Source organism: Crocuta crocuta, unplaced genomic scaffold, assembly GCF_008692635.1.
Source record: "Crocuta crocuta isolate KB4526 unplaced genomic scaffold, BGI_CrCroc_1.0 scaffold216, whole genome shotgun sequence".
Taxonomy (NCBI): domain Eukaryota; kingdom Metazoa; phylum Chordata; class Mammalia; order Carnivora; family Hyaenidae; genus Crocuta; species Crocuta crocuta.
Genome location: NW_027531504.1, coordinates 6,583,197 through 6,655,285, shown reverse-complemented (window position 1 = coordinate 6,655,285; position 72,089 = coordinate 6,583,197). Strand labels below are relative to the sequence as shown.

At 43.9% G+C, this 72,089-nt stretch overlaps 1 long non-coding RNA gene across 2 annotated transcripts; it reads right to left on the bottom strand.

The window, feature by feature from the left end:
• Nucleotides 1-19,637: 19,637 nt before the first annotated feature.
• LOC144238440 (uncharacterized) lies at nt 19,638-65,436 on the bottom strand. 2 transcript variants are annotated; one of them, XR_013337116.1, is made up of 2 exons: nt 65,349-65,436; nt 19,638-19,916 (listed from the first exon to the last, which is right to left on the bottom strand). It is a non-coding gene; the product is annotated as an uncharacterized LOC144238440 (long non-coding RNA). The 2 variants fall into 2 exon arrangements; XR_013337117.1 differs by lacking the exon at nt 65,349-65,436 and adding an exon at nt 62,696-62,757.
• Between the last annotated feature and the right edge of the window lie 6,653 nt (nt 65,437-72,089).

Here is a 72,089-nt window from a genome sequence, read left to right as displayed (position 1 = left end):
ACCAGGGTCTAGACATAGCTCAAATTCTGAAGGGAGCCTGAGGCTTCCTTTCCAAATGGCTACAGTCAGGATGATGGTAGTGATTACTGAAAACAAGATGCAGACACAGCTGCAGTCTCTGAGGTGGAGGGCGCTCTCAAGGCCTTCTAAAACTCTTCAGCATCTGATATGCTATCTCTCTGACATCCTCAGAGGCCTGGAGCACAGGCTGTCAGGAGAGAATGCACTTGCAACCATGGGATCTGCTCCAGCACCAGCCAGTCAGGACATTCCTTACCCTTCACTCTAGTGACTGAGGCAGCAGAGAATTTAAGGTAAATAAGACCATAACCCCAGAGGCAGGCTATCTGAGCTTCAAACCCTGCTTCCTATACTCACTACTGGTGATCCTCTCTGTATAAAATGAGATGCTGCAAGAATAAGGTTGGTTTGAAGTATTAAATGAGTGTTATTATTATTGGATGGTTACATCACCCAGACCACGCCGATGACATGTCATCCCAGGGCTTTCACTGGAGATGTTGCTGCTGAAGTTGCAAAATTGGTAAAAACCTGAGAAATGCCACGAGCCACCTGTGGAGAAAGTCATCTGAGAGTGACGCTACCACAGAGGACAGACAGCTGACAGACAGACAGACGGCAGCAAGTCAGTGTAACAATATTGTCTGAGACTGCATCCGGCCGTGTCTGGATATCTCAGGTGGGACTCTCCCATGCATGGGCTATTCACTCCCCGTTTTTAAGCTTTAGTCAGTTTGAGTTGGGTTTTGTCACCTGCAAACAGAATTCTGACCTGGCTTTTTAAAGATATAATTCACACACCATACAACTCACCCATTTAAAGTGCACACTCCAGAGGTTTTTAGTACATTCACAGAGTTGTGCAACCATCGGTATGACGCAGGATTTTTGATCCCAAACTCTTCAGAGTTGGCTCAGTAGGTGTGGCATGTAGACAGCAGTGGGGAGGGTCAGGGGCAAACCTGCTTCAAGCCACCATAATTTTGAAACCACTTTTAAAGTTGGAGTCACCAACTTTTTGATTTAGAAGCAGATTGAAGCTCAGCACAGTATAATGGAAAAGGAATAGGCCAGGCGTTAGAACCCCTGGTTTCTTTTGAGGGAAATTAGAAAACTCCTATGATCCCTTCATAGTCTATAGAATTCTACTGTTTCAGTTAAATCCCCTCATTTTTCAAGAGAACACTGAGGACCAGAGAGGCTAAGCCAACTGCCTAACCTGACAGAGGTAGTTTCTGTCATACAAATTCAAAACCACAGTGCAGTCTTCTTCTGTGCTGCTAGTTTTTTCTTTTATTTTAAAGTTGATTTATTTTTGAGAGAGAGAGAGCATGAGTGGGAAAGGGCCAGAGAAAGAGGGAGACACAGAATCCAAAGCAGGCTCCAAGCTCTGAGCTGTCAGCACAGAGCTCGACGCAGGGCTAGAACTCACAAACCACGAGATCATGACCTGAGCCGAAGTCGGGTGCTCAACCAACTGAGCCACCCAGGCGCCCTGTGATGCTAGTTTTAAACTGTTCTTACTTTTTCTGCAGGATTTCACACTCGAGTCCAGGTCAATCTCTTGAAACGGTTGGAGGTAAAAGGACTCTTTATGATACCAATCCAATATTCATTCATTCATTCAAGAGTACACTGTGACTAAGGGTCTTCCCTACATTTATGTCCAATTCCAGTGTGTCTCCCTTTAGCTAAGATAGTGTTCTACCTACAACCTAGGATGCTTTCCAGGATAGGGAATTTCAAAAACATTCTATGGGGTCTTAGTGTGTTAGGCAGATGAGATTTGCGACTTTCTACATACATTTGTGCAACAATCTTGGTTTGCCAGATCAGGAGCTTTAATTATAAAGAAGGACCGCTGGGGATAAGATGAATGACAGTTAAGGGAATAGCGGTGCTCTTTAATAAAAACAGATATTTGATAACCAAACTGGAAATTTCGAATAATTTCACTTCCAACAGCCCTCGAGGCTTCAGATGACTTAGCAAAGACATAAAGAACCCTTTAGCTCTTACTAATTACAAATCTGTGTATCTGGGCTCATAAGAACTCTCTACACAGGCTTTGGAAACTTTTAGAAACACACTTCCTGGAAGAACCTGGGTGGTTCAGATCTGGCCAACAAAATGTAATACAGTTCAGGGCAGGATGCATTGTGCTCAGCCGTAGTCAAGGACAGAAAGGCACTTGCCTTATCTGGGATATCCTGTGAAAACACATTAAGAACATCCAGGGAAATGTCATCAACGGGGACATTATTTGTGCTCACTGTTGTTTTTAATATGCGGTTTTTCCTTTGCGAATCTAGACAAAGTAAACTGAACCCTGTAGAAGCGTGCTGGATGTCTTAAATTACAAGCAAGAGGTGGTAGCATTTTTATTCATTTTTAAAAAACACTCTCACATTAGTCTGTGAGGTTCTTTTTTTTGTTTGTTTTTTTTTATTTTTGAGAGACCGCATGAGCGGCAGAAGTGTCAGAGAGAGAGGGGGATAGGGGACTCAAAGCAGGCTCTGCGCTGATAGCAGCAAGCCTGACACAGTTCTCAATCTCACGAACTGAGAGATCATGACCTGAGCCAAAGTCTGATGCTCAACCAACTGAGCCACCCAGGCACCCTGAGGTGGCAGAATTTTTAAGCTGAGTTCAGTGGTGACGTCCTTATATTCACTGTATACAGCTGCAGCTGGAGGGAACAACGCTCTATGATGTCCTGGCAAGTCCCTTCCCCACCAAACTAACCTCTTCCCCAACACACCTATATTCTCAGCCTTCAAAACCAACAAGACCCATCCCACCAAGACCTTTACCCTTGCTAAGGTCAGTCAGTACGTACCCAGGATCTCCAGGGGTGCAGCAAATAGACATCATCACCAGGCTGCCACCCCCAAAAATTCTGATAGCCCAAAGCCCCAAACCTTTCCAGTTTGTCCTCAGAACCCATCAGGGAGCAGAGAGAGAGGGAGATGAAGGGAGGGAGGGAAGGAGGTGAGGGGAGAGAGAGAGAGAGAGAGAAAGACAGAGAGACAGAGAGACAGAGAGACAGAGAGAGAGAGACAGAGAGAGAGAGAGACAGAGAGAGAGAGAGAATCTTAACTAGGCTCCACGCTCAGCACAGAGCCTGTCTTGGGGCTCAATCCCATGACCCCGGGACCATGACCTGAACTGAAATCAAGAGTGAGACGTTCAACAAACCGAGCCACCCAGGTGCCCCTTCACTTTTTTGTTCAAATTGAAACTTGGCTCTTCCCTGAGGCCACTGCTTCCTCTGCTGCTTCCTCCCCTACTCCTGTGCCACAGGCTCAAGTCAACCTCCATGTCAGAGACTGTCCTTTCTCTCTACCTGCGCCAGCTTCTGACAGTTGTCATGAGGCTGTACCCTAGGCTGCCCCTCCTTGTGGCAGTTACCAGTGGAACCGCCCCCGCCCCCAACCATCACTCTTCTCTTACTGCTTGAGGATTTTAGCCCCGACTCACTGTTACCTTTGCCAACGTTACTCATGTTATAAAATACTTGGTGATTTCAAAATCCACAGAGGATCCTCCCAGCTTCACTGCCTCTACTTCCTTGACCACTTCCCCAACGAGTGTCACATTCTCTTCTCTACCTCAGCTTCCCCCATGGTCATGTCATTCCCGGTTGGACCATGTTACTACCAAACCTGCACTGTACCCATTTCAAGCATCCCAACCACCACTTCTGCGACTGCCAACCCCTCCAAGGAGACCTGAGGCATGGACCCTACTGCCCTTTCACCATCATTCATCTCCTCCATATCCTCCCTAAACCTCTTGAGCAGCTTATCATCACTCACTTCCTTCCTATTACCATATTTACCCAGCAAAACCCCGACCTTGGTTAAATCGGACTCTCCACCTGTACCGCACCTGCCCCCTTGCAGCTCCACATGGCTGGATTAAAATATACCCAAGTGGCTAAAAAATGTTCGATTCCAGACCAGGAACCACAATTGGCACCTAGTAATCCTACTACATCTCCCTGGTCCAGCTACTTTCCTTCTCTCGGAGATGGCTGCTTCACACCCTCTCTTCTCACACCTCCAACACCCCCTCCTCCCCCAGCCCCCCTCCTTGCTCACAATCTTGCTGCCTGCTTCTCTGGAAAATTCTGGAACAATCAGAAGAGAACTTGCAGGCGTTCCCACCTTCACGGGTCTGTGCCTTCCTTCCTGTTGTCCTGGCTGACCTGTCCGTGATGCTGGGGCCGGGTCCCTCTCCGCCCGCTCTGCATCCCAACCAGCCTTCCCTAGTCAAGGGCCTCCCGCCAGCAATTCTTCCCTCTCTTTCCTACGTCATCACATTTTCTCTTTCTGTGGATTGTTTCCAATGGCACAGCATCATGCTGTTAATTTTTCCCCAACCTTAAAAATCCCTCTCTCGACCCAGTTAACCTCTGTGAAAACAAAGTCAAATCTCATCAGTCCTGCTCACTTTCATGGCTCTTATCTCACTCAGAGGAAAGCCAGTCCTACAGGGACCTACACAGTCAGAACTCACCTCCCACCTTACCCTCTCCGGCCAAGCTGGGTGCCCTTCCCTAGGACACACACCAGGCATACCTTCTTGGAGCTTCGTGCTTGCTGTTCCCTCTGACTGGGATGCTCTCCCTCAAGATATGTGAAGGCTCATTCCATCTCTTCACATCTTTAACCAAATGTCACCTTTTCAGTGACGCTTTCCTCAGCCTCCCTGCGTAAAGCTGCATTGTAACTGCATGCCGATCCTCCCTGTCTCTACCCTGCTTTATTCTACTTCCTAGCGCTTATCGCTAATTTACTTACTTCTTAGGTGTATTGATTGTTTCCACCAGTCAATAGTCACAGTTCTGTAACAGCAAGACTGTGTTGTCTGCTTTGTTTACTGACCATGGTATCCCCAGGACTGCAGTGTCTGGCACACAGAAGGTGCTCGATAACTATCAGTTGGATGAATGAATGATTAAAATCAAACACACGTAATGTCTCACAAAGTTTAAAGTTTTCACATCGTGCTTATATATGATTCTTCTACAGCTTCTGTATTCGAGTTCTCTGAATCAAACACAGACCTTTGTTTTATCATGTTCTAACTGTAAACACGTCTGTCTTTCAAACAGAATGTGACTTCAGAATGAAAAAGGTTAAAACCCCGGAATGCCATTAAGCAATTCACTGAGTCTCTTCCCTTGCTTTCGTTTTGGTTTACACTTAACTTGGTTTGGAGGAAGGAGGCCTATGTGTCTGCTGTGGAAAGAGAGCAGGAAGATCTTGGGAAGACCTTAGGAAAGAATATTTGTCAACAGAAAGCATCCCTCAGAGGTTAGACATGATACCCATTCAGAAGCTAAGGGGGAAAACAGGAGCCAGAGAGAGAAGGCGAATATTGCCCGAGACTATGGTTCTCTGGGTCACAAGGACACTGTGGCCCCAAACAGCCTCCAAGGATCAGAGGAAAAGCGGCAATCTGCAACAGAAATCAAGATTCTATTTCTTTAAAAGGCAAAACAAAAGCAAAGCCACAACAGGATGGAGATTCCAAACCAAGAGGGCAAGACAGGCAGCTCTGGAATGGGAGAGACCCCAGTCTGAGGCTGGCCCCACCACCTTGCAGCGCTCGGGGCACAGTTCTCGGGGCCGAGGCAGACTCGACATAAAGGCCAAAGCACCACGTGGCAAGGGCAGGGGCTTGGAGGTGAGCAGCTCCGCCACCCCAACTCCCGCGGAGTCCCCAGAGCCCAGCGCAGTGTGAGACACAGAGCGGGTGCCCCACTGACAGCACTTCAATGAACACGTGTGTGACTCAGGAGGAGTAACTTCTCAGACTCCGCTGTCCCTGCCTGGTGCCAGATTTCATAGAACCGGCTTCTTTTTTTCTCACCGTACTGTACCCTCACCTCTGTCCACCCTACTCCCGAGATCACCTTCCCGTTTATTGTTGGTGTCCCGGACTCGGAGACGTCAATCCCTGCCCGAGCTGCCAAACAGTCACTTCCAAGTAAAAACACAGCGTTTGGGCAGAGAGTCGCGGCGCGAGGAGGCACCGTGCAGACTGGCGTCTCCAGTTCTTACTCCAGGCTGACAGAAGCTTTTAGCAGGTTCTTGTTTTTCTCCTCGGGAGGAAAGCTGGTTCCCAAGAAGGATTTCCCCCCTTTGTGTTCACTCTTTGTTCACAGTTTTGATGTTTATTTTCGCTTTTTATCTTTGCATAATCCTTGCCGGTTCAGAATCTGAAGAGACTCTGGACTAGAATCCCCCACCCTTCCCTGAAAATCTCTCTGGTTCATGCCGGTGGAGGCTGGCACATTTTCCTCGTTTTCCTTTCACATCACAACGATGTGAAAGGATGCTGGTAAATCATGGGAACAAACCTCATATTTGTTTAAGGAATTTTTTTTTTCAAGCCTTCAGTCAAGACTGTGCGTAAGTTCATTTCGATGGCGTTCCTGGAGAGAACGTCCAGAGAGGAGTCAGATCGGTATGGGCTACAGAACCACTGATCCATTCAGAAGTCCAGCAAGGCCAAGGAGGCGGAGGGCCTCCTTGCTTAGAAGGCAGGGAAGCCCCGTAGTCAGAGAACAGCCTGCCCACTAGAGCAAGTGGCTGACCTCCCGGACTAGCTCACAAGCAACAAGGGGGATGGGGCTGAGAAGTGCATGGTAAGAGTGGAGAAGCAACACATCGAGGGCACCCCCAGCAGAACATAATCCCCATGAAGGACTCTTTTGGTTTGTTCACAATGTCCTCAGCACCTAGCCAAAAGTGGAAGCTATGACTGGCATTCAGTAAATATTTGTGGAATGAATGAATAAATGAATGAATGAGGTACCGTAAGACTCCTCTTAAATTAAAAGGGAAGTTTTGTTTTTTTTTAATTGTTTTTAATGTTTATTTATTTTGAGAGAGAGTATAAACAGGGGAGGAGCAGAGAGAGAGGGAGACAGAATCCAAAACAGGCTCCAGGCTCTGAGGTGTCAGCACAGAGCCTGATGTGGGGCTTGAACTCACAAACTGTGAGATCATGACCTAAGCCGAAGTCAGATGCTTAACTGACTGAGCCACTCAGACGCCCCAAAAAGGGAAGTTTAGAAAAAGGGTAAGCCTGCTGTCATCACGTTTAATTTTACTAGAAAATATTTGTAATTCTATTGAAACCCCAGGTTGGTGTGACCTGGGAGAATAAAACATGAGTCACCAAAGCTTTTTTTTTTNACAAAAAAAAAAAAAAAAAAAAAGACTTCAGGCAAAAATCATGGGGCCTGGTGGGTATCAACTATGGGGCTAGATAGGAGATGAAAACCTAATAAGATAATAAGTACAAAGGGGTGCCTGGCTCAGTCAGTAGAACATGTGACTCAATCTCAGAGTCATAAGTTCGAGCCCCACATTGGGTGCAGAGATTACTTTAAAAAAGAGATAATGAGGGGCGCCTGGGTGGCTTAGTCGGTTAATCGTCCGACTTTCGCTTGGGTCATGATCTCGTGGTTCTTGGGTTTGAGCCCCGCGTCGGGCTCTGTGCTGACTGCCAGCTCAGAGCCTGGAGCCTGTTTCGGAGTCTGTGATTCCCTCTCTCTCTGTCCCCGCCCCGCTCACGCTGTCTCTCTCTCTCTCCTAGAAATAAATAAAACATTAAAAAAAAAAAGAGAGAGATAATGAGTACATACAGCTATATCTACATGAGTTATTATGTATGTGTATGTAACTGAGTTACAATTTACTGAGTACTTGCCTCATGTCACTTTTTGAATTGAACTACAGTTGACATACAATGTTATATTATTTTCAGGTGTGTCAGACACTAACTCTTCTAATGTCATTAAGATGCTGGCGCATTGTTATTTCCATTTTATAGATGCGGAAATTAAGGTTCTGGGAAGTTAAAAAAATGACTGAATATAAGGCAACTTGAAAATAAGGTGATTCTTCCTTTCCCCAATGAAAAAACTATTCCCTTCCAAAGATATGTGAGATATAGATAGATAGATGACTGACATCTATATCATAAGATGATACAGATCATCTTTATCCATTCATCTATCGACAGACACTTGGGTTGCTTCCATATCTTGGCTATTGTAAATAATGCTTCAACAAACATAGGGATGCACGCATCTTTTAAAATGCACACATCTTTTCAAATTAGTGTTTTTGTTTTCTTTGAATAAATTCCCATGGAATTACTGGATCATATGGTATTTCTATTTTTAATTTTTTGAGGAAATTCCATACTGTTTTCCACCGTGGTTGCAGCAGTTTGCATTCATTCCTACCAACAAGTGCAAGTGGAGGAGGGATTCCTTTTCCTCCACACCCTCACCAACATCTGTTATTTCTTATCTTTTTGCTCTCAGTCATTAATGAGAAGTGTGAGGTGATATCTCATTGTGGCTTTGATTTGCATTTTCCTGATGGTTAGTGAATGTTGAGCATCTTTTCACGTGTCTGTTGGCAAACTGTATGTCTTCTTTGGAAAAATATCTATCCAGATCCTCTGCCCATTTTAAATCAGATTTTTTTTTTTTTTGGTGTTGAGTTATAGAAGTTCTTTATATATTTTGGAGATTAATCCCTTATCGGACATATCATTTGTGAATATCTTCTCTCATTCAGTAGGCTGCCTTTTCATTTTGTTGATTGTTTCGTTTGCTGCACAAAAGCCTTTTATTTTGGTGTGGTCCTAATAGTTTATTTTTGCTTTTGTTTTCTTTGCCTGAGGAGACATTTCTATCAACATATTGCTATGGCTGATGTCAGAGAAGTTACTGCTTGTGTTTTCTTTTAGTTGTTTTATGGTTTCAGGTCTTTAATTCATTTTTAGTTTATCTTTGGGTGTGGTGTAAGAACGTAGTCCAGTTTCATTCTTTTGTTTGTAGCTGTCCAGTTTTCCTAGCACCATTTGTTGAAGACATTGTCTTTTTCCCATTGCATATTCTTGCCTCCTTTGTCTAGATTAATTGACCACATAGGTGTGGGTTTGTATCTGGACTCTATTCCGTTCCACTGATCTATGTGTTTCTTTTGTGCCTGTACTGTACTGTTTTCATTACTAAACCTTTGTAGTATAGTTTGAAATCTGGGAATGTAATACTTCCAGATTTGTTCTTTTTGTCCTCAGGCCTAGAGTTTCTTTAACCAGCAACTGCTAGAAAGAAAAACCAAAGTTTTAGGCCACAGACAACATATCATTTGTTGAATGTGAATGAGAAACACAGAGACTGATCTAAGGCTAAACCAAAGACTATGAGACTATATAGATTAAAGGAAGATATGTAAGGCCTGTAATATTCTTCTTCCAGGGAGGTGAATAATATACAATCAGACATCTATTAATACTTATCAATTTGACTCAGTATACATATTTCAAATGTGTTCATCATCTCTAGAGCTATTTTTTGAGCAAACCAGCAGTTCTCTGGAGTCTTTACTAGGTCTGTCTTGTTTCCTCGGTATAAACACACATGACTATAAACACGGCCCCTTTCCTACCATGTTGTTTAAATAGTTGCATATTATCACAGCATATTTACCCATTCTCAAAATTGAACCCTGGATTGTTCCTAAATGCTCAGTGTTAAAAAGGGCACCAAAATGAACTCCCTGATGGATCAACCTGTACATATGTTCTCAATGTCTTCTATAGCATACTGTTAGGTCAAACGTGTCAAAGGTCAAAACCTCATTCCTAAGGTGTTTTTCTTTAAGGATTAAAAAAAAATTGGGGGGCACCTGGGTGGCTCAGTTGGTTAAGCGTCTGACTTTGGCTCAAGTCATGATCTCATAGTTCGTGGGTTCGAGCCCCGCCACGGGCTCTGTGCTGACAGCCAGCTCAGAACCTGGAGCCTGCCTTGGATTCTTTGTCTCCCTCTCTCTCTGCCCCTCCCCCATTCATGCTCTGTTTCTCTCTGTCTCAATAATAAACATAATTTTTTTTTTTAATTTTAAGTATAATTTACTCCCCAGCATGGAGCTCGAACTTATGACCCCAAGATCAAGAGTTGCATGTTCTACCAACTGAGCCAGTCAGGATTCCCTCCTAAAGTTTTTGAATCCACACTGACAAACTCTCCAAAAAGAACTGTATCTCTATGCATACTCTGAAGTAAGGTAAATGCCTCATTGTATTTTCCTAGTATTATCTATCATTGCTGTATCTGTCAGGGTTTGGCTTTAACACTCAATATACTTTCTAAAACAAACAAACATTTTTATTTAAGTCTATTATATAGGAAGCTAAGTAGGTAAAGTTTACAATGTAAAAGTATGCAATCTGAAGAATTTTTATATAGGTATACCTCTGTGACACCATCCATATCAAAATGTAAGAAAGTTTCAGCTCCCCAGAAGGTTTCATTATGAGTCTTCTAAATTAATACCTCCCTTCCCCCATCCCAGCACAAGGTATAATCTTTCTTTTTAATTTGAGAGAAAGAGTATGCAAGGGGGTAAGAGGCATAGAGAAAGAAAATTTTTTTTTAATTTTTCTTTTTTTTTAAAAAAATATTTTTTAAAAATATTTTTATTTGTAGGAGAGAGAGAGAGAGACAGCGTGAGCAGGGGAGGGTCAGAGAGAGAGGGAGATACAGACTCTGAAATAGGCTCCAGGCTCTGAGCTGACAGTCAGCACAGAGCCCGATGCGGGGCTCGAACCCACGAACCGTGAGATCATGACCTAAGTGAAAGTCGGATGCTCAACCGACTAAGCCACCCAGGTGCCCCTTTTTTTAATTTTTCTTAATGTTTGTTTATTTTTGAGAGAGAGAGACAGAATGTGAGCAGAGGAGGAACTGAGAGAGGGGGAGACACAGACTCTGAAGCAGGCTTCAGGCTCCTAGCTGTCAACACAGAGCCTGATGCGGGGCTCGAACGCAGGAACATCATGAGATCGTGACCTGAGCTGACATTTAACTGACTGAGCCACCCAGGTGCCCCAGAAAGAATCTTAAGCAGGCTCCACACTCAGCACAGGGCCCAACATGGGGCTTGATCTCACAACCCCGGGATCATGACCTGAGCCAAAATCAAGAGTCGGATGCTTAACAGGCTGAGCCAGCCACCAAGGAGTACCCTCTCCTTTTTTTTTTTTTAAACTTCTATCACCATCAATTCATTTTATCTGTCCCTGAATTTCATACAGATACTCTTTTTGTGTCTGTCTTCTTTTACACAAACATTAATATCTTTGAAATTCACCCAGTTTTGCATGTGTCATTAGCTCATTATTTTAATAATTCATTCCTTTTATTGCTGTGCAGTATTTCACTATATTAATGTACCACAACTTATTTTACCCATTTCCCTGTTTATGTCTATTTGGGTTATTAGTTTTGAGGTTTTAGGAACAAGGGTGCTATAAATACTCTTGTGCATGTCTTTTTGGTGGATATATATGCACTCACTTCTCTTGCATATATACCTAAAAACTGCTGTTCATGGGATAGGTATTTGTACGGCTTTAGTGGAAAGTGCCAGTTATTCAAAATCACTGACCTTATTGACGTTCCCAAGAGTAAAGTGTAAGTCCCAGTTATTCCACATGGCTTCCAATATACTGTCTAAATCTTAAGGCACCTGGTAGATATGTCATGACAGAGTCTTTACATGTTCAATACATATTTCAGTAATTTATTCTGAGTTTCCCCTGTAGTACACAGACTACAATAATGAAGGGGGACAGGTGATTCAAGTGGTTGATTCTTGGTAGAAAGGGCTCCAGTTATCATCCTGGTCAGTATGTCTGAGACCATCTAACATGCAAAAAGATCGGAGAAAAAAAAAAACCCTTCAAGTCAAGCTACCGGGATGAACCCTTAAGCTGGACAGTCCACAATATGCCACGGAGTCAGCAATCTAAGGTCAAGGGCACTTTTATCTCAAATCTAAATAACTTAAGAGATTCATACCTAATTACTATTACATATTATACTCACCATAAGACTTCTCATCTCCTTGAGAAATCTCAAAAAATGTACAGACTAATAGAAGCCACCCCTTGTCTCTGAGAAGGATGTATTACTATGTTCATTTTAAGTACGTGAACGGAGATTTTGAAGAGGTATGGCCAACGTGATAGTGAATCAGCCTTGGAAGCCATGCGGAAGTAGCGACTCCAAATCTTTGCCCTCCAACTACAGCACTGTCAGAGATGTTTTTTCACGTGTGCATTTACAAGAAGCAATCTGTACCTGTCTGCCCTGGTGGGTCTAGCCATCTGTTCAACAGCTGGAGCAAAGATACAGGAATCTGCACCACCACCAGTAAGTGTGGGCCTGGTGTGCGTGCAGCTCCCCCGCCATTTCCCAGTCCTGCCCAGGGCCCACAGCAGCCCCGAGGGTCTCCCACCCGCCGCTCAGGGCCGGTCCACCTTCTCGGGGAGCCCCATCTGCGCAGACCGCATCTAGGGGCTGACAGCTGGGCTCACCCCCGCAGAACACTGGAGGGGGGAGGGGAGGGAGGGAGGAGTGAGGCTGAGTACTCATCCCCTCGTGTTTCTTGTCCACGTCTCGCTGGGCTGGCTGCATCCCTTAACCGAAGGTCACAGATCGGGTCAGGCCACCCCCTCCTCATGGCTTCTTATCACTAGGTTCTGGTAACCACTCCCTCCCCCTGCGAGTCTGGAGCTGGTGTCAGCACTTCGTTACCAGCCTGAAGTAGCCCTGCTCTATCGCCTGCGTTTCCCCTCCCTCTCTGGAAGGAGCTTCTTTATTAATTCTCTTTAAGTTACCTGATCTGTGTGTATCATTCAGTTTCTGTTTGGACTCGGACACTGTAGTTTTGTCAAAGGACTAAGCCGAAGCCTTGAATCAACGACAAGAAAGGCTTCATTCAAGACCTCCTAGGGGACATACCTAATCTTAGAGGAGGTCTGGAGGAGGAATGAACAGGCTTTCCCTCCCAACCCACAGGCAAACTACCTGTACAGGGCTGAGGGTCTCCTTTACACCTGCTGCTATGCCAGATGTGGCAGGGGAGGGGGCATAAAGGGACTCCATGTATGAAGTTCACATGGAGGGAGCACCTGTATGTGCCAGGCCTGCTGTAGCGACCTTCACACACACCGCACAATCACGTGCTGTGTAACCTGAGCAGACCTGTAATGTCCCTTCATCCCAGTTTCTCATAATGATATTAGTAACAGTGATAAGAAGAAAAATTAACCCTTACAACAATTTTTTTTAAGAGACAGAGCATGTCCGCACACATGTGTGAACAGTGGAGGAGCAGAGGGAAAGGGAGACGGAAAATCCTAAGCAGCTTCCAGGCCCAGCGTGGAATCCAACACGAGGCTTGATCTCAAGACCATGAGATCATGACCTGGGTGGAAATCAAGAGTCAGATGCTTAACTGACAGAACCACCCAGGTGCCCCAACCCTTATAACAATCTTCTGAAGCAGAAATCATTTCCTCCACTTTATTTTTTATCTTATTTTTATTTTGTACATCCCATGCCCAGCATGGAGCCCAACATGGGGCTGGAACTCAGTACCCTGAGATCAATAGCTGAGCTGAAATCAAGGGCTGGACACTTAACCAACTGAGCCACCCAAGGGACCCCATCACCCATTTTAAAGATGAGAAAACTGAGGCCTCATAAGCTATGTCACAAAGAAGATGCAGAAAAGAAATTTCTTTTTCTTTTTTTTTTTTTTTAGGAATTTATTTTTAAGTTATCTCTACTCCCAATGTGGGGCTCAGACCCACAACCCTGAGATCAAGGGTCACATGCTCTACCGACTGAGTGAGCCAGGTACCCCAAGAAATTAGTTCTTCATTGTAGGGATTAAAAAAGACTATGGTAATCTGCTGACTGTGCTTTCTATGTAAGTGAAAATTCTTCTATGAGCCATAATTTCCAAAAGACAGCTAACGGGTTGGTCAACTGAAATATAAATACACATGTATATGCATACACAATGCATACACATATACATATTTAAAAACCAAAATAAAAACCATGGTATCTTTTAACTAAGTACCGTTGATGTTTTTGAGTTCCTGATTAACAAAATACCCTATGCCTACTGAATTCAGCTCCCAAATGCATGTTGATGTTTTCTTAAATATTTGGTTGATGCCTCCTTAAAATATTCTGTTAAGAGCTTCGGCACCAGACGTCTTAGATCTTTAACTGAGGAAGCACAGAAGTATCCTCAAGGAGTTACAGGAAGTCTATAATTTTATAACCATGTAAGAGAGAAAAAACACTTATGTAGAAAGTAATGCCATTCTTTAAAATTGATCAATGTCTTCTCATTGTTCAATACAACATTTAATTAAACCCTAAAGAAAGTTTGACTACTTCCCTGTTTCACATAGATTTACGATCTTAAAAATCTTCTGTCACTTTACAGATACTTATTTCTATTAAAGGCCAGTAATAAAACATTTAAGAATCTTCTGCTATCCTCCTTTAAATAAAAGTGAATTAACTTTTTTAAAGGAAAGACATTAATCTGAACCCTGTCTGACACCAGATGTGTATCTGTTCTACCATCACCATGTCAGCCCCCTCATCAGTTGCCTACCCTGGGCCAGGATCCATAACCCATATAAGAGATACCACATAGGTGAGCATTTGCTCTCACACCCTTCTCTCCACCTGAATGAACAAAGAAGAGAGGTCTCCTTCTAGGTGATCCTCAGAAAGCCTCCTAACACGCTACCCGCCGCAGCCACTAACTGTCAATTGGAGTTGACTTGGGAGGTGAAACTCATGAGCCAGCCCTGCAGGAAAGCATTACTGCAGATGAACAGGACACAATCAGAGGCAACAAAGAATGTGCCCCAGAGATCAGGAACTTTGCTTTGATCACTCCTAGGCTTCAGGGCCTAGGACAGTGCATGGTACATAGGAAGCACTCAGTAAATATTTGTTGAATGAGAGAATGAATGAATGAATGAAAGCTGTGATCTATAGAGCCAGTGTCACACCTTCAGAAGATTTACAGAAGATGAAGACAGACAAAAAGAAGGACAAAAACAACCCTAATGCAAATTACCCTAAGACAGGCACCATATAACTTTGTGGGTAAAATGAGAAAAGAGAGCAGTCTGATTAGTGTGAGTAACACAGCATTTAAAAAGAAATACGGTGAGACGCCTGAGTGGCTCAGTCAGTTTAGCATCCGACTTTCGCTCAGGTCATCATCTTATGGTTCCTGAGTTCAGGCCCCACGTTGGGCTCTGTGCTAAGAGCTCAGAGCCTGGAGCCTGTTTCGGATTCTGTGTCTCCTTCTCTCTCTGTCCTTCCCCAGCTCATGTTCTCTCTCTCTCAAAAATAAATAAACATTGAAAAAAATTATTTTTAAATAAAAAAATATGGTAATGCTTTCAAGCATCTAAATCTAGGCTCACAGTCTTCTCAGATAGTCTAATAGGCCTGTTTTAATAAGCAGATGAAAATATTTATAATTAGTAACACCATTTGCCTTACACTGTTTATTTACAATTTAAGTTAGTAAATAAACGTCTTATTTTTGGAGTGAGGACCTTCAACCCAAATTGTGAGTGAGTGAGTCTGAATGAATAAGGTCTTGAAGTATTCAAACACGAGTCCCAAGGGCTCTCACATGTCCTTTGCTCACAAAACCTAGTAGGGCCCTTGTACAGAGACTTTTTTTTCCTTTGACTCTAACACAAACAGATCTTTAATTTTCCTATTGTAAAATCCATACGTAAAGTTCTTAAAAGTTCCAAAAATACAAACATTCAAGTAGACAGCACAGGGCGCCTAGCTGGCTCAGTCAGAAGAGCATGTGACTCTTGATCTCAGGGTGATGAGTTCAAGACCCATGTTAAATTTAAGTAATTTAAGATTACTTACATAAATATGAGAAAAAAGAGAATAGAAGAGAAAAAAAGGGAAAGAGAAGAGAAATGAAGAGAGAAAAGAATAGAAAAGAAAGAAAAGAGAAAAGAAAAGAAAAGAAAAGAAAAGAAAAAAGAAAAAAGAAAAAAGAAAAGTAGAGGGCAGAAAGTAAGCCGTTTCCTTTCCCCCCAGTCTTTCCCCTCTTCTCCCACCCAACTGACAACTAGGTCAGCAAACTATGGCCTATGGGCCAGATCTGGCCAACGGTTTGTTTTTGTCAGCTTGGGAGGTAAAAATGGTTTTTACATTTTTAAATGGTTGAAAAAAATCAAAAGAAAAATATTTTGTGGCATGTGAAAATTACATGAAATTCAGTTTTCAGTGTCCATAAAATAAAGTTTTACTGGCACATGGCCATGGCCATTTGTTTCTGTGTTGTCTGTGGCTGCTTGCTCACCAGAGTTGCAGACTAAGGAGCCACCCGGCTCTAACGGATAGATCCTGTCAGCCTTTCGGAAAAACACCGTTTTCTAACTCACTATCTTTTATCTATCCATCTATATGTCAAACAAATTGCTTGACACAATACCCCTTGTTTGTCAATCTGCGTTTGTTTCTTTCAAATACATACTGTGACCATCTGAAGTTTTCCTAAGCCCATCCACTTTCTAATAGGTATTTCACCACCGGCCATAACCCTATTAAGTTCCTCAAAGGCATTTTACCACCAGCCATGCATTCAAGGGCATTTGAATGCCCTTCCTTGCTTATCTTATATAGAATACCGAACACAGGGAGTACAAATTGGAAAGCACCCAGAAGAAATGGGAGCAATAATCCCATGACTTCCCTTCACAGTAAACACACCACCCTGGTAATCAATCACTTTCCAACTTGGCCTGTCAGGCCTGGCGGAACACACCCTCTGTAATTGTGCTGTCTTGCTGGGAAAATACTTGCCGAGCAAATGTCTTAGGTGAGTGGGGAGCCCCAAAGAAAAATGTTTGATGTTATTCTTCTGTCCTTTTAGCTAATGTGAGGAACTAACCTGAGGCAAGGTAGTTCTTATACCTACTTTCCAGTGACTCACAGATTCCCATGGAGTCTGATTTTATGTTGGTGCAGCTTTTTCACAATCATTCTGACAGCACTTTGCGGACATTCTACCAGCAAATGCTTTTTCTTAGGAGACTCCCATTTCGTTGGGAAATGCATTCTAATGCAGAGGGGTCTTTGGTATTTGCTTTAGTGAGGACAGAGGAAAAAAAACGTTTTTAACTCTGCAAACAAAAAATAGTTTCTGGGACTGATTCTCAGGGATGGTTTGAATTGCGAGCTCAGTTTCTCCTAGAGGAGACTTCCTGTGATACACTGATATTAAAGGAAATGAAATTTTCTGAGCTCACACTGAATCTAGTGTATACTAGTTCAGCAAAGCAGACACATGTTCCACTTACCACTGCTGTGTAACGTACCATCCCAAAACTTGGCGGCTGAAACAATAATTTTTTTCCTTGTAAAATCTGCAATTGGGGCAGTGCGCAGCGGGGGCAGCTCACCTCTGCCACAGGTGGCATTATCTGGGGTCACTCAACCGAGCCCGGAGGATGCACCTACAAGACAGCTCACTCACATGCCTGGGAAGGTGGAGCAAGCTGTAGGCTGGGAGCTCAGCCGGGGCTGTCGGCCAGCGGCCTTATTTCCTTTCCCTGTGGGCCTCCTTGGGCTTCCTCACATGGTGGCAGCCTCCTCACATGGTGGCAGCCGGAATCTAAAAGCCAGTGGTCAAGGAAGCGAAGACAGATGCCACAAGTCTTCTCTTCTCATAGTTCCCCTCGTATGTCACAGTGCATTCTACCAATTAGGTAAACCATCAGTTTTACTGCATTCTACCAATTAAGAAAATCATCAAAGTCAGCTCAAATTCAAGAGGAGGGGAACCTGATGGCATACCTCAACAGGAGGAGTTGCAAAAAATGTACAGCCATCTTTAATCTACCATAGCACATAGAAGAATGATGTTACTGTGTTTCTGAAAATCATGTTCGGACACTGAAGTGGTAGCACAGAGAAGCGAGGAATAGGATTAGAGCACCCCCAGTCTGCATACATTCTCCTGGGGTGAAACAAGCCATAGTAGTCAAGAGCATAGGCTGCCTGGGTATGATTCGAGCATGGCCATGGACCTGCTGTATGAGCGTGGACAAATTGCTTGACCTTTCCATGTCCCCATATCCTCCTCAACAAGAAAGGGAAGATAATCATGTCTACTGCATAAGGTTTGTTTGGGGGAAATCGAGATTCTGCTTTTTAAGCAATTAAGATACTTTTAAAAACTGATGAACAACATGCATAGAAATATACATAAATCATAAGTACTTTATGTATTTTCACAAAATGAATACACTCATCTGACCACCATGCAGATCAAGGAAAGGAACTCTGCCAAGACTAGAAAAACAGTGGTGAGTGGTAGGGACTTTGCTCCCTCTAACGCAGTCAGCAGACCCTTGGCTCTTGCCGTGGGTGCCAGAGACACATCAAAGTGGCATGGCACGGGGCGCCTGGGTGGCTCCCTCAGTTGAGCGTCCGACTTCGGCTAAGGTCATGATCTCACAGTTCGTGAGTTCGAGCCCCGCGTCAGGCTCTGTGCTGACAGCTCAGAGCCTGGAGCCTGCTTCGGATTCGGTGTCTCCGGCTCTCTCTGCCCCTCCCCCACTCACGCTCTGTCTCTGTCTTCTCAAAAATGAATAAATGTTAAAAAAATGTTTTTAAAACATAACAAACAAACAAAAAAACCAAAATGGCAAGCTGAAATAAACATACCAGAGGGCCAGACTTAGCCCCCAGGCGCCTGTCTGCAACCTTGCAGGAGGGTCTGGAACAGCGGTAAGTGGGGTAAGGGGCCGGGAAGATGGGAGGACACAGAAGCACAATAACAAGATATCAGCACAGACGTCAACAATTCAGGTGTAGCTAAGCATGGCAGGGCTAATGGGTATGGAATGGCCTCAAGGTTCCGGAAGGGACCTTGGCTTGACGTTGTCCTGATACAGGAAGAAGGTTTCCTGATTCTGGGAAAGACTCAGAGACAAACTTGACACAAAGCCAAGTGCTCCCCCTTCACACGCACCACCTATTTTAATCTCTAAACATCCCATGACCAACTGTCCTAAATCTCTCTTCCTCACGCACCCCCTTTCCGCCTTGCCACTCAGAGGGACATTTTTACTTTCCCCCCTTTCCTCACCGTCTTGTCTTGATTTTTTATATATTGCCCTTCTGTGTGGAATTGCTACAGTTCTTTCTCTTCTGAAATGCCCCACAGCACACATACTGTTGGAAGATTTGGGCACTTCAGATCCTTTTTGGAAAGAGAGACAGATACGGGTAGTGACATGAAAACCAAAGTCCTGTTCACAATTCTGTCTCTGGCATCTGGTGGACCTCTCCAAATAATCCCAAGCCCTCGGCACCCTGGCTGGGGCACCTGGTATAAGCAGTGGCTGATGGAAAGCCTCCTAGTGGCAGGAGGAGGGAAATCTAGAATCACTAGATCCACCCAGCAGATCTAGGGAAAGGCTGCCCATGGGATGCAGCTGGTAAGAGCAACATGACGAAGATGCTTGATTTATTCACAACTATTTAGACCGAACGACCTCCTGAACATTGTATATATGTGCCTGCAGCATCCTAAATAAGAGTGTGCCCAGGCAGAGTCAAGCTGAGTGCCCAGCAAAGAGCAGGTGAGCTATAAACCCTTCCCCTCTCCGCACCCCCTCCGTCTCTTCTAGGACTCTATCCGGCTGTATGCGGTCCCATGAAGCTTTATTTACGTATCAATCCTGCTAGTGACAGCGGGCTCTTTTTCTCCAGCTCTTCTACTGCCTCACTGATCTGAACTGCACGGCCACGCTGGTTTTCTGTGGACCTGGGAACAATGGCGACTGTGAATCATTTCATTCACATCATTGAGTGTTTCTGGAAGTATGTTTTGTCTTTTATAAATAGTCATCACCTTCGAGGCAGCGTAATGGTACAGTTGGCTTGTTCATGTGCTCGGCACACATTCTGTTGGGACATCCAGGTACTTTGAATACATTTGGAAAAAAGCAAGACAGAAATTAATAAAATCAAAGTGAAGAAGGAGATTTTTTTTTCCTTTAGAAATCTCATTTTTTTCACCCAGTATCCTTAAGTATAGTGCTTTTTACCAAACACTGTCTTGAGTATTTTAAATATTATAGCATAAAATAAAACCAAAAACTAATTATGTATTGGCTTCTCATTGGTTAAGAGAACACTAGATTCTTTTTCACACTGGGAATAAAAATCCTCACTCAATAATTTACAATGAGCTGAAACTTTTATATAAGAAAGTCAGGATTATTTAGGAGAAGGAGAGTATGAGTGGTGATGGGAACATGTTTTAGGTTCTACAAATAGTAGTACTTTATGAGACAAATATAGTTCATAACACTCAAAATTTGGCATGGAGAATATTATTTTGGTTTCGATTTTAAAATATTTTTATTTGCATCTACATTTTAAAGGCATTTAAGTGTAAGCATGTTATTCTAGAAACACAAACGCACACATATTTTTATGTACACTAGACTATAAATCCATTCTGAAATATGCTTTTTCAAAAACTTAATAATGCAAGTCTTTATATTATAATAGCTACATCTGCAATGTTACAGTTGTTAACTCTAGGGGCACCCAGCTGGCTTAGTTGGCAGAGCACGTGAACTCTTGACCTCAGGGTCATGAGTTCAAGCCCCACGTTGGGCATGGAGCCTACTTAAAGGAAAAATTAACTCTATGGTTAGATATTAGGTCCAGTATTTCACTACTTGAAACAATGCTTAGACAATCATAATGTACATAATGTACATGCCTGTCCCAGTATTTCCCTAGAACAATCTTTTTTTTTTTTAATGTTTATTCATTTTTTGAGAAAGAGAAAGAGAGACAGAGTGCAAGCAGGGGGAGGGGCAGAGAGAGAGGGAGACACAGAATCTGAAGCAGGCTCCAGGCTCGGAGCTGTCAGCACAGAGCCCGACACGGGGCTTGAACCCACGTACCGTGAGATCATGACCTGAGCTGAAGTCAGATGCTTAACCAACTGAGCCACCCAGGTGCCCCAGAACAGTCTATGTTAGAAGTGGAGTTATTAGAACAAAGAATTTTTTACTTCCCTTCCCTTCACTTTATTTTTTAAAGCAGACTTTATGCCCAGCTCAGAGCCCAAAGCAGAGCTCAATGCAGGGCTTGAACTCATGACCCTGAGCTCAAGACCTGAGCTATGATCAAGAAGAGTTGGATGCTTAACGAACTAAGCTACCCAGGTACCCCAGAATATACATATTTTAAAGCTTAGAATGTAGACTCCAAACTTTCCTCCCGAAAGATCTTTTCAACTTACACTCCCACCAGAATGCTCTTCTCCACACCCCTGCCAGCAAAGGATCCTTCATTTCTTTACTATCTTTACCATCTCATCGGCATACATTTTAAATTGCATATCTCTGACTGTGAGGTTTATTTTCCTCACACATTTGCTGCCATCTGAATTTCTTCTGCAGGGAACTGCCTATTCGTGGCCCAGACCGATACCGGGTCTTGGCTGAAGCTTCACCACCCACACTGTGAAGGCACAACAGACGTCTCCGGCCTCCAAAAGCCTGTGCGCACTTCTGAAATAGCTCCGGCCGTAAAATATAAATAGGGCGAGGCAGGAGAAGGAATGATTCAAACAAAGCTTTTAACTTCTTGTCTGACGTAAACAAAACACGCTCTCCAGTGCGGGTCAATACAATGAGTACTTCTTGCTAAAGAAAAAGGGCTGGCTCCAGCTGCTAAGTCACTTACATAATGTTCCACTTGGCAACACGACTTTGATTCCTTTTGCAAGTAAAGGCGGCTTATGGCTAGCCGAGCTCCAAGCAATACATGAATGACAATAGGCTAAATACAGTCACACAGATACACATCTATATTATATTATAATATATATTATGTAATGTATTATTTTCACACAGATATATACTTGTATTATATTATAATATATATTATAATGTATTATATTCACAGACATGTATTTATATTATGTATATAGACACATACATATATACATATATATGAGCTCATGTACATATGAAGAGTCCATTCTTTTTTTATTTTTTAATGTTTTATTTATTTTTGAGACAGAGAAAGAGCATGAGTGGGGAAGGAGCAGAGAGAGAGAGAGAGAGGGAGACACAGAATCCTCAACAGGCTCCAGGCTCTCAGCTTTCAGCACAGAGCTCCACAGGAGGCTTGAATCCATGAACCGTAAGTTCATGACCTGAGGCAAAGTTGGACATCCAGCAGACTGAACCACCCAGGCACCCCTTGAGGAGTCCAGTTTTTTACACAAAGTCCAATCACTATTTTATTATTTAATCCAGTTAATTTTTTTCTTTCTTAAATGTCAAATACTGCTAGGCTGAAGATCCTTTTTTTTCTTTTAAGTTTATTTATTTTGAGAGAGAGAAAGAGAAAGCGAGCAAGCATGCAAGCAGGAGAGAGGAAAAGAGAGAGGGAGAGAGAGAATCCCAAGCAGACTCCACACTGTCAGCTCAGAGCCTGACTCTGGGCTCGAACTCACAAATCGTGAGATCATGACCTGAGCTGAAACCAAAGGCTGAAGTCTCCTTTTAAACAAAACATCTGAAATCCAAAATCTCATTCCAAATATTTTATCACTTTAAGTGTTAAACAGTATCTCATATTCAAGGATGTGTCCCTGGTATTCCAAGTTCATTATTTCCTATTCCAAGCCAAATTTGCCTCCTATATTCACTATTTCTGTTCAATGGCATGGCTATCTTCCCTGGTACTAAGTATTAACATACTTTTTATTTCTTTATTTTTCCTTCTCCCTTGCCCTCCACGCCTAATCAACTGCCAAACTGGAGATTTCTCTCTCTCTCTCCATACACACACACACACACACACACACACACACACACACACACAGAGTATATATTTATACTCCCATACATATACACACACATATATATATCAGCTTTTAATTTTAAAAGTCTTATATTTACAGCAAAATTGCAAAGCTAGTCCAGAGTTGCTGTAACCTGCCAACCATAGACACCCCCCCAACCTCCAATGTTGACATCTTACATTACCACAGTACATTTGTCACAACTAAGGAGCCAACACTGATTCAGTCCTCTTACTGAAACTCCACATACTGTTCAGACGCCACTAGTTTTTCCCTAATTCTGTCCCAGGATCCCAACTCCAGGATATATTACGTGTAGTCATCATGTCTCTTTAGTCTCCTCTGGTCTGTGACAGTTTCTCACGTTTTCTGCATACGTGCGTGTGTGTGTCTGTGTGTTGCCCATACTTCCTTGTTTTTGATGACCTATACAATTTCGAGGAATGTGTGTCGGGTATTTTGGAGAATGTCCCTCAATCTGGGTTTGTCTGATGTTTTTATCATGAGGTAGTGGCGTTTTTGGAGGACAACCACAGAAGTGAAGTCCCACTGTCATCCCACATCAGGGGTACATGCCACCACCGTGACTTGTGATTCGTATTAGCCCTGATCACCTCGCTGGGGTAGTGTTCGCCAGGTTTCTCCCTTCTCAAGTTTCTCCCCACCTCCCCCCCACCCCAACCCTGCTTTCCATACTCATTTTGCAGAGGAGGAAATGAAGGTCAGAAGTTAAATGACTATGTCACTGCTAAAAAGTAGCAAAACTAAAATTGGCACAGAAGGCTTTTTACTCCTGATTCTGCATTTCTTCCTCAATACCAGGGCTTGGCAAAGTGCCATGGTCTGTGGGCCAAATCTAACCTACCGCCTGTTTTTATACACCTGTTTTTATAAGGCCTTGCGCTAAGCATGGTTTTTATATTTTCAAATGGTTAAAAAAATCAAAAAAGTAATATTTTATGACATGTTAAAACTTATGTGAAATTCAAATATCAAACAAAGTTTACTGGGTGTGATGATGCTCCTTGTTCAAGTAATGCCTATAGCCTCTTTTACAATACATTGGCCAAGTTCAGTAGTGGTGACAGACTGTATAGCCTAGAAAGCTTAAAAGATTTACAGTCTGGTCCTTTACCAAAAACGATGGCCAACCCTGTACAATACATCGTGCTAACTACCAAGCAGCCTCCATTTTTGTTACAGGATGGAGCAAAGAAGACCTTCATCCCTGAGAAGATCTGTTAATTGCACAATTCACAAAGTATACAACACAAGGCCCTCTAAAATGTCTCTTTCGGGGCCCGGGTTCGAGGTTTGCTGTGCTTTTCCTCTTAGTGATAAACTCACATACATGGGATGGAGGGCTGGGGGATGGGAGACAGGCAGAGCTGCAGACCTAGGGACAGAGAATAGAGAGAGACAGAGAAACATATGCTACTCTGTACATCAGAATTGGTCAGTGGAGGAAAGATTCCCTCAATTAGCAGAAGAGACATTAAATTTCTGCAAAAAGCCAAAAAACTATACCCTGAGAGACCAAGTGACAGAACAGTGGTCTTTAAATCTTTTTTTTTTAGTTTATTTATTTTGAGAAATAGAGAGAGAGTGAAAGAGAGAGAGAGAGAGTGAGCTGAGGAGGAGCAGAGAGAGGAGAGACAGAGAATCCCAAGCTGGCTCCATACTGTCAGTGTGGATGCGGGGCTTGTACCCATGAACCATAGGATCATGAACTGAGCTGAGATCAAGAGTCAGACCCTTAACTGACTGAGCCACAGAGTAGCTCCCAGGGGCCCCATGGTTAATCCAAGTGGCAAATCTGTAGAACCGAGAGAGAGACTGAACATCCCATTTCTTGGGCATTTTAAGTTAATTCCATTTTAGGGGATGGATTATATTAATCTCAAAAAGCGAAGATAGACATCACATTATTTATAGAGGATCAGTATTTATAAAGAAGATGAGACCTTCTAATAATTAAGTCTCAAAGTTGCTTTCCAAGCTTATGGATGGGACTGGCTTTACTTCACAGTTTAGCAGTGATAAAGGACAAGATGAGAATTCTACAGAATTCTTTAGGCTAGCATTCTGGTAAAAGTCACATCTGCCTAATAAAAGAGAATGAGGATGCACAAAAAAGCAGAAGAAAAATCCAGCTGTTTTTTGTCATTTTCTCATAAAAACAGCTACACTCGCAATCACAGTATATTCTGTGCAACCAATTCGTTAACCCCTATCTGCATAACGACACAAGTGTTTTGAAGCAACAATTTTCCTTGCAGGAGGCATATGGCTAAAGGCAAATGCCATCACAAAGCATGGAGACGCCAAGTGGGCAGTGTCATGGGCTATCGGAGCCCCTTTCAAAAATTTCCCTTCCCCTTTCAATCTCTGAAATGAGCAGGGGCTTTCTGATAATGCCATCTAAGTTTGTATTTTAGGGACATATTGGGGATAACAAGGCATGAAATTGCTTTGCAAAAGAAATCATTTTTCTGATCCAGAAGTGGTGACAGAGGGGTAGGCAAATTGCAAAGCAATTTGTCCTTTCAATACCTGATCTGAATTAGGGAGAGCAGAGAAAATATTTAATGCTATTTGGGTTAGTCCTGGACTGAGATATTGGTTCTGAGAGATGATAAGAAAAAAATTTATTTAAGAAGAAAACCTAAGGGGCAGAGATACTGCTTTTGTTATTATTCCCAAGAACACAGTATATTGTCCTCAGAATTTGGTGGCGAGCCACCCAGCTATGATGGGATAACTGAATAATAAAGCTTAGTGTCTGCCAAAAGCAAATTGGCTCCTTAGGCAAAGCGGTAATCAGTCACTGGCTGGATGGTGAAAGCAGCTAAGACAACAGTGGTCCCCAGAGGGAAAAGCTTTTTTCTTGCCAATGTTGGTCAAAAGTGCAATTCTTTAGAAACAATTCAGCAAAGGCTACCTCCCCCCACTCCACCAAGGCAGGCAATAGAAATGTATTTCTAAACTGAATGAGTGTTTTAATAATACTTGTATTTTCTGATAAATGTGATCATAAAGGTGACTCCTCTTTGCCTTATGAAATGGAGACAAATCGGAACTGATTGCTGGGGGGATTATGCTGGTTTCACATCCTTCTGTATGTGCTATGAAATCTCAAGCAGGAACTTGGAGAGGGCACTAATCTGCATGGATCACTGCTCGTGGATCGTCCCCCCGATTCTCACTGTGGCCTTCAGAGCAGCTGCAGCACCTGAAATGTGGAATCTCAGCCTCCCCCCTTGGATCTAATGAATTAGAACCCACTTTAATACAAGATCCCCAGGTGGTTTGTATCCCACTCACATCCCTGCTTTTTCAATCTGAGAAGCACTCATCTACCCTTCAGATGGTTGGTGGCGGTTTTGATCTGAAAAAAAGAACTGCTTTGGCCATTGGCAGGATGGGTGCCTGCGTGGCAATAAATGGATGCCAGCCCTGAAAATTCCCAGAGCAGACAAAACCTGTTCAGTCATTCAGACAAAGCTTAATTTAACTTATTTTCTGCAAGGCTAACTTGACGTGAGACATGGCTTGCTTATATTTCTGGAAACCATAAGCAGGATTTAAACAATTTCCCAAGGTTGATAGGAGGTAGCCCTATCAATTCCCTAACGTTTAAGAAAATTCTAATATTATAATCACTCACTGTAAAGAATGGTCATTGCTCTCACTACACACGCTGCTTTATAACAATATCCCCCTGAGCCTCATTCCATGTTTTGGTTTGAGTGCTCCCAGTTGGCCAACTGTCTTTTTGGTGTGTGCACAATAAACTTTTCCCAATGACTACTTCAGTGATTTATTGGTTTTACTTCTGTTACTTCTGAACTTTTGACAGTAGCATGTTCACCTCTGGAGGACTGAGAGCTGAGGAGGAAAATCAATCAAGGTACTATTACCAGAAGAACAGGGGATGGATGATGAGCAAGCAAATCAAAAGATATTCCCAGAAGTGATCGGTTGTTAGGGATGAGCACCTGACCCAAGCCAGGTCAATGGGGCTCATTTGTGGGATTTTTGCAGTCTACAGCGAGCGGGAAGATCTTGGTTCTGAGGTTATAAAGTTGATGAAACAAAGGCAGAGCTCCAGGGGTTAGCCCTTGGAGAAGACCTGCCTGAGAATAAAGCAAACTCCAAGCAAACTGTGCTAAGAAATGGAGAGAGACCAACTCCTCATGACTTTGGCTGTGTGCCTGCACTTGGGTCACTGATTCCAGGGGTTTGGTGGGCGGGAGGGGGGGTGAGGAACCATCACAATGTGAATATGCCACCTGGAGTTGTGCAACAGCATGGCGCCTCCTCCTGGGCGCAGCTATGCCTGGTCCAAACTTGACTCTGGACTTTCATTTTATGTATCAAGAAACTACTCCATTTCTTAAAATTTATTTTTAAAAAAATTTGTAATGTTTATTTATTTTTGAGAATGAGAGAAAGACCGAACGCAAACAGGGGAAAGCAGAGAGAGATAGAGACACAGAATCCAAAGCAGCCTCCAGACTCTGAGCTGTCCGCACAGATCCCAACATGGAGCCTAAACCCATGAACCATGAGATCATGACTTGAGCCAAAGTTGGACACCCAACCGAGCCACCAAGGCGCCCCAAATTCCTCCATTTCTAAAAAGAAACTTTTGTCTTAAGATACTCTGAGGTAGATTTTTTGGGACTTGTAACTATCTTCAGGGGTGACTTCTCAAAATACTTGTGTTCACATCCAGCCCCAAACCTCCTCCCCTACAATAGGCAGGCTCTGACATGGCCTTGGTGGGGATGGGGACAGGGAAAGGCCATCAGGGGCATGCGCTCTGGGAAGGTATACATGAGTAAATCCGTATAGGAAGGCAATTAGACAATTTTTATTAATACAAAAAGGATATACCATTGGGCCTAGTAATTCCACTTCTGCCAATGGACTCAATAGATAAAACAGCACATGTACCCAAAGATACATGTTCACGGATATTTGGTTAAGTATTGTTGGAATGGCAAAAGATTATATAGCCAAAGTGTCCAACAACAAAAGACTAAGTAAATAATGATCCATCTAAATAATAGAATAAACACTCTGTAGCTATTAAGAAAGAATATGGCGGGGGCACCTGGGTGGCTCGGTCGGTTAAGCATCCGGCTTCCCCTCAGGTCAAAATCTCACAGTTAGTGAGCTCAAGCCCCACGTCGTGCTCTGTGCTGACAGCTCAGAGCCTGGAGCCTGCTTCGGATTCTGAGTCTCCCTCTCTCTCCACCCCTCCCCCACTTACACTCTGTCTCTTTCTCTCAAAAATAAACTAACATTTAAGAAAAAAAAGAACACGGCATCTCTACATGTGTTATCCTGGAATAACTCCCAAGGTCAATGAAAAAAAGTAATGAATGGAACAATATGTATAGTATGCTACCATTTGTGTAAGAAAGAAGATAATTAAATGTATGCATATGTAGATATATGTATGTATATACAATGCATAAGCATTTATATACTAATAGAATATCTTTATTTTTTAAGTAAACTCTACTCCCATAATGTGAGGCTCGAACTCATGACCCCAAGATCAAGAGTCACACGCTCTACTGACTGAGCCATTCAGTTGCTTCCATAGGAAAAAATATAGGAATAGACAGAAATAATAGTGGTTGTTTCTGGAGAGGGGGCAGGGTTGAGAAACAGAGCTACTTTATAGCCTTTAAATTATGTAACTACTATATGCATGCATTACATGCTTAATGCTTTGACCTATCTTGAACTTTCCCCTCCGTCCTTCTTCAGAACTGCTGGTCTGGGGCAGATGAAGACACATGTGCCAAGCAAGAAGTCCAGAGACTGAGTGATCAGCTGTCTTCTCTTCTGGAACTACTCCAGGGGCTGAGTGTATCACGGCCTCTCAAAACACTGAAAACCACTGACAGAACCGGATTCAGTCACCAGGATGTAGCCACAGAAGCGGGAGTCATGTGCCCTGGGAGCAGCTGCATCCAGAGTCTGGACCCTTGGATCACCAGTTGCCATCAGCCTGCGCGGGGCAGGAAGGGCTCCTGGATGCCACCCAGCAGAGCAGTCTTACTGTGATTTCTTCTTCTTCTTTTTTTAATTTTGTTAATATTTATTTATTTTTGAGAGTGAGAGAGAGACAGGACACAAGCGGGGGAGGGACAAAGATAGAGGGAGACAGAGAACCTGAAGCAGGATCCAGGCTCTGAACTGACAGCACAGAGCCCGATGCTGGGCTGGAACCCACGAACCGTGAGATCATGACCTGAGCCGAAGTTGGACACTCAACCGACTGAGCCACACAGGTGTCCGCCATGATTTCCTTCTCTCGTGTGGCCTGAGTCCTCTCTGGCCACTGGCCTGTCCCAGTGACCACTTAGAATTACAGGTGTCCCCTGCTTGTGAAAGATGACGTCATGTCACATTGCTTTTACAAAAGACCTACATCAGTACCTGTGTTCAATAACCAAAATAAATCTGAAGAGGGCTTTTTTCGCTTTAAAGAAAAAAGGCAAGAAGTGAAAATAGTAGTGTTGAGCATCTGCCTGGTAGCAAGCTGTCACAGAGGCAGGAGAGTGGCCCCCCCCAGCCCCTCCCCCCGGGACTCCCTCAGCCTCTCAGCATCCAGCACCACAGCTCCGAACTCTGCCTGTGAGCACCTGTGCTTTATTTGGATTTATTTAGTGCATCCACTAACAAAATGTGTCCTCAGGTATCAGAAAAGCCTTAGAGAGGTTATTTTGGGGGCCTGGAAATGCTAAAAAAATGCTTTCCGTATAAATTAATGGCAATTGCTTCTTCACTTTACATCATTTTGGCTTACAAAAGGTTTAATAGGAAATCTTGTGAATGGCGGGAGAAACCGAGAGCCCTCCTTCAGAATGCCACATTCATCTCTGAAGACTGTCCCTTCTAATAATATGTGTGTAGCTGGAAACATTTAAAGCTTCAAGTGCCATGCATATGAAAAGTGTAAGCAAGTCTGTGTGCTGAAGCTCTGACTCTCTGGATTACCTTGAGGGTCAGGAGTGAGTCTGGGACACCCAGCAGCCACCAATGCATGCTAACTGACAGTAAAACATGAATGCAAGGACACACCAGGGTGACCGGAGACACGCAGCCACGTCTGCCCACACAGTGACAGCTGCTGTTGCGGGAAGCTCAGGGACTGGCACTTGAGTTCACTATCATTTTACTGCTTTAAAATGTACAATCCAAGCACGATGATGCTGTTGTTTCCACTGAGCTATAAATCTCCTACAAATTAATCTCTGCTGCACTGGTTCTGTTCAACCATGTGTTTTTTGTCTAATGCTTATCTTTGAGAGACAAAGCATGAGCATGAGCAGGGGAGGGGCAGAGAGAGGAGACACAGAATCTGCAGGCTCCAGGCTCTGAGTTGTCAGCACAAACAGACAGCTGCAGGGCTTGAACTCATGAACTGAGAGATCATGACCTGAGCTGAAGTCAGACGCTTAACCGACTGAGCCACCCAGGCGCCCCTAAACCATGTTTTAGAAAACAGTTCCGATCCCAACTTTGGGAAACAGATACTCATTCTCCTCCTCCTTTTCCTCAGCCAAGTCTGTTCCCATCACTACCCCAAATTACACATTTTGTTGCTTAGGAGAGTAATTGCTGGTAGCCTTCCAAATCTGATGTATGTTAATTCGCATATAGCTATGGGGCAGGAGGGGGTGAGTAGGGAAGGCAGCACGTTTGCTACCAGAGAACACAGAATGCATTATAATGCTCTCTTTAATGAACACTCAAACTCTGCATTTTCCACCTTTCCAAGGTCTCAGACTTCAATCTGCTCACCCTGAGGACTGGACAGATGATAAGAATTTCCTGCACTGCACCATGCGCCCAAAGAGGAGTGGCAGCATCTAAAAGATCTGTAAGCTTTGCTGCTGCTGTTTTGATTCTTACTGTTGGACCTGAGTGTGTATGTTCTGACCTTTCACAATGCCTCTCCTAGGAAATGCTTAGTAAACACTCATTGAATTGAGCAACCTTTGTCTCCATTCCAGCTGCGTATAGGATTATCTGTGTGTTTAGCTTAAACATTTAAAAAAAAAGTGTAATTGTGAAATTTTGCTGAACACACAATTTAACTGTATTAAAAATGGACTATCGTCCATTATTATTATTTGTTGGTGAGTGCAGAGGAAAATGCTATCCTTTTCACTCTGGGGCATTTAAAAAACTATATGGGCAGTTCTAGTTTAAACAAACTGGCTAACAGGGCATCAGTTAAACTGACTGGCCAACTGCCTCAATCAGTTAGGTGTCCAACTTTGACTCAGGCCATGAGCTTACAGTTCTTGAGTTTGGGCCCCACATCGGGCTCTGTGCTGACAGCTCAGAGCCTGGAGCCTGCTTCAGACTCTGTGTCTCCCTCTCTCTCTCTGCCCCTTCCCCTCCCCCTGCCTCAAAAATAAACAAACATTAAACAAACTGGCTAGCGGCCTCTTAAGTTCAGGCAGACTATGGAGAAGCCCAAAGAGAGCCACACGGTGTGCCCTGGATTTCTGAAGAAACGGCATCACCTTGGTTTTAGTCTAAGCCTACCCCCATCCCTCATTTACTGCACAGGGCAAGACACCAAGTCACAACAGTTGCTAAATGTCCCACCCGTTTGGAGATTTCTTTACGCACATCAGTCTGGGCAGCCCCAGACAGAATGTGACGCTATTCACTTTCCATGTGGTCAGTCAGCATATGGTGGGTTAGTCTGGATTACGGACAACAATCCTAACCAAAAAATGTCTTGAACAGTCTGTGAGCAAGTCTGAGTCACTGTCACACCTCCGGCAACAATGCCAGTGCTGGAGATATAGTAGGTGCTCGATAAAAGTTAGTTGAATGAGTGAATGAAGTAAAAAACAAAACTAAACTTTTTTTTTTTAAGTAGGCTCCAAGCCCAACATGGGGCTTGAACTCATGACCCTGACTGAGATCAGTCGCATGATCTACCGACTGAGCCATCTAGCTGCCCCTAGAACCAATCCCTTTTCAAAAAATCTGTTAAACTAGATCCATAGTAACATCTAGTTTTCATCTCAAGGAATGACTTGTAAAAGTTCATTGTGGATGGGGGACGTGGGGGCGATGAGAGTATCGGCTAATAATTCCTCACACATGTGAGGTACTTACTCGGTCCTTCACTTCCATCATCTCATCTAATCCCCACAACAACCTGATAATGTAGGTTACATTCATTCTACTAAGGCTGTGATTGTTTACTGTCTTTATTTACATCAAACAGAGCCAGGATACAAGCTCTAATGTCACAGGGAGATTCTACTTCACTGGTGCAGAGGAAGCTATCGTTACCAGTGTCTATCTTTTCAAACTAAACTACGCACAAACATACTCTCGGACAAGTGTACACCACTCTGAACACCTTCCTTCTTTCATCAGTGGCTGCCTCAGTGTTTCCACACAGAAAATTTACTACCCACGGAGGCTGGCAAACCTGGGATTACGTCCCCACTTATGTCTATGTGGCTTTGGACAAGTAACTTAACCTCGCTAAGCCTTGGCTTCTTCATCTATAAAATGGTAATAGCAATATTTATGGCTGAGGGTTATACTGTGGTTGAGACGAGATAATACAGATAACGGGCTTCCATATGAAGCCTGCCCCAAAATCAACATCCATTGAATGACAGCTCTCATCGCAATTAGAAGGCGACGGAGGGGAGGAAAGGTCATCAGAGGCTCTGGGTTGGAATGGAGAATTACACAGCCCAGCTCATAGTAATGTGCGGCTCTTAGTTTCGGACTTGACTCCCATTGAAAGAGTTCAGAATCACTAAGAAAAGATCATGCAAAACAAAACCTAGCAATGTACTGAGATTCACATCTGCAGCAAAGCATGTATGCAGGGCTATACACGTATGTATACATACTTAGGCAAAACGAGAAACATACGCTTTCACACATTAAAGCAAACTTCAAGATACATAACTAGGAGTCACAAAATCAATGGATTTCTTTTTCACTTCAAACAATACTTAAAGTAAGAGAGTAAGATTTATTCTTTTAATTTGTTTAATGTTTATTTATTTTTGAGAGAGAGAGAGAGAGAGAGAATGAGCAGGGGAGGGACGGCGACAGATGGAGACACAGAATCCAAAGCAGGCTCCAGGCTCTGAGCTGTCAGCACAGAGCCCATTACGGGACTTGAATCCACAAACCATGAGATCATGACCTGAGCTAAAGTCAGGTTAGCTGAGTTAAAGCAGGCTCTAAGTCTACAAGTTAGTTCTGACCCCCAACTGCAACACGGTTGGTTTGTGGCTGTTGCAAGCTTTTCCGTGCATTTCACAGCTTGAAAATTCAGTAGCCTCCAGGGATACTCATATCAATGGTTAACAATGAACCATCTTTTTCTTTTTTTTTTTAAAGACCAGAAGCCACCAACATAATGTATCAACGAGCCAACTGACCCCTCAGTAATATTTCCATAAGGAGCACAGATTCTGGAATTGGACTGAGTTTAACTGCAAATTGTTCCACTTTTTACTGTGTGACTTCTAGCAAATTATTTAATCTCTCTGTGCTTCAGTCTCCTACCTATAAAAGGGGAACAAGAGTACATACTTCACAGGGTTTGTGGGGAGGATGAAATGCGGCAGCTGACATAAAACTTTTAGAGAGGCATTTAACACGCGGCACTGTAGCACATACCCAAGATTATTGTGCATATACCCAAAACATGGCCATTTAACAAACACTCCCTGCCCTAACCTTCGATCTATCCCTCCTTAATGCCCAACCTTGGTATTTCCACCCGGACAACAATGATGCGAAAACTAACTAATCTTGCCTTCCCTGCTCCCACAGGCCTGGTACGCTGACTGGCACAGAGTAGTTACTCTGAAAATGTTTGATGAGAGAATGAAATGATATTAGTATTTTAAAGCATTTTGAAAATATGTCATGAGAAACATGATATTCACAGTGCTCCTTATGGGTAAGAGAGAAAGAGGAGGTATTCTAAGCTTAGATTGTCTCTCTCCCATGGGATAAAAAGGAAATGAACAAAGCAGATAGTGGAAGGTGTGCTGGAATTAAATTGTGTCAATTTCCCAGCACGATAATAATGGAAAACTCCATCATGGAGCCAAAGCTGGTCAACTATTTATCCACCGTATTCTTTTAAAAAACAAACCTCTCTCACACACAAATCCTCTGTCTCATCCATGTACGTGAACTACTAAGAATTCACATTATATAAAACCACAGAAAAGCAACAGGAATAACAATGCTTTTCCTAGCTTTCACAAATGTTTGGCTTCCCAACCAGCAGGCAACAGAGAGAGCTGAATTTCCTACGGATCTTACAATTGCTGACAGCAAAATCCAGCAGAGGAGATTAGGGCTGATGCTTCCCATGGGGAGATTGTGCCAGGAAAGATTTGTATCAGATACATGAGAACCACCCAAGACTCACAGTTAAAGCTCTGGAGGAAGCCCATAGAAACCCAGGCTTCAAACGCAGGTATTCTCCACAAAAAGCTGAAATTCTCCCCCAGGGTGCAGAGGCTGCAATGGTACAGAAGCAGAGGATTTTGTTCTCTTTAGGGGGAAAATAAATTATCAATTGCTCCAATATAAGGTTAAATGGCAAAATATCCATGGTGTATTGTGCTCCCACCCAAAAGGAGAAAGTTGTAGACCAAAGGAAGTAATGAATCCATTTAACTAAATAAAACCAAAACCAAACCTTCTCCATTACCTCTCATTCTCTCTGTAATTTAAACATTAAAAATTTCTAGAAAAACATATATGTCAAATTGTTAATACTGCTTACTACTAGAAAGTAAGTAGATACTTTTATTATTATTTAACCTTTTACCAAAGAAAAAAGCAGATGAATGAACTCCTATGTGCCCATTACTCAGTGTCAGCAACCATCAATCCCTGACCTGTTCATTTCCTCTCTTCTGTATTATTTTGGAGCAAATCCGAGATATCATATTATTTCATCTATCAATATTTCAATATGTATTGCTAACAGACAAAGACTCTTCTTTAAAGACATAACAATAGGGGCACTTGGGTGGCTTAGTCAGGTAAGCATCCAACTTCACCTCAGGTCATGATCTCATGGTTTGTGGGTTCGAGCCCTGTGTCAGCTCTGCACTGACAGCTCAGAGCCTGGAGCCTGCTTCCGATTCTGTGTCTCCCTCTCTCTCTGCCCCTCCCCCACTCATGCTCGCTCTCTCTCTCTCTCAAAAATAAATAATAAACATTGAAAAAAAAATAATAAAACCCATGGAAACAATAGCCTTATTACACCTAAAAGATCAACACCTTACTGCTTCAAATATCCACTGCTTAAATTTCTTATGAATCAATCTTGCTTGACGGATGCCTGGGTGGCTCAGTCAGTAAGCATCGAACTCTTGATTTTGGATCAGGTCATGATCTCACAGTTCATGAGACTGAGCCCTGCGTTGGAGGAATACAGTGTATGAATCAGCTCAGCCTAATACACATGCTCCACTTCCTGATCAAGGTACAGTCAGGCTCCCTATAAGGAAATGGGGGCTATTAGGAAGATGAAAAGGAGAAATCATTTTGGGAAGCAACCGGCAGGTGTCTGCTGCCGTCACTGTTTGTATTTGTTGTGCTGTGACTCTGTTTCTGATATGAAAAAGTTTGGGGAGAGGGGATTTTCCATAGACAGAGTACAGGATGATGCTTCACATTTGGTAGGTACCAAAAATATAATGAGTTGCATATAAAATAGCATAAAAGGTTTAAAAGCAGAATGCCCAAAAATGCTTCCCAAAGTTCAAGACCAAAAGAAGTATCCTTACAGACTATCCCTGTCCCTCCACCTGTGTTAAAATGCATAGTCTTTATTTACACAAATGTTTGAATTTCTCGGCTGGTTATGCAAACAAGTAGTACTCAGATATTATTCAAATATCTGTCATGGGTTTTTTCCCTATAATAGAAATCAGAGAATGAAAACAATCCAAGTTTCTCATACTTTGGCGGAGAAGGGACAACAATGCACTCCAACACCTTAAATACAAGTTTTGTTGGGCCTCATGAAGTGAGAATGGATCCTGCCCTACCTCCACTTTATACCAGTAACTCTTTCTCAATGTTGGGGGAGTGACAGGGACCATCTCACAAGACACAGTCTGACTCTAATTTCAATTCCTGATGCTAAAACAATTTCTTACTATTGAACAAAAATGTGATTCCCTGTAAAGTCTACCGTGGGGTACCACACACCCTTCTACAAGCTGATATTTCAACTGTCTTATGAGGGCTCCCATCCTGCTCAGCTGTCCAGCCTGCTGTAGGGTAATGTCCTTAGTTCTTCCACTACTGCTCACCGGTCATGATCTCTGCTCCTTTTATCATCTTGCTCACCTTCCACTGGGCCTTCTGTTGAGGCTTTAAGAATATGCCCTTGACCCAGGAAAGTGTGCCGATTGCTCAATGTCTGCGGACTTTATTTCTCAACTGTGTTCTAACAACACATGCATGTGCTACTTCTGTCATTCAACTCGGTTACTATCTTTCAATGTTTGTGTCTCAGTAGCATGAGAGAGTGTCTCATGGAAACTCAGCTCCTGATCCCACGCTCCACCTCCTGAACTTGAAGTATCTTCTCCCCTCCACACTGTGTTCTCCACAGATGAATTCATGGCAAACATCTTGTGTCTGATCTGTTCCAGCAGACACTGATGCCTGGGCTGACACTGCCACTCTTCCCAGCTCCATCCAAAGGCCTGGAAGGGACTGTATGTGCTCTCATCTGTGCATCTCCTGAGGTGCAATGCAACTTCAGATGTGCCTTGATCAGCTCAAGAGTTCAGCGGGCACGTTCTTCAATGCAGTGCTGCTTTTCAAGCAGATGGGTGGTATTAGTGAACGGGCTTGTGGTTTTTCAGCAGCTTCCCTTCTCTGTTGGCTCATCTTCGGTTCAAAGTAGTTGGAGACCATCAGTCTCCATTAGGCACAGCCCCACCCAGCTGTCTCCAGTGAGCTGGCCACTTGCAGATTTAGTGCGGCCCTGGGCCAGTGACAACCGGGACTGATAATATGGTAAGACAAAGGCTCTCAGGGCTGGCTGCACATTAGAATCACCAGGAGACCATTAAGAACTATCAATGCCTTGTTCTAACTCCCAAGATTCTGATTCAATTGATCTGGGTTTCCATTTAAAAATCAGTGTTGTTGTTGTTGTTGTTGTTGTTGTTGTTTTAAAAAGTCCCCGAGGTAATCTGTACAGACATACTGTACAGACAGAATTCAGAGCACCGCAGGACATCCCTGACAGCTCCCCGTGTGGCAATAGAGCCTCCGATGCCTGACAGAACTTCTAGCATACAATTCAGGAACCGCACTAAGATTTCACAAATCACATTTAATTGTCCCAGCAATTGTGGGAAGCAAATATTATTACTATCCCCACTGAATAGATCCCTAAAAACAAGCCTCAGAAATGACAAGTAACCTGTCCCCAGCACACACAGAAAAAAAGAGATGGACAGAAAATATTTTGGCAGAATCCAAAGACAGCATCCCTAACGCTGGCACACTTTATTCAATGTAGCACCACCCCTTGGTCTTGTTGAAGCACTCAGTGCTTCCTCCCAGAGCCCTGAGAGCTGAGCTCCCCTCAGTTCTCAGAGGGGACTGGAGTCTCATCTTGAACCTCTATCTACTTCCTACCAGCCCTTCTTCACTCTGATACCAGTATTCTTTACCTTGAAAGAGCAATGGACCCCCCCTTTTTTAAGTTTATGTATTTATTTTCGAGAGACAGAGACAGTACAAATTGGGGAGTAGTAGAGAAAGAGGGAGACAGAGAATCCCAAGCAGGCCCCATGCTCCCAATGTGGAGCTCGATGTGGGGCTCAAACCTACAAAACCATGAGATCATGACCTGAGCTGAAACCAAGTCAGACACTTAACCAACTGAGACACCCAGGCACTGAAGGAACAGTGTACCTTCAGGCTTGAATACCTCAATATCTAATCATAGGACACTCCCTTGGGTACAACTCCTCTGGCCACTGACCTCCTGTCGCTACCCCTAATCCAATCTATCATTTTCTCCCAGGCTCTGCCCCTGGTCAGTCCTGGTTTACCCACAGTTATACGCATGCTAATGTGGCAAGAATTGGCTGATTACAGCATCAATTAAATCCCTCTGATTTTTTTTTCATATGAACTACCATGAAGCCGTTTCTCTTTTTTCCCAACTTTATAGTGACAGGAATGATACTAATTTTAAGTATCTAGGGGACAGCTTTCATTGAAGTATTAAACTGTCATTAGCATTTTTGGCTATTTTAATGCTTTGAAATGTCCCCTCCTAATCTCTAAAAAACAGAATCACATCCTATACCTCTTGTGTATTTAAGTGGCTGCTGTACCTGACTCTCCCATCACCCACGCTTCCCAGATCATTTGTCTAAACCAAGGATCCGCCCTTTTTCTATAAAGGGCAGAGAGTAAATATTTCAGGCTTTGTGGGCAAGACTCTCTTCCTTGCAACTGACTCCCCAACAGGGCCGCAGTGTGCTATATGTAAATGAATGGGCGTGGCTTGTGCCAATAAGACTAAAAACAAGTGACTGAACAGCAGTTGCCAACCCCTGGTCTAAGCCAATCATGGTTAATTCCGTTTATCAGCAAGTGACTGGCTTACACATGGACTTGTGCCTCAATCCTGGTGCATGGGATGCAAGAAAAATCAGTGGACGGCTACTAGGAAAAGATTATTCCACATTTAAGACACATGAGGGAGGCACCTGGGTGTCTCAACTGGTTAAACTTCCGACTTTGGCTCAGGTCATGATCTCTCGGTTTGTGAGTTCTGGCGCTGCACTGGGCTGTACAGCAGCCTGATTCGGAGCCTCTGTCTCCCCCTCCCTGCCCTTTCCCTGCTTGCACCACCCCCTCCTCAAAAATAAAAACATTTTTTAAAAAGACACACAAGGAAGAGACAACCTTTCTTTTTTCTGTGGATATTTTCAGCTCTGGATGTGAACCACTGCATCTTGCTCCTGACCAAAAGATGAAGCCATTGGAACCAAGAGGGCAGAGCCATGAGAAGCCCAGAGGACAGCACACACCAGACACAGTGTGCTTGGAGGCCGCCCTACTTCTTATGTCAGACAACATACTTCCTTATTGCCTAAGCCAGGGAGGTGGCCAAAAAGCACCCTCATTGGGGCGCCTGGGTGGCTTTGTCGGTTAAGCGTCCGACTTTCGCTTAGGTCATGATCTCGCAGTTCGTGGGTTCGAGCCCCGCGTCGGGCTCTGTGCTGACTGCCAGCTCAGAGCCTGGAGCCTGTTTCAGTCTGTGACTCCCTCTCTCTCTGACTCTCCCCTGCTCACGCTGTCTCTCTCTCTCTCTCTCCTAGAAATAAATAAAAACATTAAAAAAAAAAAAGCACCCTCATTACTCTGCCCCCTCTTCTGCTTAGCAAAGTACGTCACAGAGAAACCCCGTTCAGTAAACATTTTGTTGGGCTGGCTCACAATCTGAACCGTATACATACACAACTCAGAAGCTTTCCATTGTACGTGAAAACGTGGCTCCTCTTATAATACAAGTTCATTTTTCTATTTAAAAAAAAATTCACCAATGAGAGGAAATAATCGTAAGCCTTATAATACATACAAATAGAAAATATCTGACAATTTTGCATTCTTCTGAAAATAAATGTTTCAAGATTATCTTCCCACTGTACTCTCCCCCCATTACTCTACGCCGTCCTCTTAGTACTGTAAGTACTAAGTACTTACCCCATTACTCTACGCCTGGCCCTGAGAAGCACGCTGTATGCAAATGTACATACACACTCATCAGTCTTATTAGGCAGAGTTCCAACTGGCCACCCCACATGAACACAATTAAAAGTTAAACATCAATTAAAATTCACGAAATCCATTTAGCTCTCTGAGAAAGCACTAAAATAACTGTACACATTTGGGGCACAGATTAATCTAGATTGTTTTTCATTACTCTTTAGTTATCCAAAGAGCCTCATTTTAGCCTCTGTTCATTGCTCATTCAGCTTACACTGAGTAGGCAATGAAACATGAGCCCAGGACAAAAGATGAAAAACGTGGAACGAAACGTCACACGGGTCAAGTTCAGCCAGCCAGGTGGTCTGTGGGTGACCACGGTGGCACCAGAGACACTGGGAGGGTGAGCGCTGTCCGGGGCTGAAGGCACGTGCAGACCATCTCTCTTCTGCCACCTCCGCTGTTACACTCATCTGCTTGTTCCACACAGACGGTGGATGTCTCCCAGGCATCTTGAGTCTCAAGGTGTCCAAAACAGAACGTGTAACTTGCCCCCTAAACCTATGTCTTGTCCCATCTTCCCCCATTTTGATAAATGGCATTCCAACCATGTAGGCCCAAATTCAGCATCGCCCTTGATTTCTTGTTTCCATCTCCCCACAACCATGCCATCAGCAATCCCTGTGGGCTCTGTAACCAAAAACTGTTCACCCCACTTCTACTGCCTTCATCTGGACCTCTGTGATATCTCTCCTGAGATTTCTGCCCCTGCTTCCAAACTGGGCTCCCTGCTGCCCCTCAGACCTCCCACCAATCCATTCTTTTTATTTATTTTTTAAGTTTATAGGCTCTACACTGACAGCAGAGAGCCCGATGAGGGGCTTGAACTCACCAACAGAGAGATCATGAGCTGAGCCAAAGTCAGATGCTTAACCGACTGAGCCACCCCGGTGCCCCTCAACAATCCACTCTTTAAAAAACTAAATACTGCCGGAGGCCGCGCCAGCTCCGACAGGTCCAGGGGTCCCTGAAGGATGGACGGTGTCGGCGAAAGAGAATGAGAGAGCCCCGAGATTCTTTCTGATCACCAGGCAGGCATCTCTGTCCTGTCGGTTTTGGTGTCTTTATTTAAAGGTTCAACAACCATATGAGGTCAAGAAAAGGAATTTCTTACAATGAGAGGTCTTTTGTGATGTCAATTGCAGAATTATCCCAGTCATGGTGAATTTACAACCAAGGAAATAACAGGACGCTCTTAATGAAAGACAGGATAACATATAGGTTAGGTTGTATATAGATAAGCTAGGAGTCATTCTGTCTGGCTCTCAGGAGGATGAATGTTTCTGAATTGGTTTGTGTGTGGAAGTCCTCATGGGGGCCCTAAATGTGTCCATCTTGGCACCTGGGTTTATGTTTTAGCTACTCTTATCTATCCTCATCCCAGTTGCCAGTGTAAGGGAGGGTGTTTGTGGAATGTAGGCCTTGAGGAAGGGACTGCCATACATCACCAATTAGTAAGTTATGTTCTGTACTTATCTGTACTTTAACTATAAATTAGGCTCTTCTGATATGGGACCAGGCTCAATAGTAACTCTTGTGTTCTTAACCCCCTTTATTATCTAAGTCTTGGATCTGCAAGGCCCATAGGAAGAGCCTTTTGACAATCACCCATAGAGCTTTCATCTAAAGTCTCTTTTGTGAAGGCAGGAATATGCTTTTCCTTATGAGGTATCTGTATTCAGAATATGGGTCTGATATGGAATATTGGGAGGCCTGGTCAATACCAGCAGGCTCATTTCCAACATGAACCAGTAGTAGCAGAAGGAGATATTAGTCTTCATTTCTCATGGCAGAAGCTGTGCAAACATTGCCATCTCCTTGCTGTGACTGCCATCCAGAGAGGCCGGTGCGGCTCCCGGCAAAATACGATTCCATCCCTCCCCAACTTAAAATGCTCCCCAATGCATTTCAGAATTAGAAGGCTATACTAGTTTCCCATCCCTGATGTGACAAATGTAATCTCTCACAGTTCTGAACATCAGAAGTCTTAAAATTCAAGGTGTGAGTAGGGCTGTGCTCCTTCTGGAGGCTTCTGAGAAGAACCTGTTTCCTTTCCTTTTTTAGCTTCTAGGGGCTGCCTGCATTCCTTGGCTTGTGGCCCCTTCCTCATTTCTCTGACTCTGACCCTCCTGCCTTCCTTTAACGGGGACCGTTGTGATGACACTGGGCCCATTGGCCAATCCAGGGTCCCCGCCTCAAGATCTCAATCACATCAGCAAAGTCCCTTTTACCATGTAAGGTAATATATTTACAGGTTCTGAAAACAGGACACAGCCATTTTGGGGGTGTCTTTTGTCAGTCTACCATGAAACCGAAACCGAAACCACAACACAACACAACACAAAGAACAGCTCCTTACCGTGGCTTAGCAGCCGTGCGGGAACCCGCCTGGCTCCTACCTCCTTCTCCCCTCTCTTATATTCTCCTTCCACGCTAACCTTCCGTCTGTCCCTTCAAATGCCTCTTTCACCTCAGAGTCTTCACCCTCTCGCTACCTCCACCTGCAGCATTCTTCCCCGTTCTCAGGAGCTCAACTGTCATTCCCTCTTAGCACCATCCAAGATCATCTCGTTGACTTTGGCGAACAAGGAACTCGAGATTCCTTGCCTGTCTTGCTCACCTTACCGCCTACAACAGTGATTGACACATGTAGCAACTTAACATTTATTGAAGGAATGAACTTTCTAAGACTTCAAAATGTTAGTGATTTCCCCATATTAAGCCTCCATAACCCATTCTGGTTTTAGAATCTGTAGGGTTATATATACTCATCAACATGTTCATCCTCGGTCAGTTCTTAGGGTAGGACTATACAAAATAAAATGTAATAAAGACAACTACAGAGTCTACAAAATATTGGGGGGGGGCTATGAGACAGGGTAGAGATAGAGTGAGGGGATAGGGCTGAGAAAAATAGGAATAACATAATTAAAGAAGACTCAGATAGATTAATTACAGTTGACTCTTAATATGACTTGTCAGCGTGACACAGTACCAAACACATGGCCTTCTGTGCAGTGGAGATTTTTGAGCAAAAAGAGTAAAACTACTTCTTGGACACAGTTTGTTGACTAAAACTGTAGGAATTATCAAGAGTATAACATGAACTAGACACTGTAGTAAGAGCTTTACATGAACTATCCCATTTAATCCCCAAATACTGTTATGGAGGGGGCACTAAAAATACTTCTCATTTCACAAATGAGAGAAGTATAGTTCCAAGAAGTCAGGTAACTTGCTTCTATTTACAAAATGAGTATGTGTTAGTTAGGACTCATGATTCCAAAGCCTGGTGCACCAGCTCTATTAATGCTCTACTGCACCAGCTTTTATTGATTTTGCTGGACGCAACTAAGGGCCGCTCCCCAGAAGCCACAGGATTTCAGAATCTGAGCAGCCCTATGTTGCCTGGTGAAGCTTATGACCCATGAGCTAGAAGATGACTTATAATCACAGACTATCAAAATGCTGGCTGGTTCCAAAAATACCACCACCTCTTAATCATTCAGGCTTCACACTTCAAAATCATCTGACTCTTCCTTCTACTTCATTCTCTGTCTCCAATGGGTCATAAAGTCATGCCTGGTTTGGGCACCTGGCTTGATAATGGCACTATTTCACTAAAATAGGAACAAGAAGGATCACTTCCTAAGTTCAGGATAAAACGCATTCATGGTATCTAGGAGACTAGTAGACAGACAGAAATGAGGGTCTTATGCTCAAGAGAGAGGTTAGGCTACGCTGTTGAGGTCATGGACAGGAGGAGTTCACTCAGGGAGACCTGAGTGCCTAAGTGGAGTAAAAGCATCACTAAATTGACAGATGGGCAGAGGAAACACCATCTCCAGAGTCATCACCGCTGCGTGGACAATGACGGACTTGCCCTTTATGGTCTGCCAGAAATCTATTTTTATCTGGAGACAGATTTTGACACTTGCTTATTTTCAGTCCTATTTTGCTCTTCTATTATTTCGTCTGTGTAGGCCCTGCTGTCTTGCAACATTTTCAATTCTTTCAAAAATTGAGATCTGGCAAGTTTCATACATAAGGGATGTAGCTTTTTTGCACTGCAGTCACATTTTCTTAAATTAGGATACGTAGACACTTGCAGTCAGGCTGTGTTCAAGCAACACAACAGGTGGAGAGCTGAAATGCACAAGCACCGTCCACCCTGCTGTCTGGTGCTTCTGCCACTGCCCGACAGCTACCTGGTCCAGCCTGGAGACCCAAATGGGCATGTATGGGACAGAAACAGCCCGGCTGAGCCCCAAACCCACCAATGAGAAAGAAACATTTACTGTCTAGTAACAAACAACCCTGAGAGGCTGTTGTGCAACATTTGTTCCTTTTATCTTTATTGAAGTATAATTTATACACAAATGTTCAGATCTTAACTGTGAACCAGTTTTGACAAATGTGTTCACTTGTGTAATCCACAGTCTTCACAAGACACAGAGCACTGCCATTACCCCGGGGAAGACTACTTGCTGGTCCCTTTGAGTAAATCCCCACCTCACTCCCAGAAGCAACCAATGACTGACTTCTATCATTATAGCCTGGCTTTGTGGTAAGCGGATGAAGACCAGGGGTCAGCCAAATCCAGCCCACTGCCCATTTTTGTATGACCCACCAGCTAAGAATGGTTTTTACATTTTTAAACAGTTGAAAGAAGAATTCAAAGAGGCATAGTACTTTGTGACATGCCAAAATTTTGTGAAATTCACATTTCAATGCTTATCACAAAGTTTTATTGGCACACAGCCCCCTCCCTTTGTTACATATTATCTACAGCTACTTTGGCAGTAGGGCCACGGAGCTAGAGAGCGTTGGTAGAGACCATATGCCCAGGAAGCCTAAAGTATTTACTACCCGGCCCACTGCAGAAGAAGGCTTTTGATTCTGGACTAGGAAACCTGCCTCTATCTCCACACATACGGGCCCAAGTGCTGGAGCCAGCGCCGGGAACTAGGTGTGCTGAGGGCTGTTTTAATTACTTTCACATGAGCCATACATAAAAATCATACATGTTTATGAAAAGCCTAAATATTATCAAAGTACACATTGTGAAAGTGAGAACCTCTCCTAAGCACAGCTTCTAATGAGGAACACGCTAAGATTTCAAAGAAACTAAATCAAAAGTTCCAACGAATGCTTCATTGTTGTGGCCCTGTATTGTTTTCATATGAAAGTCAGCCCCACTAAGATGTGATTACTGAAACTGCAACAGTGTAAACAGGAACAGACCAAAATCAGAAAGAAAAGGTAGGGAGAGTGCCAACAACTTGTGTGTAAGACGCAAGGAGAGAACGGAAATGGAGCCAGATCCCTGGAGGAACACGGCATGACATGTCCGATTCAAGCCAGCCTTGATTCAAAAGCCCATGGCAGGTGAGGCAGAGAAGAAAGGAAGCAGCATCCCCGCAGAGGAGGGGGCAGAACTGGAGCCACCACGCACTGCTGGCTTGGGTTTGCCACTGCGGAGGTGTGCGGGGCTGCCTCGTCAACATCTGGAGTCTCACCCTAGAATTCAAAGCTTGCTCCCTCTTGGCCAATGAAGTGCAATGCTCTTCCTCTGCTGGGAACACTAAGAGCATTTCTATTATGCTTTTAGGAACAGCACCATATGGAGTTGTCCTTGAAGAATATGGCTTTGGTCAATAACTCCAACTCTCACAGCCCGTTTCTTCAAGCTGTGCCTCACTACCTCAGCCTTCGTTAATACAAATACCTCTCCTGTGCATGAAGGATTTCTCCTCTGAGTAAGAACCATTTAGATACTAGAGAAGGAAAGTGGGGAGTGGGGTAATGATACATCTGGATGTCTGCAGGGCTTTTGTTATTCCAACCAGCAAACACAAGTAGGGATCAGAGTTGAGTTTCATGGGACAAGAATAAAAAGCTGAGTGTCAACTTCTCAGGTCATCTCTTTAAAACATTTTTTTAAATGTTTATTAATTTTTGAGAGAGAGAGAGCGCGCGTGCATGAACGACCACGTGTGGAGAAGGGGCGGGGTGGGAGGGAGGGAAGGGAGAGAAGAATCCCAAGCAGGCTTCCACCCTGTCAGCACAAAGCCCAACACGAGACTTGATCTCACAAACCATGAGATCATGACCTGAGCTGAAATCAAGTGTCACACACTTAACCGACTGAGCCACCCAAGCGCTCTCCTCTCTTTAAAACATTTTATTTAAGTAATCTCTATACCCAACATGGGGCTTGAACTCATGACCCCAAGATCAAGAGTCGTATGCTCTACCGTCTGAGCCAGCCAGGCAACACTCATGTCATCTCTTGAAGCATGTGCTACCCCAGTATTAAAAAACATCATGTCGAAAGGTGTCAAATTATGAGCCAGCTGTGGATGTCCACATGTGTGTGACTCCTGATTCCCCAGAGCAATCCACACGCACACACACACACACACACGCCCCAATTGACAGGGCCCTGGACTCCTGGCGCACGGCTTGGGACCCCAAGGTGAAACCCTTAACATATAGTAAGCGAGCACACCCAGAGCGGCTGCAGGAGAGACATCCTAAAATGACCATGTTCCGGGGCGCCTGGGTGGCTTAGTCGGTTAAGCGTCCGACTTTCGCTTAGGTCATGATCTCGCGGTTCGTGGGTTCGAGCCCCGCGTCAGGCTCTGTGCTGACTGCCAGCTCAGAGCCTGGAGCCTGTTTCAGTCTGGGACTCCCTCTCTCTCTGACCCTCCCCTGCTCACGCTGTCTTTCTCTCTCTCTCCTAGAAATAAATAAAAATCTTTAAAAAAAAAATAATAAAATAAAATAAAATGACCATGTTCCCATGGTCTCACTATTTGTGGGGTCACCCTAGATGGAACATGCACTGGGGGAGGGAAGGCTGATAAGAGGGAATAAGCCTTTTTTAGGCTTTCCAACTGCTACTGAGCTGGTCTTTGGGGAAAGACTGTAGTATCTGAGTTGAGGGTAGGTATTCAATTGTTGTGTGTGTGCGTGTGTATGTGTATGTTGTATATATGCATGTTTATTACGTGCATCCGCCCCCAGGAGATGAATCACTGCATTGTCTCTGGGTGCCACTTCCTGGCTTGCCAGACTGCAGGGAGCCCACCTGGGGAATGGCCAGCCTGTGGGTCCCAGGCAGCCTGCCCCAGGAGAACGCTGTTCCTTCTTCTCATCTGCAGCTGCCCCATCTTGTCGGCTGCGGACCCTCGGGCTGAGGACACCATCCTCACTGGAGCCTTTTTGGCAGCTCCCAATACTTCCAATACCTGCTCATCACAGAGGGCTGATCTGCTGCTTCTGGCAAAATCTCCTTAAACTCCATCCCACTGTGATGCCTGAAGGGGATTACTAGCTGTCATGTAGCTTTTATCTTTCCACCTACCCACAGCAGACAGGAGAGCTCAAACTGTGACAGAGTAAGAACTAAGAGTAAAGGAATTCCCCAAGGGGTGAGTCTGTGTGTCTCCGAGGCAGCGAGAGCATCCTACACAAAATGTAAAACATGAATCTCAGGCTTTCCTAAATTCTCCTGTCTTTTCTTGGCTGAAAGCGTGAAGCCGGGAAATCAGTGTCTGTCAATTGCTAGCTCTGACCAGCAGAGGAAAGCAAAGCGGGAAAGGCCGGCGCCTGGGATGGGCCTGCCCACTGGCAAACACAAGCACACCCCAGACCCAGGGAGAAAGCAAAGCCAAGGCCACCACCCTTCCTGAATTTTCAAAGACAGACCTATAATAGTCCCTGAGGGTGGTCTGGACAACACAGGAAGTACTGAAGAGTTCACCTCAGGTAAGAGAACGCTTTCATTTCACAGGAGCATCAGATACTGGGGCCATTTCTATGTACATGTACTCACCGAGACGAGCAAATAATTCTGCTGTCCTTGGCCAGCGAAAGTCAGTCTGCTGACCAGCACCTTTCCCAGGTCAGACACCTATTCCAGTAACCCTTGAGATCAACAGAATGATCAGCAGAGTAAGACAAAAGATTTTTTTTAAGTAAGCTCTACACCCAATGTGGGGCCTGAACTCACAACCCAGAGATCCAGAGTCACATGCTCCCCTGACTGAGCCAGCCAGGTGCCCCAGCAAAACATCTTTTTATTGTGTAAAAACCAATCACCCCAAATAAATGTTTAAGATGTGTATTGTTTAAATCTTTCAATGGATTCCCACTAGCCTAAGGATAAATTCTTAGTTCTGCAGACTGGCCTTTAGGTAGGGTAGACTATATACTTTAATGGTTGAAACAGGGATGCTTTGAGAGTCAAAGACAGTACTATTAACAACAATGCTGGAGCAACAGCCACAAACCAGACAGTTCACACTGAGCCACGAGACTAGGGCCTCCTGCCTGAGGGCAATCTGGCCTTGCCCTGCGATCCCCCCTCTTCCCCTTCAGCAGCTGCCTGCCCATTTGCTCTCCCTCCAGCCACACTCACTTCTGTTTTTTGAAACAGACAGGCTTCCTCCAGCCTCCTGACTTTTGTCATGCACTTTTCCTCTCCCAGTTCCACAAACTTGTAACTTCTTCACCTNTGGCCCCCTCTTCTGGGCTCCCACAGCATCCAGAACACACCTCATCACACTGCAATCGTTTCTTGAGCAGTGGCTGCTGCCTTCTACAACACACAAGGGGCCTCTGGCCAGTAACCAGGCTGGTCTTTCCACAGAATCCTCAGTCCACTGCACCATGTCTGATAAAAGGAGGTGCTAGAATCTTCTGGTCTCACCTCAGGCATCCCCTTTCTTTCCTTCACCCCACAACCCTTCCATACCCTACAGAGCTCAGGGAGGCCCTGGGTGCTCCCTGGACCCCCCTCCCCNCTGACACACAGCGGACATTAATCCACTTGGTGCTCTAAGAGTTCCTTCAGGACAGAGGCTGTAATCCACTGTAATCCACTCATCCAGGCTGATGAGGGGATGCTGGGTAACATTATCACAGGGCCATGACTCCTCACTTAAAACCTTGGGCACAGATAAATTTCAGAATTCAGAACTTTTCATTTGAAAAGGATAACAGCACGTGATACTGCCAGTAGTGCTATCTGCTACACTATTTCTGCAACAACATGTGCGAACATTCACACTTAGGGGCTAAATAAGACCTCAAAATGTCCTCACATCCCTTCAGGTCAGGCTCTGCATGTCATTTAGTTCCGATCAGGTCAGAACTTTCTGCCAAAATTTCAAGAAATGTTGGTGGTTAAGAGCTTTTGGATTTTTACAATTATGCAAAGGGAACTCGGACTTGCAAGAGCTGACATTTCATTGATATTCATTTGTCAGGCACCGTTCCAAGTTTACATACAATTATATACAATGGAACATATATCCTATACATACATTAATATGTATTATTATGTAGTACACATAGAATATACACATAAAATCCCACTGAATCCTCAAAACAATCCCATGAAGTATTATCATTTTTCTCATTTTGCAGATACGGAAACGGAGGCATGCAGAATACAGGTAACATACAGAGTACAGGGTAAATAACAGACCACAAACCTAGACACAAGATCCGTAGCTGATGTCCAATGACCTCTGTGTAAATGAATGAATGAAATGTGGGTTGGTGTGAAACACAGAGAGGCGGGCTTGAAGTAGCTGAGCAGCGGAATCACTGACGTGGCTTTGTTGCAAACCCCTTTTCCAGGCATTGCTTCCACTCTCACCACAATGTTTATTAAAAAAAAAAAAAAAGCACTATAATGTGGTCCACCCTCCTGCCGGGTGCAGGGGTGAGGTTCTGACCCAAGTTAGAGCAATCAGAACAACTCCCTAGGACCTGGGAAGTGGAATCCAGAAGTCGTTCTCTTTCTGGCAGTCTAGACTATAGAACAAAAATGTTTCAGAGGGAAACAGAAACCACCATATATAGCCTACAGATCCTACAGACTGTAGGGTCCTACAGACCCAACACATTCCAGTGTGTAGTCTACATTTTCTACTTTTTCTTTTAAAATAAAATATTAGCTGGCACACAGGAAATAGCAGGCCAGTTAGGACTACTTTGGCTCCCGATACACAACTGATTATTGTTGGGAGTCATTTGGTAACTCAATTATTCAACCGATGTTTACTGGGTTCGTACTATGGGCCATGCACTCTGCTAAGCAGATGATAAGCCAGACAGATACGGTTCCTGTTGCAGCGGCCACAGGCAGGTTGCCCCAAGTGAGAACACTTTGGCATGAAGATTATTCTGAGCCCTCCCTTAACTACATAATAGAATATAAACTGGGGTCCTTCCCAGAATAAGGATCATAAGCAGAGATAAATTTTATCTGGGTGACCCATCTGTACAGCAAGGCAAACATCTAATTACGAAACATCTCCTCTTCTTATGGCCTCATGAAGTGCATCCTTTTTTCTGGAGTGCCATGTCCCTGTACCCGTTCTCCTTAGTTTGGGATGACACTTCTACTTCATTTTGCCTGTCATTGTAATTTCCATGTCGGCATAGGTTCCCCGTATGTTTGTTAATAAATTTTATTTTCTCCCATTAATCTGATTATCAGTTTGATTCTGAGTCCAGTTAGAAGGCCCTTGAAGAGAGTAGGAATTCTTGCTCCCCAACACTGCCCTCCCAGCTCAATACAATTGCAGAGGTAAGTAAAATAACAACAGTGTGAGTGTCACGATCCGGGATAAATATGAAGAACAGAGAGGATACACCACAGTACACCGAAATCAATTAGCAATTAGTACTGGAGTGTAACAAAAATTAATTATACTATTTATGAGCTGTTTGAGTTTAATTCCAACAAATTTATATCACAAAGCCAAACGATTATGAAGAATTATTGATACGAGCAGAAAAGATACAAATGAAGTCTCCACGCACACACTGAGTCATTCTGAAGCTCGTGAGTCAAGTATGGACCATCCAGACTCAGTTATTATCAACAGAAGATTAACAAGATTTGCATACATATTATGAACGTCTGATTAAATAGCTTGATAGTAGAAAAACTAATAGAATTAAGGAGTGTGGTTTCCAGAGTACCCTTAGTCCAACCAACGCCTTTTGCCCATTTTTTAAAAACCTATCCCTGGCCCTGGTGGTAACCCTATTTTTTGTCCATTTAAAGCCAGGGTTCTCCAATGTAAAACTGCATTCTCCAGAAAGTAGTTTATAAAAGTATTGGAACACATTTGAATTTGAAGAGATAAAAAAACGGCACTAAAGAGATTTCAACGATAGTAAGTAAATATGACATATTAACTAAGGCAATAGAAACACATTTGATGCAATATGTAACAGATCCTGTTAGGTGTGAATACAATAATCCTCACTCCTTTTTACCTCGTTAACATAACCCCAATTCTGTTCAGTACTTTAACATGCCCTGCTAAATAGATTTTCCCAGACTCCCTTGAAGTGACAGAGCCCATGGATTGTGGTTCTGGTGAAATAAACCTAAGGAAAAATCTGTTTCTGGTTCCTAATAAAAGGAGAGAGAGATGGCGAAAGAAATCTTCTTCCTACTTTTCTTCTCCCCTTGAATGTAGACCTGATGGCTAGAGCTGCAGCCACCATGTTATCACCACAAGGGTGAAAGCTGCCTACCTCTACATTTCATACTATGTGGGGGAAAAAAAATACCACTCCTATTTGTTAAACCACTGATTTTTAATTTTTCTATTATTTGCAACCAAACATTCCTAATAGAACAGTTCAAGACAGAAGGTTGTACTTAAAAGTTTGAACCTTAGGGGACACCTGGGTGGCATAGTCAGTTGAGTGTCCAACTTTGCCTCAGGCCATGATCTCACGGTTCATGAGTTCCAGCCCCACATTGGGCTGGCTACTGTCAGCACGAAACTCACTTCAGATCCTCTGTCCCCATCTCTGTCCCTCCCCTGCTTGCATATGCTCTCTCTCTTTCAAAAATAAATAAACTTAAAAAAAAAAGTTTGAACCCTGGGGAACTGTGGCCATGAAGATGGAGAATTTTATTTAATTGGCACCTCGGGGCAGATACTAGGAAATAACCAGTCTGGTGTGGAGCAGAATAAAATACTAATCATCATGGGACAACAAATCAGGATTGTGGCACAGGGCTGGTGGCTGTTGACTCAACATGTGTTCCCCATCTTCCTTCTCACTCACATGTCCTTCCCCTGCCCCAGAGCAAGTTCCATTTCAGTTCCCTGCCACCTAGGCAAAGCCTATTGGACATAAGCAAGTTAGTCAGTTCAGGGTCTGTGCTCTGCCAACTGTGTAGACAGATAAGCATCTTTGAATCTCCACCTTGGATGCAGGAGATTTCAATATGGAATACAGATCGAATGTGGTTTACCTGAAGGCATGCCCAACCACACTGTCCGAACCTTCAGGTCTTTTTCAGTTTGGGGTAGAAGTCGGTTTCTATGTGTCTGGTGTATCGGAAACACTGTCGATGAAGGACCATAAGGCAAGCTGAGGGCCAAGCACCAGCTAGTACAACACCACCCCCCACCACCCACCGTGGGATGTGTGTGATATTCCTCAGCCCTTCCCCGCTGCCCAAGAACAAAGGAAAGAACAGAAAACAAGTGGTTAACTGATAGATATCACAGTCATGCAGGACTTGAGTCTCATCAGTTTACAAATATCTTAGTAAATTACAAGAAAAAGGAAATCTTATTAATAGCCTAATCTCCAGAAAACTATGGACTCAGTTTCGTGGGGCCCTAACATCACCCTCCCCTCCATAGTGATGTGGGGAACAAAGGCAAAAGGAAATGGCAGGTAAAATTAAATTTCTTTATAAACCGCAGCCCACTGACAAATACTTGAGGCAAACACACAGTATGCCATTTCTCCAGGAACCCCCTACTGTCCCAGGTCCTAACGTTAATGCCTTGCTAGATGGGGGGGGAGGGGGGGCGAGGGGGGGATGACACACAATCTTGGATCCACAATAGCAAGGCCCCCCGCATCTTATGAGTTCTCTTTAGCATATCAAAGTGCTTCTGGAGGCCTCCCTTTGGTCTTTACCTCCTCCAGCTCCATAATATATAACCAGTCACTCTTCACAGCCCCAGTGCAGCTCTTTTTGCTCAGGAGTCCTGTCCCTGTGCTTTAATAAAATCACCTTTTTGCACCAAAGATGGCTCAAGAATTCCATCTTGCTCAGCCATTGGCTCTGAACCCCACCCGCACTCCAAAACCTCATCAGTGTCACTACTCTTCTTGTACTCAATGGCAGCTTTTTAAATAGACCACACAGAGGCAGATGTATTTCCCCTGAACCTAATGACCTCATTCCCCTTCTGTAATTTAAGAAGTCTGTACTTTACTATTATGTTAATGCTTCATCTGCATATAATAAGACTTTATATTTTTTCTAAAAGGTTAAGTTTTGAAGCGGAGTCTTAGAGAACATGGCACATTCAGAAACTATAAGGCTGGACAGAAGCAAGAGGTGAAGTTGGCAGAGACAGGTGAGTGAAGACAGGTAAGTCCTGTGTATCACACATTTGACTTTTATTCCAATGGCAACAAGTAAGCACTGAAGGATTGTAAGCAACGGACTTACATAACCAGATTTTTGTTCAGAAAGATCACTTGGGCTCACAATGAGGAAGATGAGGAAGCAAATGGCAAGGTGGCACCAGGAAGCTAGTTACAGGATAATAAGAAATTATGCAGGCCTCAATTAAGCAGGGGACAGATTTGAGGTACTTGGGAGGTAAAATGGAAAGGGTTTAGTGCCGGACTGGATTTATGCAGAATAGAACAGGAAGATGGTAAGGGGACTCCCAGATGTGACAGGAAGTGGTTGGTGATTCCAGGCACAGAGACAGAGAATGCGAGTGGATCAGGTGAGCGGGGGTGGCAGAAGGGTAACTGACAGACAGTCCACGTAGGCTTTTTGTGCGCTGTGGAACACATCATGGGTCAGGCACTCGGGTCTAAGCAGTCGATATGATGAGTGCAAACAAATAACAAGTGAAGTCACGGGACTTACTGAGATTATCTAAAGATAATGACATAAAGGAGAAGATGCCTAAGTGAAGCCACGGAGAACACTGATAATATCAGAGACGGACAAAAGCAGCAGCATTTCTTCCACTAAGAAGAAAATGAAGAAATGGCCAGAGAAGCAGAGGATGCAGGACTGGGAGCAGGGTGGGAAGCCCAGGGAAGAAGCTGGAAGGACTGAGTGGTCTGACGTGTCCAGTGCTACAGAGAGCTCAGCTCGCACTGACCCCTCAAGGGCTCCTCTTCCCCGGGACATGGGGGCCTTGGCCCACTCCAAGTGTACCTGTGATCCCGGCCCCCCAGGCCGCAGTTAATTGGTCAAGGGGCGATCACTGACCCACGCAGCACAGAAACCACTCCCCAGAGCTTGGAGGCCATCTGCCACGTGGCTGGGAAGCAAAGCGGAGAAGAGGAAGCAGGAACAGAGCAGGAAGCCATCCTGATCTGGGAAGACATCCGCATTCTAATAAACACCTGATGCTCAGGCTGGCTCCTCCAGCTGATCTCTCTTACTTAGAATATAAAGATCCCAAAACATATCCAACAAGAGAGGCAGGAATATAAATGGCTGTAGTAGCTGACGGAATGGAATATGTGCTAAGTGGGGATATAAGGAGGGGGCTGGGAGGGTTCGGGAGGAGGAGAGATTAATTTTGGCTGTCTGGAGGGAATGCTTCCAGAAGGGAGGTGGTATCTAGGCTGGCAATTTAAGGATCAGGATTTTAGGGGGAAAGAAGGCAGAGAGTGCACTCCAGCTGAAGAACAAGTGCCAGCAAACGTGGAGAGCACAATGGAGCAAGCGCGGGCACGGCCAGTCTCCTGTCAGGGGCTGGCACATCCCCCGGACCCCAGGGAAGCCCTCCTGCCCACCCACAGGGTCAGCTAGGGTGCCGGGGAGTTACTCCACCAGGGGCTGAAAGCTACCAGCAGAAGAGAGGAGGGGAAGGGACCAAAGCAGCGAAGGTAGGGGTTTTGTTCCACAGAACCAACAGTTTCAGAAAAGGAGAAGCTAGCTAGGTGTTTTCCCTGCCAGGCCCCCAGGTGAGCCAGTCTGAGCTGCACTGGAGCTGACAAGCACCGAAGCCCCGCCCCTGGAGCCAGCCCCAAGTTAACCTTGAGTTCAGTATAATACTAAGATCTCCTCTTAGGGGCAGAGGGTTGTTGGGGTTTTTTGGGGGGGGTTTGGTTTTTTGTTTTTGGGTGGTTTTTTTTTGCCATTTTTTGAATATATGGTGTATGCACTAGCATGCTGACATCCTAGGTACTGAATCAAAGTGCCCAGGCCAGCTCTCTCCCACCCTCTAATACACTGAATAAAAACTTCCTGTACTAACCCCATGGACAGACAGTGCTTTGAGAGCATTCTCCCTGTCTCCTCACCTGTAACAAGTAAATGTAACAACGTAAATGTAACAAGTAAATGCTCTTTTCTTTCAATAGTTCTTTGGGTTGTGTCCATTTGATGCACCTCAAGTGGTGAACCCATCCAGTTAGGTTACAACAGCACGTGGCCACCCTATCGTAGACCCTCCCACAGATACTGCAACTGTCTGTGGATGTGCACTCTCACCAGACAAGAGGCACCCACCATTTGCCTGTGTATGTCCTCTGCACCTGGCACGGAGCCTGGCACCAGTGAGCGTTCCTTGCAGCCTCGGTAATCTCAAGCTACCTCTACTCTACTCAACTGGTGCATTTTTAAAAAAATTTTTTTATATTTATTTGTGAGAGAGACAGAGCACAAGCAGGGGAAGGGCAGAGAGAAAAGGAGACACAGAATCCAAAGTAGGCTCCAGGCTCTGAGCTGTCAGCATAGAGCCCGATGCAGGGCTTGAGCTCACAAACTGCTAAGATCATGACCTGAGCCAGTTGGTTGCTCAACCAACTGAGCCACCCAGGCGCCCCTCAACCAGTGCATTTAGAGGAAGGGTCTACATAAGACTGAGCAGGAAGCGCTGATAAGGCTGGGTTTTTTAAAAATGTTTTATTTCTGAGAAAGAGAGAGAGGGAGAGACAGCATGAGCAGGGGAGGGTCAGAGAGAGAGGGAGACACAGAATCTGAAACAGGCTCCAGGCTCTGAGCTGTCAGCACAGAGCCTGACAGGGGGCTTGAACCCACAGACTGTGAGATCATGACCTGAGCCGAAGTCAGACGCTCAACTGACTGAGCCACCAGGTGCCCCAAGGTTGGTTTGTGAAGACTCAGTTGTGGGAACATTAAAACAACTTGTTGGTTTTTTTTTTAATGTGGTGAAATAAACATAAAATTTACCAGTTCAACCATTTGTAAGTCTACAGTTCAGTGGCATTAAGTGTATATTGTTATGCAGCCATCACCACCATCCATCACCATAACTTTTTCATCTTCTCACGTGCAATCTCTATACCCATCCAACACCACCTCCCATCCCTGCTCCCCCAGCCCCTGGCAACCACCAAGCTACTTTCTGTCTCCATGAATTTTATAACCCTGGGTACTTCAGTAAGTGGAATCATACAGTATTTGACCTTTTGAAAACAACTTCCTTTTAAATGTGCTTTCAACTGTAAATATTTACCAAGTGTGTCACTTCCTCCCCATAAAGCAGGCAGGATGAAGACTATGGGTCTGGTTTGGAGACTAAGAAAGCAGAAGCCCAGGAAGGTTAGATGGTTGGTCCAGACCTGGGATCCTGGGGATCACAAATGCACCCCAGGCTACACGAGGTGCCAAGTTCAAGCTGACCCTCTCACACCCTCAGTGGAGGTTGCTTCAGAATCTGGATTACCTCCACCCACTTCCCACGCCAGCTGGCCTTCCTGTGCCTGAGGACAGATGATGTGAGCACCTCACTATGGATTAGCAATTGGAGAGGAAATAGCCCGTGCAGTGAAGTGGAGTCAAACAAGGTTTGACCTCCGGTCAGAGTGTATCTTTCTTTCTTTNTTTTTTTTTTTTTTTTTTTTTTTTTTTTTAATGTTTGTTTATTTTTGAGAGAGTGGGTGGGGGAGGGAAACAGATGCTCCAAAGCAGGCTCTGTGATGACAGCAAAGAGCCTAATACCCATGTGGGGCTTGAAACTCAACAACCGTGAGATCATAACCTGAGCCGAAGTCAGAAGCTTAACCGACGGAGCCACCCAGGCGCCCCAGGGTGTCTTTATATGGCTGGGTGCTCTCTGTTCTTCAGGAGGCAGCTCCAAGAGGTCAAAGCCTCTGCCTGCATGAATTCTTACTCTGCATTCGTGTTTGCTGTCCACTGGAGCAGCACAGTAGAGTCACAGCAGAAAATGCTAAATGATGAATCCTCCTCCTGCCCAAAGATCTGGCTCCTGGGCTAGCTCCCTTTCTCCAGAATATCAGGAGAAAGGTTTTGTTTTCCACAGTCGGGTCAAAAGGTTGGCTCAACTTTTGTTTTCTGCATAGTAATGTTCAACGCTAATAACCAACCTGCAAACTGCCAAGGGACTGCAGGGTTTCTTCGGCGTTGGTTGTTTGCTGGAATTAGGAATGTTTCAAACTGCATTATCTTCTAAATCAATGTGAAAAGCTCTTAGTGAGTCTTAAGAAAATGAGTATCGCACATTTTGTTCTCATCAATATCTACTAAAACAGCTTATCAGGTATGCAAGTGTGTGTGTGTGTGTGTGTGTGTGTGCACATACATACAGGATCTAATGTTAGAAGCTGGACATGTTAAACACCTGTTTAAAACATGCTTGCACTTTTCCCTTACCTCTGCATGTACCTGTAGGACAGAATCACAGGCTAATTAGTTTAACCCCATGTGGCTCAGTGCATGGAAGCCCTAAGAAGACTATGTCTCAGAATTTAAGACCCTCCCTTTGGGCTGGTTTAAAGACAGAAATCCTGGGGTATCTGGCTGGCTCAGTTAAGCATCCGACTCTTGATCTGGGCTTAGGTCACGACCTCACAGTTCATGAGTTTGAACTGTGGGCTCTGTACTGATAGCGTGGACGCTGCTTGGGATTCTGTCTCTCCTTCTCTCTTCCCCTCCCCGGCTTGTCCTCTCTCTTTGTCTCTTTCAAAATAAATAGAAGATGGAAATCCCGTCTCACCTGAAGACTCTAGATGAACAGGTGTGGTGAGGAGACAGGTATGATGGAACCAAGGAGACTAAAAACAGTAGGAGCCTGGTAAGTGGAGCAGGATGACCTAGATTCGCAACCCACTTCCCCTGCTTATTATCCAGTGCTCTGGGGCCACTTTATCTGAGTCTCAGTTTCCTCATCTGTGAAAAGGGATCATAATTTTACCAGAGACAGTGCAAAGATTAAATAATAGCTGTAACAGTAGCAACAATTCACTGAGTGCTTACAATGAGCCAGGCACCGTCCTGGGAAAAATGACTGTAAGGCACTTAAATGTTAGCTGTAATAACAATTTTATCATTGTTGTCATTAACTCACAATTCCTAGGACTTCAGTCAATTTAGGTGGGCAGGTTTCTTCCACCTTGTTATTATTTTAAAAGTCTCAAATCCTATACTGCTTCAGTACCAAGTGTCTTATCTCCCAAATGCTGCTTTGAGCCCATAAGGATGTGCCTGCCTTCTCTCCCCACTTCAAGGGATGAGATGAGAAATGAGGCCAGAAGGAAGAGAACAGGGAGCTAATATATATTAATCAAGGCACCAAACATCTGTGGTCAGAAACTATTCCAAATGTTACAAAGATAATAAATAGGACTAATGTCAAAATGTGTTACTATGCTCTTCCTTCTGTATTTGAGGGTCGACGGATGGGCTACGTGCAGGGGCTTGGAGGCTGGTGGCCAGTGGCCAGCTCCACAGCCTCCTCTGTTTGTCACCAACAGGACACCCTGAAAAGCCAGGCAGCACCAGATGTGTTTCAGCCACCCGCCTCCAGGTAGGAGGGGCCCAGACAGGGTTCAGACAGGGACAGAAGAGTCAGGGGTTTGAGCCCCCAGGCTCCTTGCCACTAGGCAGTCAGGCAGACCACTCATCCTTCTATACTCAGGTCTCATTTTACAGGCAACTGGAGGGGGGACAGGGCTCTGAAAGACTGTAACAGCCAAACAAAAACCAAGCTATCTAAAGAGTTTATTTCAGTTATATGAGCCGAAGTTATCAGATTAGACTAAAACTTGGTTTTCCCCTACCATCCAGCTTGCAACACAAGAAGGGGCTCAAATGAAGGGGGAGTTAGCTGTAGAAAAATAAGTCACACTCTCTCTGCAAATATGTGTGCAGTCTGAGTACATCTGCCCTGTTATGGGACTAGAGGTTACCAGGATCTACTCTGCGCTGGATCCTTCACCCACATCCTCCCTGCTTGGCATCACAACAACCCTGTGTCAGGAGCCACTGTTACCTCTTTGTTTACAGGTGAGCAACCTAAGGCACTGACGGGTTAAGCTTAAGTGCTTATCCAAAGGTTACACAGATAGCAAGAATCTGGGCCCTTCCGGGAGATTACAGACTAATGAAGCACAGAACACATAAAGAGGAGATGTCTACGTGCTGAGTGCAATGGCAGAGATGTGTGCAGGGACTTAGGAACCCTACGGAGAGGCTTAACTCCAGCCAAAGCAGGCCATGGAAAGCTTTCTGGAGAGAATGACGTCCACACCCTGGTTTTTTAAAAGGTATTATTAACATAACAAAATGCACAGATGTTAAATATTCAGTTTGGTAAGTTTTGACTATTGCATAAATTCGTATAGTCACTGTCAAAAACAAGATTTAGAACATTTCCATTGTCCCAGAATGTTCTCTCATGCCTCTTTCCAGTCGACCCTTCCCCCTTTGCTAGTCTCTGACTTCTACTACCATAGATTAGTTTTGTGTATTCTTGGACTTTGTAAAAACACAATCATCTATACGTTGACTTTTGTTCTGCCCTTTTGCTGAGTCTTAAACACTCAATGGAATGTTAGATGAGCCAAGGGGGCAGTACAACAGAAGCACAGAGGTGAGAAGCAGCCGGGGCATGTGGCTGGAGTCTGAAGTACTGGGCAGGAAGTGGGATGGGATGGAAGACAAGGGGAGAGGGCCCATCACAAGGGGCCTGAGACCCCCAGTTTCCATCTAAGGGGCTTGGACTTTACTTCATAAGCCAAGGGGAGCTGATAAAGCCTTAGCTCCTGAGCACCTCGGAAGCTCCAGGTGTACCCACTGCTTTGCACATGTTGTAACATTTCAAACTCCATAATCTTAGCAGATAGATAATAATTCCCATTGTATAGATAATCAAAGTAAGGCTGGCGGGGGTGAAGTAAAACTTCCTAAGTGATAAGCCAGGACTCAAACTTGGCCTGATTCCAAATATCCTGCTTCTTCTACCTGTCGAAAGGTCCTGGAAGCAAAGGGAGGAAACTCAGTTTCAGCCGTGAAGAGCCCCAGGACAAAGTCAGTGAAGAGCCCTGGGGAGGATTAAACGTTATTCTGCATATGATGATGGGCACTGGAAAGAGCAAGAACGCCTCACGGAAGATAACAGGCTGGAATCCTGGCAAATCCAGGGAGATCGGGATCTAGACACTCCCAGGCATTCCTGCTTCTTCTCTTCTTTGGGGGACTGTTAAGTACTCAACTAGACAGACATCTTCCCAGAGGAAGGAGGCTGGCTTGCCCAGGCGGAACAAATTTAAAGAGATGCACCATCTCTTACTTCTCTGGATTCTCCTGGCAATCTGTTTGAAACCTACGTGTATGCTTACATTGGGCTTAAAACACTCGCCACTGACAGGGATGCCTGGGCGGCTCTGTTGGTTTAGTGTCCGACTCTCGATTTCAGTTTCAGGTCACGATCTCACAGTTCGGTTCATGAGCCCCGAGACCCATGTGTCAGGCTCTGTGCTGCAGCATGGGGCCTGCTTGGGATTCTGTGTCCCTCTCTCTGACCCTCCCGATCGTGCACATGCACATGCACACTCTCTCAAAATAAATAAACGTTTAAAATAACAAAAAAATAAACCACTCTCCAAAGAACACCCTGCAACTCTTGCAGGAAAAAAAAGAGTAAAATCCCCAGGATTACTAAAAAGTCTTCCAAATCTGTATTTACTATATTGTTAGAACTGATTTATGCTCTTTTTAAAATAAGGTTTTAAGTTTATTTATTTTGAGGGATGTGCACACCCAAGCAGAGGAGAGGTGAGAGAGGAAGGGTGAGAGACAGACCCAGGTAGGCTTGGGCCATAAGCACGAACACCAATGTGGGGCTCGATCTCCCCAATTGCAAGATCATGACCTGAGCCAAAACCAAGAGTCAGACGTTTAACCGACTGAGCCAGCCAGGCACCCCAAAACCAATTTATGTTCTTATCCCTCGCATCTCATTTCTTCACATTATTTCTTCTAAGATGAACGTAGGGCAACACTGAGAGTCTCTCTCCTCTCTCTCTCTCAAAAATAAAATCAATAAACATTAGGGAAAAAAGAAAAAATATTTTGGAGTATGTCTAGTTTTTTTTGTTTTGTTTTTAAATTCACAAACCATCCATTTTATTTTATATATTCTAATGAGACTGTGTTGTAAATGTCATTCAGCCAACTATCTTTGCCTCTTAATATTGGGTGTCACTGTGCGTTCTGTGACCCAATAACTCATTTCCAACCCTCATCTCTCTACCTGCCTGTACTCTACAGTTCTGAAAAGCTAAATACTGACTTTATTAGCATCCTTTGCAACCAGAGGTGCCCATGTGACATGATTTGGATCAGTAATATCAAAGAGACATCCGCTGGGGGCATGGAGGAAAGGTTTTGCTTTCCTGATTAAAGGTAGATATAGCTGTTATCACTTCCACGCCCTCTCTGCTCTAGAGGCGGACTCAATGCCCAAAGCTGAAGCAGCCCTCTTGTGACCAGGAGGTATCTGTCAGGCATCAGAAAGTTCTCAGAGCGGGAGCCTGGCTGACTCAGTCGGTATAGCACGTGACTCTTGATCTCGGGGTTGTGAGTTCAAGCCCCATTTTGGGTGTAGAGATTACTTGAAAATACAAAATCTTAAAAATAAAAAAGTTCACAGATACTGCAGAAATGCAGTCCTGATGTTGCTTAACCACTGAGCCAATGCCAGTAGCTGCCTACATTCCAACTTCTTGTTATGTGAGAAAAATAAATCCCTACTTAACTCACCCACTGAAAATAATCTTTTTTTTTCTTTTCTTATTAAGTGAGGTCAAAAGTATTCCTGACATAAAATATAAACAGCTTCCCATACAATTAAACTTACTTTACGGTATCATTCTAAGCAGCTATGCAGTATTCTAGCAAAGACGAACCACAATTCATTTAACCACTTTTCTACAGTTCAACATTTCGATCATTTCCCATTTAACATAGTGACGGAGATTTTTACAGATAAACCTTTGCACACATACCTGATACTCTCTTAGAATAAACTTCTAGGGATGGAATTTCCTGGTCAAAAGGCATGTACCACACTTTTAAGGTGAATGCCAATTTGTACTCTAACCAGCAGTACATGCCGTCTCGCTTTTCTACTCAATACGGGGAACAGTCATCTTTTAAAATTAAAAATTCCCCCTTTCCCCCAAAATGTACTTCATTACTGCATAGAGTCTAAGGTTCCTTTCACAACTAACAGCTCTGATTCAACCTATGAACAATGAGAGATGTGAATGTGGGTTTTAAAGGACCGGGACTGCTGACTTCCGACTTGTGCTTATCTGTGAAGCAAGGACAGCCCCGCTGGCAGGGAGTTACATGCAAATCCACTCACATCTTCCCACTGCCATGAGTGTGGTCTTATTTCCAGAGTCNACTCAGGGACAACACACAAAGACAAAAGACAGAAAATGGAACCCAGAAAGAGAAACTGATCTATGGGGAATACACAAATTTTAAAGAGAACAAGGAGAGAAGAAAGGGAGTGGAAGAAAACAAAAGCTACCAAAGACGGAGCCCACACTCACCTTCCGGGTGCTCACATTCTGTTTTACCAATCACGTCAAGATTGCCTTCCCTTCTCCACATTCCCTGTTGGGAAAGCTGTTCCCCTTAGATATTGCCAGATGGCTCTTTCTTGTCATCTGTGACTCACCTCAAACTGTACCTCTTCAGTGGGGTCGTCTGTAATCTCTGAACCTAAAGTAGCTCTGGTGTCTTCCCTGACTTTCACAAGGTCGTCATGGCACTCACGGCCACTGGAAATGGTCATGTTCATTTATACGTGTACATGTGGGTTTTTAAAAAAATGTTTATTTATTTTGAGAGAGAAGGAGAGCACGAGCAGCGGAGGGGCAGAGAGAAAGAGAGAGATCCCAAGCAAGCTCTGTGGTGTCAGCATGGAGCCCGACACGGGGCTTGATCTCATGAACTGTGAGGTCATGACTTGAGCCAAAATCAAGAGTCGGATTCTTAATGGACTGACCCACCCAGGTGCTCCTATATGTGTACATGTTAATCCTCACTCTCCCCACAGTAGAATATACCCTCAACTTGAGCATAAACCTCACAGCTTTGAGAACATCCTAAGCTTTTAAAACAATGTGTAGTCAATATTTCCTGAACGAATGAATGAATGAGCAAACAAGCCAACAGTTTCATAACCTCTAACCAAATAATCAGAGACCATGATGGAAAGGAATGGACGAAGGAACTGTAGTGGGGAGCTGGTAAGTCTAAGTTCTTGAAATCACTCCCAGAGCCAAGGGAAGCCTGATCTCCACTGACAGGTGCCACCTTGGGGCATCTCTGCTTCCCCTGGCTTATCAGCTCCTACTCCACTGAACTCTGGGATCCAAGGACCCCAAAGGTATCAGAGGGTGTACAGTCACATAGTTCTTTTCACATTTCCAGTAAGTGGTTTGATATCAGTCTTTTAAATGCTACTTAAGTTTTTTTCTTATGAAAAATTTCAAATTAACAAAGTAAAGGGAATAGTATAAAGAACCCCATATATCTATCACCCTTCTTATTTCATATACTTCCACACACTGAGGGGGGGGGGTGTTGCAGCATTTTAAAGCAAATACCATATGTCATGTCTTAAATATAATTTTTAAGTGCCCCTGTGTCTTGAGGAAGCTTTCAGAAGAGACAGAATCTTAGAAATTCTCAGAACATACATAAAGGTTGCTGGCTGATGCCTGATCTAACAGCACATGCTGCCTTTTCATCAACCTTCATGAAAGGGAAAGTTTCCAACTAAATGCTTTAAAAACACATTCAGAGGGGACAAAGCCTTTGATTCCTGTGAAAACTTAGAAGGAGCCAGGCAATTTTCCAAAAGCACCAGACTCCACAAACAGTTATAAGCCAGGTCGAACGGACACTTCTGCCTGATACCCAGTTATTTCAGTTGTCACCTTTCTGCTTACTTATTACTTATTGTTATTACTGCTTCATTCCTTTTACATCCTGGAAGGAGCCTTGTTCACTAACTGGCATTGCCTTTTCTTACTCCTCACATGGACAAAAGGAGAGTATTAATTAGTGGTATTTCTAAGAGCAAGTGTTTTTGTGCAGCCATGGAGGGAGGGGGTCTCTGAGGCTGGGGTGCTGAGCTCTCTGAGGGCTGATTTAGTCAGGGATAGACACACAGACACAACTGATACCTGACCAAGCACAGCGCCTGGAATGTGGCAAGCATGCTGCCTGAATTAATGACTCAGAACTGAACAGACCAGAGACCCACTAGAACGCGGGAATCCTGACGGCCTAGGAGGTATAATGGGAACGGTGCACATAGACACGCAAAACACAAAATACAAATACAAAACAAGTAAAACAAAACCTACAAAATAACACATTAAAGTGAGTTTTTAAAATATATCACCTTAACGCAAGAGTTATTTTCCTTCTTCCACTTAACTTTGAAGTCTTCGCCATCTGTAGATTTCACTTTACACAGCTGAAATCATGGCCAACGGGCAATTACACATACACTTCCTCACTTAACACACCAAACACATTCCCACGCTGTTAGTCCTCCTCAGGATTATTTTAAATGGCTGAATGTTTGTAGGTATGTCTATGAATCCAAACTTAATTCTCTGCTCTACTCCTTTTCCTTCATTCATCTCCTTTGTGGGCAGGGGGAAGGGGGTTCTGGGAAACTGCTCTTTTGCCTTAAGTGTGTGCTCACCACATGCCCTCTTGCCAAGAGGTGCTGACCGCCGAGATCCCCCTGCCTTGAAAAATTGGTGCTGCCGCTGCCTCTACACACAACACTCCCGCAGCCCCCTCTGCCTGGCCAATTCCTACCTACAGTTCAGGGCTCCAGATAAGTGTCACTAATGCCAGGAAGCCCTCTTTGGCTGACTGTCCTGCTTGCCTTAACACGCTGTAGCTCAAGGTCCAAGGCACATACCACACTCTGTACTGTAATTGTCTGTCTTGAGGTCTGTTCATCCACCTGACTGCGAGCAGAAGTCATTCTTCTGAGTCTTATTAGCTGAGTGCTCGGGGTCTCCCCTGACCTTCAGTTTCCTTATCTATAAAAGGGGACAGTGAGGCAGCCCCTCTCGCCTACCAACAAGAATGCTGTGCAGGTCACAGGAGGCAGTATTATGAAGATGCTTTGTACAGCATAAAAGACTATAAAAATGTTATAATTCTTACTGATGATGATGTGCTGATTCTAAGGAATGAAAGGCAGTCACATAATTTTCACCTTTGAGGATCACAGATTCAGACAAATAACAATAGCTAATATTTATTGTTTATGGATACTACATTAGGCATTTACTTACTGTAGCTTCATTCAAATGGGGCACCTGGGTGGCTCAGTCGGTTAAGCGTCTGACTTCAGCTCAGGTCATAATCTCATGGCTTGTGAGATCAGCCTCATGTCAGACTCTGTGCTGACAGAGCCTGTGGCCTGCTTCAGATTCTGTGTCTCCATCTCTCTCTCTGCCCGTCCCCTGCTCTCTCTCTCTCTCTAAAAAATAAACATTAAAAATTTTTTAATTCAAATGAATGGGGTAAGATCTAGTATTATTCTCATGTCCCAGAGGCTCAGAAGACGAAGCAGTTTTTACACCGAGAACCCAGTGCAAGCCTCTCCCCACCAAAAAATGCTGGCATATACATTCATACAAAATAGTCCACAGGTTCATGGATCCTAAAGCCCATCTTCTTTGGGCTCCTGTTCAAGGCCCTGTGTGCCAGAAGTGAAATCTGCAGAATAGTTCATACATTGACACACCCCACAGATCAGGCAGATTAAGGGAACAGACCCTGTCAGCAAGAATTCTAGAGAAAACCTCATAGCCTAAGAACAGGCTGTAAATCCTCAGGTCTCACTAGACATTGCTTCCCTGGCAACTTAAGTCACTGGGCTGATTGAAGACTCTCAGCCCAATAAGAGCCACACGGCATGAACACTGGTATAAATCAGGTGCCGGGAGAAGCTGATGGTACCCGCTGTCAAACTCTAGTCACCAGCAACAACAGCCAGACACTCACGGTATAAATAGTTTCTGAAGACACTCACTGCTTGCTGTACTCCACACACTGGAAAAGCAATAGCTAAACAGAACATAAGAGGCCTGAAGCAACCAGAATGGGAACAGGAACGAGAGTTTGTCAGACCATCTGGCTTTGGCCTGTTAATCTCAGAATGGCTTTGAAAACCGTAAGGCATCATCGCGGGAGGACGAAGTGTGTGTGTCTCACACTGAGCAGGGTGAGAGACAGCAGCCTGGTCACCAGGCATGGTGACACCCATCCCTCTGTAGAAAAATCCTTGGGATCGTGCCACAAGCCAAAATAAGCAGTGAAGATGTGAAAAGTAAACCTGTGGGCCAGACTGCATTTTACAGCGCGGCACTGTGTGGGCAAGGCCTCAGAGACCACCTTGGAGCAGGATGGTCTGAGCCAAAATGGTTTCCATAGTGAAGGCTCCCCTGAAACCAAGGAACAAAGACTTAGGGAGTCTTTGTGGCATCCAGAAAAGCAGCCTGCCGAGTCGTGTGAAGCAGGGCTGTCCTCACAGAGACCACGATGGAAGCAGACCGCTCTCCAGACCCAATCAGGAGAGAACGAAGGGAATGTGGCTGAAGGAACCCATTTGGGTGGAGGTCAGGGAGAGCATCCAGAGCACTGTCAAGGTAGGAACTGAGCTACCAAAGAGGCGCACACAGGAACGGCACCAAGCAGCCCCTGAAAGGCAGTGAGGCAGACCCTTCCACAGAAACACATTTTATTTTGCTGTTAACAAGGAGTAGGAGGTTCCTCTATCAAACATATTGTTGCTGGTGCAAAAAAATGAGAAAATTATAGGTCCACAATCCTCAATCTGTAATTTTGAAACCCTAAAGGTTCTGGAAACCGCAAGTTTTCTCCTAAGTGTATGCAAATCATTTGGTAACAAAAATCTGACCTGATATTAATCTTACAGTTTCATGAGTTCGAGCCCCACATTGGGATTCTCTCTCTCTCTCTCTCTGCCTCTCCCCTGCTCATGCTGTCTTCCTTGCTCTCAAAATAAATAAACTTAAAAAAATCTCACCTGAAATGATTATCATCTTTACTTATTCCATCGAATGTGAGGAAGAGTAAGTGAAACTGTAGGGATACTAACACATCTGTTAGCACAGAACCAGCCCAGTCAGTCCCCTGGGGGACAGCAAGATAAAGTGTAATAAGCAAAGAATTTCCTTTACAATTTCAGATAAGCAATTATAGACATGGATCTACTTTTCTATACTTCAGTAAAAATGAGAGAAATGTTTGACCATTTGGGATGGGGTGAATATAACTAGAATGAAACCTGCAAGATCCTGTTTAGTCGCTTGGTAGGAACATGGCTTTGGAGCAATCTGTTTCTCCTCCTGGAGGCCATGGTCGAGCCTACCCTGAACATTTCTGCTTCTGGTTTATAGTTTATCTATTATGTTTAATTCTGTTAAACTCTATCTTATTATTTTTTAAATGTTTACCTTTGAGAGGCAGACAGACAGAACACAAGTGGGGGAAAGGCAGAGGCAGAAACAGAGAGGAAGACACAGAATCCAAAGCAGGCTCCAGGCTCTGAGCTGTCAGCACAGAGCCTGACGTGGGGCCTGAACTCATGAACCGCCAAATCGTGACCTGAGCCAAAGTCAGACACTTAACCGACTGAGCCACCACCCAGGTGCCCTTAATTCTTTTAAACTCTGCACCCATGTGAGCTCAAAGTAACACCAGACTTTTCATTCATGCAGCAAAATCTGGAAGCCTTTCTACTGTGAAGGTGAGAATGGGTACCAGTCACGGGGTCTGCTGGCTCCTCCCCCAGCAGAACGTGAACTGGGGAACCTGATCCCTTTCATCTCCAGCAGTCTATAATTTTAGAAGAGGACAATGAAACTATGTTAAAAATGAAAAGTTTTATTGAGGATTCAAATAGTGTTTTCAATGACCAAGAGAGGGGACTCCAGGCTTTTCTAGCAGATGCTCTACTTTTCCTGTTCCACAGCAAAAGGACCATTTTGGGGGCTAAGGAACAAGGAAGTCCCAGATGGCCTGTAAGCAAAAGGGATTCAGAGCCAGACACTACCACTTAATAGCTGTATAACCTTAGAAAGTTGATCTCCCTGAGGCTGAACATCATCTGGAACTGGAAGAAAAACAATACTTTGCCCGTAAGGTTTTTATGAGGATTAAGTGACATGTAAAACATCCCATTCATGGTAGGTATTCAAGACAGGGCAGCTATTACTGTTGCTGCTATTGCGTTCTGGAACCTGAGCAGCACCTGGCTTCAGCGCTTCCTTCACCAGACTGCCTGGCTCAGCAGAATGCAGGGGATATTGACTTGCTGAACAGAGTCAGTGGAGAGTAAACACACATAGCAACAAATCACATTGGAAAACCAATCTCCCTCAGCTAATAACTGCTTCCCAGGCTCCTGCATTTATTTGCTTTGTTAGAGGAACTAAATAGATCCTAATGGCTATGAAACCAAATCATCTAGAAAAGGGTAAGTTGCATAAGCATTAGAGTTTCTCTAAGAGGCTGGCACTGCGGGAGAGTCCATGCAAAGCTACTTCTTTTAAAGGAAACTAAGAAAGAAAAACACATCCATACATCATCACATCAGTATCCATCAGAGGTGTTTACATCCTCTGCCATGATTTCTGAGGCTCATCTTACTCCCTGTTCTTCCAAGTGACAAGCATTTACTGAGCAAGCACTATGCACCAGTGCATATTAAGTGCTGGAGTACAAAGATGAAAAGACATGGGCCCTTCCCTCTAGGAACTCAGGTTTGTGGGCGAGACAGATGTGTATCTCAGTATGGTACAACACTCTACGTGCTAATGAGAGGGCTCTGGGCAAGAAGCACAGATGAAGATTATCTAAAATACAGAGATTAAATTTTTTAAAAATTTGAATTCCAGTGTAGTTAACATAGTGTTATATTAGTTTCAGGTGTACAACATAATAAAATAACAGTTCCATATATTACTTAGTGCTCATCACAGTAACTGTATTTTCAATCCTCTTCACCTACTTAACCCATCCATCCCCCCTCCAACTCCTCTCTGGTAATCATCTGTTTGTTGGGTCTCTTTTCTCCCCCTTTATCGGCCATCTTGTTTCTTAAATTCCACATGAGTGAAATCACATGGTATTTGTCTTTCACTGACTGACTTATTTCACTTAGCATTATATTCTCTAGATCCATCCATGTTGTTGCAAATGGCAAGACTTCATTCTTTCTTGTGGCTGAATAATATTCCATTGTGTACATATAACACATCTTCTTTATCCATTCATCTATCAATGGATGCTTGGGCTCCTTCCATACTATGGCTATTATAAATGATGCTGCTATAAACGTAGGGGTGTATATATCCCTCTGAATTAGTGTTTTCATATTCTAAAAATACGGATATTTTATATTTCCTTAACATAAGGTATTTCCCTAATGTTGGAATTTTATATAGCAATCGGGTTACTTTTGAAATCAGAGAAAAAGTTAAAAGGAAAAATAAAGATGGTGGTGATAGTGGACATAGATTATTTAACAAATATGCAAAAAATTGAAGGAGCACCAAAATTCAGGAATACAATAGGACTTTAGGGCAACACTTGAGTGGAAAGGAGGGGTACCTCACAATGTCTGGAGGTAAAGGTGACAAGTCAGGCTTCCCTAAAAAGGTGACCCATCAGGTGAGACTTGAAGACTGAATAAAGGTTTGTCAATGGGAGCGTAAATTAGCCTTAAGTACTGCCTCTTTCGAGAGCAATCTGGGAGGGGCACCTGGGTGGCTCAGTCAGTTAAGAATCTGACTTCGGCTCAGGTCATGATCTCATAGTTTGTGGGTTCAAGCCCTGCATCAGGCTCTGTGCTGACAGCTAGCTCAGAACCTGGAGTCTGTTTCAGATTCTGTCTCTCCCTCTCTCTCTGACCCTCCCCTGCTCATGCTGTGTCTCTCTCTCAGAAATAAATAAAAAACATTTTAAAAAGTTTCCTTTTTTAAAGAGAGAGCAATCTGGGAATATTTATCAATATTTAAAATGTGCATACCCTTTGGCCCAGAGGCTCCTTTTCTATGGAGAGGAATGCCAGGAGACGACATACACAAAGGCCTATGTAAAAAGATGTCTACTACATCCTGTATATAGCAAGAGGGCACTGGAAATAACAAACATCCAACAATAGGGGATTGTTTATATAATTTATGATGTAGCCATATACCAGAACAATGTAGCCATCAAGAAGAATGAAATAAAATTTATATATAGCATACCACATTTTATTGTATTTTTGTTTTGTTTTGTTTAAAAACAAGTTAACATAGAGCGTACTAATGTTTTCAGGAGAATTTAGTGACTCACCACTTACATACAACACCCAGTGCTCATCCCATCACCCATTTAGCCCATCCCTCCACCCAAAACCCCTCCGGCAACCCTCAGTTTGTTATCTGTATTTAAGAGTCTGTTATGGTTTGCCTCCCTGTTTTTATCTTATTTTTCCTTCTCCATGTTCACCTGTTTTGTTTCTTAAATTTCACCTATGAGGAAATCATATATTTATCTTTCTTTGACGGACTTATTTTGCTTAGCATAATACATTCTAGTTATGTCCATGTTGTTGCAAATGGCAGGATTTCATTCGTTTTTATCAATAAGAGGCTTAACTTTAATCAATCAGGAAGACTGGAATTTGGTAGCAGGTTATTTTCTTTTTAATAATTTATTGTCAAGTTAGCTAACACACAGTGTATACAGTGTAGTACTGGCTTCCGGAGTAGATGCCTGTGATTCGTTACCTACATACAACACACAGTAGCATACCAATTTTTTTTAATGTTTATTTATTTTTGAGAAAGAGACAGACAGAGCCTGAGTGGGGGGAAGGGTAGAGAAAGAGGGAGACACAGAATCCAAAGCAGGCTCCAGGCTCTGAGCTGTCAGCACAGAGCCCAACGCAGGACTTGAACTCATGAACTGTGAGATCATGACCTGAGCCAAAGCCAGAGGCTTAACCAACTGAGCCACCCAGGTGCCCCACCCATCCCACATTTTAAAGGACAAGTCAGTGTGTGATCTTTGTTTGTAAAAATACTTTTGTGTATTTTTACACATAAAAATATTAGAATATGAATAGGGAAAGTCTGAAAACATATACAACCAACCATATTAGGTATATTCGAGCTGGTAGAGTGGGGATGGGAAGAGGGAATTTCATTTTCTCATTGACTCTCTATTTACATTTTTCACAATAATATGTTCCATGTATATATACATATATATTTTTAATTTTATTTCTAAAGTAATCTCTACACTCAACACAGGGCTTGAACTCACAACCCTGAGATCAAGAACTGCACACTTCATTAACTGACTGACACCACTGAGCCAGCCAGGCACCCTGATTCCTTTTACATCTTCAAAAGGGTTACTGTTGTTTCTTTAAAGAGTTTACTAATTGAACACTTTTGTATACAAAAGAACAGGGAAGTTACAGAAAGTATGCATCCAGAAGCAGTTTGGCGCTGCTTGAATACAGAAGGCAGGAGAGTCCAGGAAGAGTTCCAGGAAGACTCTGGAAGAAAAAGAAACTGTAGTGGGGAGCTTGGGTATAGAAGACCAAGAGGAGCAGCAAAGGCAACACAGGAGCAGGGAGGAAACAGCCCAGGCTCGGGCACTGGGGACACAAGAGCACTGCAGAGAGTGGACCGGGCTTTTCCAAGAATGGAACACAGCTGCCTCATTTGGTAGGAAGCATCTAAAGAGCAGGGGTACATTCTTTCCAAGGAGAGCATCTATTAAAGAATTAGAAAACAAATGTTCACTAAATACCTACCATACCTTTGTTAGCACAGCCAGAGAGGGAGCAGAAGGAGAGAGAAAATGCTCTATAAACAACAGGACAAGACAGATGAAGTAACTGAAATGATACTTTAGTCACAAGTTGTTCCATTACAAATACCAGTAGCACCATGGAGAGGCCCCTGAAAAGCAAACCGACACCAAGGTGTGTTTTAGACCAAACT